Source organism: Ursus americanus, chromosome 1 (assembly GCF_024610735.1).
Source record: "Ursus americanus isolate L20-20 chromosome 1, mUrsAme1.1.p, whole genome shotgun sequence".
Classification (NCBI taxonomy): domain Eukaryota; kingdom Metazoa; phylum Chordata; class Mammalia; order Carnivora; family Ursidae; genus Ursus; species Ursus americanus.
The window spans coordinates 79,526,489-79,598,120 of NC_142127.1; the positions used below are offsets into that span (position 1 = coordinate 79,526,489).

General features: G+C 41.8%; 2 protein-coding genes across 4 annotated transcripts; one reads left to right on the forward strand and one right to left on the reverse strand.

Moving 5' to 3' along the window:
• Positions 1-785: 785 nt before the first annotated feature.
• On the reverse strand, positions 786-26,177 carry MDH1B (malate dehydrogenase 1B). Of its 2 annotated transcripts, XM_045806590.2 has the most exons (12): positions 25,995-26,177; positions 21,839-21,951; positions 18,196-18,330; positions 17,878-18,020; positions 15,446-15,942; positions 12,346-12,487; positions 10,611-10,774; positions 8,277-8,416; positions 7,920-7,971; positions 5,841-5,921; positions 2,575-2,643; positions 788-1,775 (listed from the first exon to the last, which is right to left on the reverse strand). In XM_045806590.2, exons 1-12 carry the CDS (start codon positions 26,014-26,016, stop codon positions 1,735-1,737), a joined length of 1,599 nt encoding a protein of 532 aa, XP_045662546.2. In that variant the 5' UTR covers positions 26,017-26,177; the 3' UTR covers positions 788-1,734. The 2 variants fall into 2 exon arrangements, with proteins under 2 accessions (XP_087719123.1, XP_045662546.2); XM_087862997.1 differs by lacking the exons at positions 21,839-21,951; positions 25,995-26,177 and having other exon boundaries at positions 786-1,775; positions 17,878-17,997; positions 18,196-18,294.
• A 62-nt stretch (positions 26,178-26,239) lies between these two features.
• On the forward strand, positions 26,240-48,088 carry FASTKD2 (FASTK mitochondrial RNA regulator 2). Of its 2 annotated transcripts, none has more exons than XM_045806588.2 (12): positions 26,240-26,486; positions 27,025-27,844; positions 30,810-30,913; positions 31,659-31,767; positions 32,287-32,410; positions 32,683-32,822; positions 33,976-34,148; positions 38,033-38,196; positions 39,187-39,393; positions 39,791-39,872; positions 41,275-41,389; positions 43,144-48,088. In XM_045806588.2, exons 2-12 carry the CDS (start codon positions 27,122-27,124, stop codon positions 43,261-43,263), a joined length of 2,061 nt encoding a protein of 686 aa, XP_045662544.1. In that variant the 5' UTR covers positions 26,240-26,486; positions 27,025-27,121; the 3' UTR covers positions 43,264-48,088. The 2 variants fall into 2 exon arrangements, with proteins under 2 accessions (XP_045662544.1, XP_045662543.1); XM_045806587.2 differs by having other exon boundaries at positions 26,240-26,379.
• The last annotated feature ends 23,544 nt before the right edge of the window (positions 48,089-71,632 follow it).

Below are 71,632 nucleotides of genomic sequence, written 5' to 3' on the forward strand. Positions count from 1 at the left end.
GACAAATGTGTGATACTATGTGTAATGATTAATATCAATTTGTTGTGCGCTCCTGTGGGAGTCTATGCTAGAGTATCCTGGTAATCCTATAGTGGTTCCAACATATGATAGCTCGTATTCATGCTGGAAAGAACAGCCTGCTGGGGATGGGGCTGAATGTTTCCTATAGTGTCTCTACAAAGGAGAAACTCTGCCCCTGTCTCTCTCTAGCCCCTTCTAGATGTCCACCTAGAGAAGCTGCTGATTATCTGAATGGTCAGGGCTTCACACACGGGAAAGTATATCACAAAGGAGCAGGGTACTGCCTTGAAAGGTGATGGATCTTCATAGCTATATTCTCTATTCCAGCTTTGCCATCTGGTTCCCACTGATATGTGGCCGGCATACCCGATTCAGGGGGAAAGGAACAGGAAGCTTTGCTTGGGTTTCTTGATCTGAGTCACATTCTCCAATCTAGTTCAGTCTTACCATGAAGAAGCCCTGTATGTAGATGAATGACCACCACATGCCCAGCTATGTGTAGAGCGCTGTGTGACATCCCATCCAGTTAGTGTTCTTTGTGGTCACACTCCCTTGATTGAGGATACCACAAGGAGAGGCAAGGGAAACGGTAGGATTAGGGCACAAAACCTTACCCAAAGTCCTTAACACTGACAGACATTAAGTTTTCTTTACAATAACATCAAATGAGGTGCCGACTTTGGAAACAACAAAAGTTAGTCACAGTTTTGAATCATAATGGTACAGAAGCAATGAAGGAGCATCTGAAATTTTCCTGAATTTTCAGAAAGTAATTTGTACTGTAAGAGCTATTTAAACTACAGAGAAAAGCATAGAGATCAGCAGTTTTTAAAGTGACTCCTGGGTTCTCAAAAGTTCCTAATTGGTATTTGTAAAGGGTTCTATTAGCTTGAAAATATATGAGCATATTGGTTTGACTACTACTACAGCCTTAACAAAGACTGTAATTTTTACTTAAACTATGTAATTATATAGTAAAAATATTAGGCTTTCCTTTTAAAATTCCATTTATTCAGGCCACATTTGGTGTCCAGAAACAGAAACCTATTCCATCTGAGCTAAAGTAGAAGTGTGATTCATTGTAAAGATAATTATCCCAAGCAAATCCAAGGAAAACAATACACAGCCAGACCTCATGAAGCTGGTGAACCTGACTAGCTCTGAAGACCTCAAGCAGAACTGTGTGGCCCTCTCTAAGTCACTACTTTTACCATGATCCAGACACCAACTTACTCAGCCATTTTTCTCAGTGCAAATTTTTTGACACCGTTAGAGAAAATCTATTTGGCTCCCCTTGAGTAAGGTGTGTTTATTCTAGTCCAATCAGTTGAAGCCAAGGTGGTGAGGACAGCCAAGCAAACATGGCCGCTCACGTCCATGCCTTAGGTATGGCCTGTGGGAGGAAGCAGGCTCTTTTAGAAGCATATATGGGCAAGGATGCAATGACTGGCCACTGTATTTTAATGTAGTTTAAAAAAAAACAGCAATTGACACCAAACTATATGAGAAAATGGGACAATAAGGAAACCTATGAGCAGATTCAGGTAACACAAAATGATTGAACTCACTTTTGTGTGTGTGTGCTGTCACTGTTATTATCTAGCATAACATCATCTAAGATGGAAGTCAATCTTTCAAACTATTCTTCCCTAAATACAGGCGTTCGTGGGTCTTTCCACATTTATTACACTACCAGGTAACTTTATAGTTGGTCTAATTTATCTGTTGGTGCTCCACACTTTTGTCTTCAGAATCTGTAAAAGGAGGAGAATGAGAAGGTGTAACTATTTAAAAATCCATTAGTAAACTACGTTTTCATTATCTTTTCATTTGCTATCCTCTTTCTTCTGTTTCCTGGATTCCTGTGTTCAATCTGATTCAATTGAGGGAGTGTGTGTGAGAGGGATTCTATCTGCGGGGGACATCAAACCGCAAGACCGTCATTAGACACTTTCATATAGCAAAACTAAATTCTGGCCTCCTTCCTGACCTTAATCTACTTCTATGTGCAGTGTTGCTTGGTTCCTTTGCTTCTCATTCTGAATCTTGTTTGCAGCTACATTGTCAGTTCCATTTCTTCTCTTGGCCCTGCCTCTCGTCTATGTACTGATTCTAATTTCCCATAGTTAGCCCCACTCCAAAGCCCATCATCCTATACGTTTTCAGAACAGAAGGTACCAAGGATTTGTTCATTTTATTGGACATTCAAATAAGAGTGTGGAGGCATGGGTGAATATCCTGACTGGTCAACCCCAGCCTCGTTTTCATAAAATACCATGCCAACTAAGTTATAGACTTTGAAAATCTGGACTTGCAGATTTATGTGTCCATTTACTTTCTTATTCATCCTAAGGGAAGAATTCAGTTGCCATTGACATAGCCCTGGTTATAAATGTAGGAAGGGAGGTTCCAAAAGCGTCAACAAGCAAAGCTGGGGATGTGAAGGGTGGGAGGAGGGTCTGAAAAGAACTACATATGGGGGACACTTGATCTCTACTCAGTTCTATTAGTATAATAAGAAAAGACTAGTTAATATTTTGTTTCCCCACCTACCATTTATGGTTTCTTGACTGTATGGCTTTTCAGAGATGGGCTGAGGAACTAGATCTAAGAAATCCACTTCTGTAAATAGAGAATGGGCAGAATGGAGATTTTAGTATCTAAAGCACATTGATTTTTGAATTAGTCTCATTTTCTCCTATCCTGTTCCTTCCACTCCAAGTTTCTCTGAATGCCTGTTCTTGGGGAGCTGCAAGATGCCCGATCACTTTTATATGGAGTCTTGAGAACTGGACTACATTCTTCTGACCATAACATCATTCTCTCAGACCAGACAACATGAGTCATGACCATTAGCACTACAGAGATGGTCTGTGACTTGATTGACCTAGTGTCCGACATAACCAGGTCTTTTTCCTCACCTTGGATTAGATCAGAACACATTCTATCCTTATATTCTGAAATCAAAATTAGATAAAACATATTGGATTTAGAATATAATAACAACTATGAAATGTTCTAGGTCAGTGTTTTTCAAACTTTGTTGCCCACAACTCACAGTGAAAAATGAATTTTACATTATAGTCCAGTACGAGCACTTGCATGCTTACAATAAAACAAAAAAAGTTATATGAAACAGGACTTACTCTTTTCTTTTCTTTTCTACTCATCTTTGTTTTTCTTTTCTATTCTAGTGCATTAGGGGAAAAAATCTGGTCTTCTCACTTACTCTTTTCTTATCAGTTTTATTCCAGTTCAAGGAAAAAAATGCCACTTGTTAAACTGATTTAATCACCCAAATATTTTTTCTTTTTTTAGTAGGCTCCACACGCAGCATAGAGCCCAAAGCAGGGCTTGAATTCACGTCCCTGAGATCAAGACCTGAGCGGAGATCAACAGTCAGATGCTTAACTGAGCCGCCAGTGTCCCACCCACAAAAATTTTTTACAACACACTGAGCCCACACTGTGGAAAGCACTATCAAGTGATGTCTGATTCTAATGCTCATTCAACACATAGCCCCTCAACCTGAAATCAGCCCCATTTTCTCTACTTTATCAACACTAATGTTCTTCAGTCTGTGTAAAATTATGACTTAGTAGAGGGTCTAAGAATCTAACATTTTATTTATTTATTTTTAGATTTTTATTTATTTATTTGAGAGATTGAGAGAGAGAGAGAGCAGAAGCAGGGGGAGAGGAAGAGGGAGAGGGAGAAGCAGGCTCTCCACTGAGCAGGGATCCGATGTGGGACTCAATCCCAGGACTCCGGGATCATGACCTGAGCCCAAGGCAGATAGTTAACTGACTGCACCACCCAGGCGCCCCAGAATCTAACATTTTAACTAACAACTTGGATCGTTCTGATGCCTAAACTCTGAAATACATACTCCACAATTTGGCTTTTTTTCAACCATTTTGGAAAGCTGCCAGTCACCTTGGTCATGACAGATCTGGCAGTTTTTCCTCAGTTCTTTCACAGGGGCCTTGGAACCCTCAGTTGTGACCTTGAGCATTGCTCAATACCAGCTGCGCCGACTGGAACAACAGTGCTGCCACCCAGATACCGAGAGATACTGTCTGACTGGGCCTCTTAAAATACCTGTTCTCTCTGGGACTGAGCTCACCACAGTCCTCCAGACAGTGATTTGGGCAGCTCCATCACCCTCTGGGGGCCAATGAGAAAGCCAGTTTAGTTCTGTAAGACTGACGGCATCTACTTCATGCTTGTCTTGCCACCCACCAGCCATTTTGCTGAGCTCTCAACCAACTAAACTAGAGATGACCTTCATGTGCCTCTTCTGGTTCTACTCATCCTTTCCAGATCCTCTGCTCTAGCCCAGCTACTCTGTTTATTGTCTTCTGAATACAACTTTAGACTGCCTCGGGTTCACACTTCTGGTCACGCCTTGGCCACCTGAAATGCCTCCTCTGCCCACATGTCTCCTTCTGGTGGGGCACCTTTCACAGCTTCTCTGACTCCTCCACCTGCAGGCTTCTTTTTCACTACAACATGAGTAATTCCTACGCATCCTTCAACACTCAGCTCCCATGTCACTTCTACTTGAAAGCCTTTCCTAACACTCCTGTCCCTGTCAGGAGGCCCCCAATGTGGTTCCATTATACTCAGGCCTCTCTCTACATACCACTTCCTTCTCAATAGGGTAGGTTTTTTTGTTTTGTTTTTTTAAGATTTTATTTATTTATTTGTCAGAAAGAATGAGAGAGAGAGACAGGCAGAAGGAGAAGCAGGCTCCCCGCTGAGCAAGAAGGCTGATGCAGGGCTCAATCCCAGGTCTCTGGGATCATGACCTGAGCTGAAAGCAGATGCTTAACTGACTGAACCACCCAGGAGTCCCTTTTTTTTTTTTTTTTAAAGATTTTATTTATTTATTTGAGAGCGTTAGCAAGAGAGAGAGGGAGAGTGAGCACAAGCGGGGGGAGAGGGAGGGGCAGAGGGAGAAGCAGACTCCCTGATGAGGGCTTGATCCCAGGACCTTGGGATCATGATCTGAGCCAAAGGCAGATGCTTAACTGACTGAGCCACCCAGGCACCCCTCAACAGGGTAGTTTTTGATTGGTTTTGCTGTTTTCAGCACTAGATGGTAAACACTTTGAGAGTAAGAACAACATTTGCTTTATGTTCATATCCCTAGGATCTAGTGCGATCTCTTTCTTTCTTCCTTTTATTGTGCTAAAAACATAAAACATGAAATCTACCTTTTAAACATGTTTTGCAGTATACCGTATTAACTATGTACACACTGTTGTACAGATCTCTAGAATATTTTCACATTGTGTGACAGAATTAGCAGAGTTTCTGAATAAATAAATGATCGTTTGATTATCTTTAGACATCTTAAGTTCCCAACTAGATTTGAAGATATAAGTCTTCTCCTTTATATATTACAAGGAACTCTCTTCCTTGTGCGTTTCTAGATTATTATATACTCTCTTTCCTTTTGCCCTGTCTTGTTTTGTTTTATTGAGCTTTTTAATTCATTGTGCATCTTGGCATTTACTTCTTTGTATTCTCGGGGCTCCTTTCCCCAGACATATCTGTGTGGCTATAACTCTGTCATTGTGTCCCCCAGTGTCTCTCACAGTGACCAGTATACAGAAGGTGCTCAATGAATATCTCTTAATTTCCTTCAAGATTTTAATAGATTTTAAATGCGATCTGATTTTGAATATAGGATGAGGGTGATAAAAGACTTAATTCCACTTGGTGGCTAATAGATGACCAAATTCCTTTCTTTGAAATTGAGTGTTAAACGTTGGATAAAAAGGACATTTTTTTTCCCCAATTGATATACCTACCATCTGAGACTCTTTGATTTTCCTGGTTGTTGTATGTGGTAGGTAAAGTGGTATTTTCATCTCTTTTGGCTAAGTCAGTCTCTAAAAGTCAAGAGATTAAGCATTAAATTAACCAAGAAGATTAAGCAAATCTCATGCATGAATCACCTCATTGATATGCTATAAGCAGAGATCTCTAAACTGTGCAAAATTCTGATTATTTTCAAAGCTCTGATCTTGGAATCTCTGGAACGGTGTTTTGGGCAAGGTCTGAAGTTGACAGAAGCAAGATCTCTATATCTACTATCTATCTATCTATCTATCTATCTATCTATCTATCTATCTATCTATGCCTTGACCTTTGTTAATGAAAGCAGCATAAAATCAGGTTATCTTTTTCACCAAACCCTCTATAAGGCAAGTATTATGGAAAATTTAGGATTAACTACCAAAGGAGTCAAATTTAGAATGACTGCTTTATAGCCCATTCCTTTAAAAGGAATTTGCAGCTCTACTCTGCAAAAGCAGGAAGCCACACAAAGGGCTTCTGAACACTGGGAATAAAAGTGTTTCAGTGAAAACCAACTGCTCTTCGGACTTCTGCGTCTGTGCCCTTGGAGTCCATGCTGCCTTTGGCTTTTATTTGCTCTTGCCCATTTCTGGTGACTTGACCACTAGGCAGAACCAGGTCTGAATTCCCAAAGCCCATCCTCTGCCTAGAACCTCTTTTCCTGGAGGTCTGGTCTCTCTGCCCTTCCCACACTGCCATATTTTGACCTCACTAAACGGTCGCTGGTCTGGACCAAGGACAGTCTTCTGTCCCCTGCCAGGTTCTTTTTACCAGTTAATTCACTCTGAGAGGCAGCAACTATTTTGATTGGGTGGAATCTGTACCATACTGGTTGTTAAATATTTTCAATATTTAGAGATTAAAGAAAGATGATAGCACTTCCTTGTGAGTTTAGGATTAGAGAAACTGCCAGTCAGAAAAATAGGCTTATTGAAATGTACTGATTTTTTTTAAGCAATCTAAAAGTAAATGGAATGTTGTGGGTTGGATTGTGTTCCCAAAAAGATGTGTTGGAGTCCCAATCCCTGATACCTGTGAATGTGACCTTATTTGGAAATAGGGTTTTAGCAGATTTAATCAAGTTAAGGTGGGGTCGTACTGGATTGCAATGACTGGTGTCTTTTAAGGAGAAGAAACAAGACACACATGGAGAGAAGACCGGCATGTGAAGACAGAGGCAAAGATTGGAGTGACACAGCCGTAGCCCAGAACTCCGAACACTGCCAGCAGAAGAGGCAGGGAAGGGTGCTTCCCTAGAGCCTTCTGAGGGACCATGGCCCTGCCACACTTTAATTTAGGTCTGCTAGTCTCATTTGTTCACTAGGGAGTAAGCGTCCGTTGTTGAAGCTACCCAGTTCGTGGTCACTTGTTACAGCAGGCCTGGGACATGAAGGCATATGTTACACACAACATTTATAAGGTCGTTGTGTTTTTAAGATGTGATTTCTTTTTTTTTTTTTTTTTAAAGATTTTATTTATTTATTTGACAGAGATAGAGACAGCCAGCGAGAGAGGGAACACAAGCAGGGGGAGTGGGAGAGGAAGAAGCAGGCTCCCAGCAGAAGAGCCTGATGTGGGGCTCGATCCCCTAACGCCGGGATCACGCCCTGAGCCGAAGGCAGACGCTTAAGCGCTGTGCCACCCAGGCGCCCCCTAAGATGTGATTTCTTTAGCATTCTTATGAGATGTTTTATTTAGAAGGACACACTGAACTTGGCAGTTTCTCTTGTCAATAATTTCATTTAGAAATGATAAAATGTGGATTATAGTCATCAATATTCAATAGCAATTCAGTTTTAACAAATATTTTTAAAATTTTAAAAAATATTTTATTTACTTATTCGGGGGAGAGAGACAGTACGAGAGAGCACACGAGCAGGGGGTAAGGGCAGAGGGAGAGGGAGATGTGGGGCTTGATCCCAGAGCCCCAGGATCAGACACTTAATCTCCTGAGCCACCCAGGTGCCCCAACAAATATTTTAATTGTCTTTTAGTAGCAGCTCAATAAAACATCACATCGAAAAGATTACCTGATTGATAGGGCTGAAAACGGATCAAATCTCCAAGTGCAACAAGTTTCTCCTGTTGAAAAATTTTATAATCAGAGAAGTAAATGACCACAATTGCTAATTTAATCAATCTTCAATAGAAAAACAATTTGGGTCTTGATTTTTAAGTAACCAACAAATATTTTTAACATGCCAGACATTACATAACCTAATGAGTAGCGTTTTTCTGTTGATGTCTTCAAACTCTTACTGCCTCCTGACTGTTTTTAGGAAGAGGATGCAGATTGAACCCACAGAAAATCAGTGTATGCCTTGGCCCAGAGGAATCAGTTTACGGTCATTATCAAATCAGCGCTCTCGTATCGATTCGGACATTACCTGAATGAGATCACTTGTCATTCTGGTCATTATTTGTTCACTGATTTCAATATCTTCGAGATCTGTAAGAACTACCCAAGTTCCATTCTCAAATTTCACAGGCATAGAAAAGACGATCCCTTCAGGAATACCAAACTGGCCTGTAGTGAGCAAATAGAAAGCAAAGCAAAATGAAAGCACTCAGAACAACAAACTCTTCATGTTCAGCATTGTAGAAAAGGACAGAGATCGTACATGATTTTTAATTGTGATGGTGAACTAAATTTCTGAGAATTCCTCTCCCGGGAGGATTGAAACACTTACTCTGGAAGTATTGACTGAGCATCTCTCCAGGTTCTGACAACTCTCTTGTCTGTGTTTCTCTCTGAAAGAAGAACCACTGCTCCCTCTTGTTACCCTCTCTGTCCCCTCTGGCTTGGTTCAGACCCCCTGCCTGTGCCTCAGGGGCTCATGTCTTTCTCTGCCATTTTGTCTAGACTCCTTTTTTTCCTGCTCCCTTTGGCCTTTCCTTGCCCTCTTGGTAGTCCAAGACCCCAAGATATTTGTCCACCTGGCCTTGCACTCTTCTAGCCTGCTGCGGTGGTCCCATAGCTACGGTGTGAGGCCTGGGTTAGGAGGGAGAGGGGCTGGGGAAGTTGATGATTTCCCAGGAGCTCCCAGGGCCCAGTTTGGATGTGTTGCAAATAAAAAGATGGACAATACTTACTACTAACTGTGCAACATTCAGATAAAATTGCCCCCCCTTTTGTGCCTCAATCAAATGAGAAAATTATTCTTGCCATTCTAGTCATCAAAAATGTTGTCAGTAGAACAAAAATGTGAGGATAGTCAAGAAACCAGGACCTAAAAGGCCTTTCCTTAGAGGACATCTGAGGTTCTCTGTTCACTCTCTTTTTTTATCTGTAAAGAGCCAGCCTTATGAGTGGACAACCTAAGAGAGTCTACCTACATGGCTTCAGGAAGACAGTGATTACATGCCCTTCATGTCCAATATTGCATTGTTTATTGGTAAACTCCTACAGGGATTAATTAAACTGTTACCAAATCAAGATAAGGTTTTAAATGTCTATTACCCTAAAAAAGTAACATACTGATTTGATTCACCTTATTCGTTAAAAGCGTGCTCATGCACCTTCCTGCAATTGAAACAAGATTCGTAGAGTGTCTAACCATGAAGTAGCAACGGGAAGATCCAGCCAAAGCCCTGCCCTCAGGGTGCACGCCCTCTAACGGAGGGGACTTATGCACTTAACCATACCACCAATGAGAGCAGGCTGGAATGTGCTCTCTGATGGAGGAAAAAAATGCTATTCCCGTACGGAGGAGAGACAGATGAATTCTGACTTGGGGGACTTGGGGGACTTGGGGGAGATCTCCTTGAGCTGCACTGTCGTCACTGGAATACCAGGGAGGATGGTGGTTCCCCTAACAGCATAAGGAACATAAGAGATCAAATCGGACAGGAAGACAATGAGTTCAGTTTGGTGTATGTCGGTCTGGGTCTGAGGTGACAGTGTCATGTCCAGGTGGCAGTGTTTCATAGGCTACAGCTCAGCAGAGAGGCCCAGGCGGGAAGCTTTAGCTGTGAATGAGTTTGCACAAGGAGAAAGTAAAACACAAAGGGAAGAGAGGATTTAGATCGAACCCACAGAACACAGAGCATCAACTCTTCTCTCTTCCCTACTCTTCAAGAATGGTAGAAGTCCTCTGAGATAGTTTTTAGCAGATGAAAGCGGTAAGGTTGTAAAACTGCATATACAGTATCTGCGGCTGGAGAGCAAGCTTTCAACATTCCCACTGGCGCCCTAAGATCGGCGTCTTGACGTGCCCTTCGTATCCCGACCCTGCGTCTTTGCCGCCGTGGCTCCTGAGAGATGATCTTTCCACACTAGACTGCCAGGTAAACACTAACTCAGACTTGAAGGCTTCCTGGAGAGTCACCTCCTTATTGAAGTCCGTCCTGATTGCTCCTGCCATCTGCCTCAAATCGACCTTGCTTTCCCTTCCTCAGCTGGGATACAGTGAGAACGGCTTAGCGGAACTCTGGAGTTTCTATAGCCAGCTCTTCTTCCCTCTGCTCTAGGTCTCCTGTAGGCAGTGGCCAGGTCTAATCCCTGTGTGTTCCCTGCATATTCACACAAAACATCGCAGAATTTCTGAATGGCTGAGTGAGTGCATGAATGAATAAGCGAGTATGGAAATCTGGGAGTCCAGACAGCTTACAGACCAGGTAAGGCAGAGGCGGGGACGCAGAAGCAGGAGCACGAGGTATACGGGGAGGTTTGAAAGTAATCCAAGATAAAAAAAAAAAAAAAAAACTACTAGCAAATTTACCTTCACTTAATACTCCTAAAGACACGATCTCCCCAGGCGGTGAGCCATGGTACCAGTATTTCAACGTAGTGGCAATACCGTGTGCAGCTAAAATGGCTCCGAATTGTTTTCCCGTGGCCGTCTGCTTTTGAAGAGTTTCCACATATTGTCTGTTTACCCACTCACTATAAGGAGAGAAAGAAACGATTTTATAACAGAGGGAGAAATGGGAATAAAATAATGTTCCTTGGGTCAATGGATCTCAGTATAAGAAATCATCTCCATGAAAGAGAAATATGACTGCCTGTGTACCTTCCTTCTTCAAGCTTCTTCAATCCTGTAAAAAGTCAGTCGAAAAGCCACGAAATATCACAGAAAGGAATCCCGAAGTGTCAAACGAAAAACATGATAATAGAAATACAGAACACAGAAAAGTGGTCAGACTGCAAGAACAGTTACTCTCATTATGAAGAATTTATTCCATATAGACGTTATCTTGGAACCAGTGGTATCCTTCATTCTAAAGAAAAGGATGTTCCAAGACATTGAATTATGTACATTGAGAACTGGGGCAATACTAAGTTGTTATCATCTAAAGTTTAAATTCAGGGAGTAGTCCAGCTGGACTAGAGCGGGTGATAGAGGGCTGCCCCTGCTAAGCCAGTGCCTACAGCCCCAGGAGACACTGCCCTTAGCAGAGGAAGCACGTGCCAGGGGGGTGGGCTCAGGGCGTGTCATTCCTGGGCATGGATGAAGCGCCTCTGGCCTGAGGAAGGGGCACAGAAAGGAAATGCTACAGCTGGAAAAGGGCTGCAAAGGTTAGAAAGATGCTTCAGAGCCGCTCTTCTCCCCTCCCCCGCCCTGTCATAAAGGTAGTGCTGACTGCAGTGGGGAGGTTCTTGGGGCTTGGCCTGTACTAAGCCATTTCATCTTCCCAACCACCCTGTAAGGCCCACACTATGGGACCATTTCCACTTTGCAGATGAAAAGCCTGAGGCACAGAGTGGTGAAGTAACATCTCTAAAGTCACACAGCTACAACGTGGCTGTTTGAGAATCCCAACCCAGGCAGCTTGATTCCAGAGACCTTACTCTTCCCCAGTCCTCGGTGCTGTCTCTCCTGAGACAGAACACCCAGCATGGCCTGGGCCTGCTCACCATCTTAATTCCTTATTCTTTTTTTTTTTTTTTTAAAGATTTTATTTGTTTATTTGACTGGATAGAGACAGCCAGTGAGAGAGGGAACACAAGCAGGGGGAGTGGGAGAGGAAGAAGCAGGCTCCCAGCGGAGGAGCCTGATGTGGGGCTCGATCCCATAACGCTGGGATCACGCCCTGAGCCGAAGGCAGACACTTAACCGCTGTGCCACCCAGGCGCCCCTTAATTCCTTATTCTTGAAAATGTTTCCACCGATTTCAATTGGGATATCTCTCTCTCTGTGTGTTAAATAAGACTCACTTTGCAGATGCTTGCTTTAGAGATAAATTTAAAGTAATATGTGAGCTACTTTAAGGATAGTCTGAAATACAAAAATTCATAATTGCAAAATCAAATATACTGGGCGTGGGGATTGACCAGTTGCGATTCTATAGAATTTTCTGTATCTTCAATAGAGCACATAAACAAAGGTGAGTGTGAACAATGTCGATGCCACGTCATTTTTGTACAAAGATTTCTAAGATGATTTAAAAGCTCATAACAACTATTATGTACGTATCCAACATTGTGAGTATACTTCACTTAAAAATATACCATACCTATCAAACACCAAGCTCAAAACAGGACGTGAATAGTTAGGAGGTCCCCAAATAGCACTCTCATATCTGTAAATCTTGGCTTTTCTCAGATCAATGTAGTTGTTTCCACTAATATTACCCCAAACTATCACATTTTTGATGCCTGTGAAGAAAAAGAAATTTAAAATTAACATAATAATGAGCATTAATTTAAAAAATTGCCCGTAGTCTATTTTTTGTCTGTGTGTTTGTTTCAGGATTGATCTTTTTGCTATAAAATGATCTAAGTTTATGTTTCCCCCGAATGTACAAACGACATGGATGATTTCCTGAATCGACAGGGTTTGGCAATTCCTACTCATGCTCATATGTAGGCCACATGAGTGCATTTAAGAAATACTGCAGTGCTCCCTCAAAGACATTGCTACTGAAAATTATACCACTGGTGTGGTCCTAACTTAACCACTCTGCTTGCCACTAGGAGAACTTTTTCTCTGCTTTGGTTCTGACAAAGAGTTCTTGATTCTAGACTGGAATAGATATTTGGGCAAAGCACTTAACTCCTGGGTGGGTTTCATTTCCTGCAGAAGGCGGGTGTTATAATAAGAGGCCCCCGGGTACATGCAAACCAACAAGTAATTGAATTAGCTTCTCTGTGTGAGGCACTTTTAGGTGGAAGGTTAAGAAGGAAATAGCCCAAATCCTCGCAACGCTCTAGGGGTGGAGGGGAGTGGGTAAGAAAGCAACTACTATACAAAGTGACATGTACCGTGAAGGAAAATAAGAGGATAGGGGTTAGAGAGAAATAGGGATTAAAATTTAATGTGATTCTGAAACTGTGGATCTTCTAGGAATGTTGTATCTGAAGTGAAAATAAATAATTTTATTGATTTTTAACTTATTTGCTTAAAGACTTAATTATCTTCCAAGATCATACCACTTCCTACACTTTAAATTCTACTGTTGTGCATGAGGTAAGATTGCTGTTTGGTTTCAAGTAACAGAATATCCTTCTGACTTGGCTCAACTAGGAGGAGTTCGCTTTTCTCAGACAATAACAAGCTGAGGTAGGCAGTAACACTGGTGCATGCTCAGCGGCTCAAAGATGCTATTCTCCTGGCCTGTCCCTCATGGTCCTAAAACAGCTGCAGCAGCTCCAAGTATCACACTCTCACACGATTGGGCTCAAAGGCAGGTAGTAGGGAAAAGAATTTTTCTTATCAGACTTGAGGCTCTAGATAGCTCTGCTAGAGAAAATCACAGTGGACATCTGCTGTTTTTCCTCCTAACATTTCTTCCTACTGTTTTTCTTTAACAGCATTCCAGTTTTCCTTTAAAAAACTACCCTTTCTTAATTTCAGTCCATATGGTTTGGGTGGGGCTGTCCTCGCCCCTCAGGTCTATCAATAGGCATGAGTCCCAGATTCCAGACTCCTCGCCAGGACGATTGATTTGGAGATGGGCAAATGGCCCAAGCCTGGCCAATGAGATATTATCCTGCTACTTTTATACATTTGAGAGAGCAAGCCCTCTTTCTACGGGGCAAGCGAAGCTATGAATGTATGAGTCTGGAGACATCAGTGGCCACATTGCCGCTTTGTACAGAGAGCCTGCCTGAGAATTAAACCAATGCTAAAGAAAGCAGGGCCGAGTGATGGGTCAAGAGAGAGCGCAAGCCAGTCCTGACATCATCGTTAGAGCCCCAGCATCCATCTATGCCTGAAAGAAGCTCTCTCTCTGACTACCGTCGCTTCGAGTGGACCTCCTGTCTCTTGCAACAGAAAGAGTTCAGACCAAGCCAATGCACATGGTCTGAGAAACAGGCCTATGTGTGAACTGAACTCAAGGGATATCCTGGAAACACCTGCTACTCTCTTGGCATCTGGACTCTTCTCTGAATGACTCTCCTTGATGCTTTTCTGATTTCAGGTCCCTTTGCTCAACTGGCTTTGTTGGGGCGGAGTTTCTCATTGCTGCTCTGCAGACCATTCCAATCGACTGCTGTCCCTCCAAAGTCTCTCTTTCCTCTGCCCAACGTCTCTCCGTTTCTCTTTCTTCTGCTTCTCATATGCTTTATTGGCTCTGGGTACAGGAGAGCTTACAGTTTACAGCACCACCACACTCACACGAGAGCAGCTTTCTGGCTGAAGGCCCCCACCTTGTTTTAAATTTTGTAACACTGCCTCTTCTTGGCACTTTGATCAGCGAATCAGAAATCTTTTGTGATAAAACAGTGTCTACATATCTGTCTATAAGGTTGGGACAGAGATAAAAATGATTAGAAAATGTTTTCCTTTCCTACTGAATAATTTTATAGCAATTTGGCTAAGGTAATCACTGAGCCTGGGGGTGAGGCACTGAAGATTTTTGTGCAAGAATACCAGAAGTGATGGTTCTAGGGCCTCGCTGTAAAGCAGTGGGTGATACAGCTCTTGCTATAATGTGTTAGGGGCTGCCTGAAGTCCATGATGGCCCCGATTTAGAGCCTGCTAGGCTCACATCAGCGTTTCCCCATCGTCTTGAGAGAACGCCTTGCACCCCTCTGCGTTCTCACTGGGTTCTGCTGCATCTGCTTCATCTAAAGGCACGAACTCTAAAATTTGTCAAAGATGATAAACATTTTCAAATACAGCACTCCCCTTTTAAACTCAACAATCCCTTTTCTGCTCCAGTCTCATGCTCATGTGGTACCAGTTCCAAGACTAGTGGCGCGCAGAAACTGATCAGCTAGCAGAACCCTGTGGACAAGTTCAACACCCTTGCAAGTGTTCACCATCACGTGGGTGGAAATGGGGTGGAGGCAACTTACGCACGCCCCTGATGATTTCTTTTTAAAAAACACCGATTACCTTAGTTGATGATTATTATGGAAAATCGAAACATTAGGTTTCAAATTATACATTTTTAAAATGATGGACAAAGTCAGCCTGCCACGAAAAACAGTAAAAAAACAATGTTTGCACCGTAGTCAAATCACACAGTAAGGAGTTCTTTGTATCTGCTTCATACTTTCTAGTCCAGATATCCAGAATAATCCTAAAGGGAACGGTGTTCTTCCTAGCGGCTCTGAAATGATGTTGTTGAGAACCAGAACCAGAACCAGAACCAGAAGCTCACTCACATGAGGGGGTTGTTCTCAGTTTTCTGGCCAGCACAGCTCTGGCTCGGCCTTCCACGCCCAGTGCCACGGCGATGATGTTGTGGGCCACGTTTGGGGCGTATCTCATAAGCAGAACCGTTTTCAGATTCACAAATGTTTTCCCTCCCACAATAACTCGGACGGAGTCGTGAGCATTTTTCTCGATCAGGTACCCATAGAGCCGGCACAGAGGAAGCCTGCTTCGGATGCAGTCTTCTAGAGTGTGTACCTCCTGGTCTGTGACCTCGTCCAGGACGATGATCACGTGGGCCTGGCGGAAGGCGTCCTCCACTCGGGTGCAGATGGAGACACTCCGGAGCAAGGGGGCCACCAAGTCCCGAGTCTCTGTCACGATCATGTGGAGATTTTCTTCTGTCTGCTTATTGTCAAGTAGATTCAGGCTAATTTCCGTGTGCATTCCAAATACTTCGCCGCTTGTCAAGATGGGAATTAGGTTGTAGCAGGCAGGAGCAGATGCGCTAATAAAAATGCAAAGCCGGATTATGAATGGTTAAATCTTTTGCTCCTGCTAAGCCTTTATTGTTAACAGATATTTCTGCAGGTGCATTAATAGGGTGGTTTAATATCTTCTATAGGCATACAGAACCGCATAGACTTTTTAAGGCAAGAAAGCAAAAGTTGAGCAAAAAAATTCTTACTGCTAATCCCTTGCTCTGGCCATCTGAAAACAATATCCAAATAACAAACTCCCTGTTTAAAAGACTTTTCAAATAAAACAGAATATGCAGAAAGCAACATTAAAAGAATGGTGTCACAGTACTCTAATTAGTTTACATTTTCTTTTAAAAAGGTAAAGAGATAAGTTTTCTTTAACCACAGCTCTTTTCTACTTTACACCCTCATCTACAAAGTAATGACACTTTTTGGGAAAGGACTATCTTTTCTAATTCCTTGCAAAGAAGCCTAGGATCAGCATAGGCTAGGTATCCCGTATCTGTACCCGTAATTCGGCAAGTATCTGGGTACTCTATAGCTTGGCTACCAATCGAGAGGTGTCATGACCCTGACAGGAGTTTGGAAACGCATCTGGGCATTTTTGATGTTCACAATGGGTTTGGGGAGGGGTTCAATGAGGGTTTCAACAGTATCTGTACCATTTGAATCCTTTAAAAACATCTAACGGAGAGGTAATATTTATTAAATCTGGGTGTGGGGTTCATGTTTATGCTTATTATATCATGCTTAATTCTTTTCTGTATTGAACTATTTCATAACAAATAATTTTTCTAGAAAAGCATGAATATTAGGATGCATGCAGGTGTAGTAAGAAAGAAGGGCAGTGTGAGAGACACAGTGGGGGGGGTAGAGAGAGAGCAAGAAGAACAGCAAGAGACACTGAGAGAAAGATGGAGTGCAGAGACAAAAGTTGCTAACGAAGACTGAACGCGGTGAGGAGCAAGAGGGGAGAAAGAGGAAGAGGGAGCAAGACTGAGGTGTAGTCTAAACCCTGACAGGTTTGTTTTCTGCTTTTTCTAAGTTTTGACTGCCGAGGAGGTATCCACTTCAAAGGTGGCCATCTGGAACAAACACACAGCCAGTCACACCGCTAAGCAGCCAGGGGCACTCCCACACTGAGGCTCAGTTGTCCTAGAGACCTCTCAGGTCAATAACTGGCCAGCTGGGCTGCTTGTTGCTTCTCTCTCCAAGCTTTAAATTTCCACTCCTAGTGAGTGAGCCGATGAAACCTAAGTCCCCCACTCTCAACCCCAGTGAAAGCAGAGCGCTGGGCCCATGTGTGCTCACATGTTCTCTCTCTCCCCTCACCGGTGACTTCACAGTGTGGCTCCAGGGGTGTCAAGTAATTTCCAGGATGTGGAAGTAACAAACCCCTTTTCCCCACATCTCCTGATGGGACATTGGATGGTTATTGCTGAGGGTGTCTTGCAAATGTAATGAGAACCACAGGCTGGTCCAGCCACAACGTTGGTTACTGAGGTGGGGACACAACACGAGGTTAGTTCCAGCGAGTGGGAAAGAGGGGGAGGGCAGCAGGCCGTGAGACCAGAGTGGGGCGAGGAGAAAGAAAGCGAGGGAACGGGAAGGAAAGGCGGCAGGGCAAAGAGCAAGAAGGCAAGCAGCCGACAGCATAAGAGACACAGAGAGAGGGGACAAGAGCTGGAGACAGCGTTGTCGAAGTAATGACCTTTGCTATACAGCTGCTCTTAGATTTCGTGTGTGTGTGTATACATACACCTATAATCTAAAACTTAAATATGAAGCTACATTGGGGGATATGTATGTATATATTCACATATCGATACATGTACATGTCTATACGTACGAATCTCAAACTTGACATTCAGATGTTCTTCCATCATGGACTTAATCCCACATTATTGTCCTTTCTAAATATAACACCCACTCTCATGAATCTTGGAGTTTGACTGTCCCACCTGGTGATCCAGACCTGCAAGGGGTGGATGAGATCTTTCCTGGTTTCTTCCTCCAGTTCTTTTTCTGTGTGTGTCTCCAGGTTCTCTTGAGCAATTACCTTCATCAGCTCAGTGGTCATGCTAGAGGTAACACCATAGTAAAGCTAAATATTAGGAAAGAAAAAGTCAACACTGACAATGATTATAATGGAAAGTTCTTGTTTAAAGCCAGAATAGAATAAAGAGAGCAGAGAGAATACTTTGGAAAGCAAGACATTTGAACAACAATGTGAGAGAATGGTAATGTTTTGAGCAGACGAACCAACTAAATCCATATACCTGGGCGTATTCCAGGAACTCGTTATATCCTCCCAAAAGCAACGCCGCTCCTCCACGATCCAACAGCTCTCTCCAGATGATGGGGGACTTTTTGTGACTCCACTTATTCTTTTCACACAGATCTTTTAACCACTCCTATTGAATGATATTCCAAGAGAAGTCATCCATTGAATCTGTCTCAGAATTCAGTTCCATACTTCAGAATTTAAACACGAACTAGCTTGTTTTTTTTTTTTACTACCACTGAGAATACATAATAAAATTAAGATATTTTTACACTGTATAATGTAAATAGAGAAAAGAGTGGTGAATGAAGTAACAAGTTAATCAAATACGAAAGACTATTCTTCAAATTCGGTGACCAAATAAAGGTACTGAGGGTTGCTTTCTTTGCTGAGGAGACTGGGAATGCAAGTGGTTAGCTTAAAAGAGAAGCCAAGTCTTCCAACTTACCTGATTTCAAAAAAAATTCAACTGGTTCTTCCCTTGATCTTCTATGTGAGATATTTCCAGGCTTAGGGCCACATAAATTTGATATTGCTGTCCAAATATGTGGGTATTGTTTGTCATTCTGACTGAATTAATGAGCTAAAAGTTATCTGTGGATTTCTAATAGTATTCATTAGAGAAAGCTTAAATCATCATTATCTGGTTTGTGTAGACCAGGCCTTTCAACAACAAGAGCTGAGTAGAGACAGAGAGCAACAATCTTGTGAGTAAAGTACATGACAGCATTCTTGTCATTGGAGGCATGTGTAATGAGGCTACCTTACACGTAAAATCTTAGACGTTAATTTCTCTTGATGATGTTGAAGATCTCTCTGCCTTTATCTTCCCTTAAAGCAAATAATGCTGCTGTGAGGATTCCACCACGGTTCCCCTAGTCATTACACAGCCTGACCAGTGAAGTGCCAGGCCTCTGGAGTGAAGGGACTCTGCCCTCAAAGACCTTCAGCACCAAGTGGGGCATGTTGATGTCTTGGTAAGACTGGGGAAATACGTACAGGACTGGACTCTGAGGGTACAGAACCAAGAGTGGAATGTAAAGTTGGACGAGGGAGAATTTATCAATATAAATCACCCTTCTGCAACTCAAGGGTGCATATCCTGGCAAGCACCTCAGAAGACAGTGGTAACACATTGCTAGGACAGCTCTCCAAAGCTTGGAGAAAGTGATGGTTCACGTGAGATGAAACAGAAATGCCAGGACGTCCACAGAAGACAATGGAAGAAGCAATCAAAAAGCTTAGAAAAATGGGCACGCTGGAGTGGGTATGCTACCATGGAAGGCTGGAAACCTACCAGTCCAATATGTTCTCCAGAAGGGCCTGGAGGACACTACATTCATTAAAATGATAAGAACTGCACTGGTGATAGGTTCTCAGCATCACGGAGAAGCCTGGTGTGGCTGCCCATCCGAGGCCAGGGCTATTAAAGGACATGCTGTTATAGAGCTGGACTCCCTGATAGAATCAGGGATGATAGAATCCTGAAATAAAAGAGGCCAGCGGCAGTGCCCACCAGAGAACATCGATTGTGATAAAAGCACGGAACAACCCAGCAGATAAGGTGACTTAGCTGAAGGCACAATGGACTCACAAAAGAGACAGAGGTTATGCTACGGACCTAGATACAAGCCACCACTCACCAAAGCTGATCGAGCCATTGTTGCTGCTAAATGTCCAATGTTCTGGCAACAGAGACCAACACTGACCCCCTGACAATGGCACTATCCCTCAAAGACACTAACCAGCCTCTTGGGGGCAAGTTGATTACATTTCACCCCTTCTACCCTAGAAAGGGCAGTAATTCATCTTGACTGAAATCAACATATATTCTGGGCAAAGAACTGCCTTTTCTGCTTATAGGTCTTTGGCCAGCCCAGGAGCATACAGAATGTTCAACCTAGCAACATGGGATTCTGCATAACATCACTTTGAACCACTCTGGAGTAAAGCGTGTGTGGGACTGGGCACGTAACCATGGGATGCACTGGCCCTATCATATATCACATCACCTAGCAGCCTGATAGAGGGATAGGACAGTCCACTGAAGGTGCTTAGACGTTGCTACCTTGTAAGGATACAGCTCTGTCTTTCAGGATGCAATATACACCATGAGTCAATATAGGGCTTTCCCCACTAGGTGATACATGAATCCAGGAACCAAGGGATGGAATTGAGTGATCCCGCTTACCATCACTCCCAGTGACCCACTTGGAGAATTTGTGCTTCCCCAAGCCCACTTAACTCTAGATTCTATGGGTCTGGAGGTGCTAAATTCCGGAGGTGCAAGGGTGTTTCTATCAGGAAGAGTTCCATTAAACGTGAAGCTTTGGCTGCTGCTTGGTCCCTTTGAGCTCCTGTGCCAAAAGACAGCAGTCAAGTAAAGGAGTTACCATCCTAGAAGAAGTACCTGGCCCTGCTGATCAGGGGCATGTGGCCAGGAAAGAATATTTGGCATCCAGGTGATCCACTGGGGCCTTCTTGGTACTGCCTTGCTCAATTTTGACAGCAAATGTACACATGCCGCAGTCACATCCAGTCACATCCTGGGAGACTAGGACTCTGACCCCTGAGGATACAGGTCTGGGTCATCACACCTCATAAGTCACCTAGACCAGCAGAGGGTGAGGACGATTGACATTGGATCATAGACAAGAATGGTGATGAGTGTCAGTGAAGCCCTAAAATGATATGCGGTGGAGACTATGGTTCCTTTCACTGATGATCGTCTTGTCAAGTTGCCCCAGGGAAGATGCCACCCAGAACCCCAGAAGAGCTGCTCCCAGACAGTATGAACTTCTTATATGGAGCGTGTAGATCCCAAAGGCACAACAACTTGTGAGCTGTAGCAGGTCTTGTCATATGTTGTTCAGATTCCCCCTTTCTGAGGGGAGACCGAGATACTTATTCCCTGGGTCACCAGGCGTACTTACTGCTGAAGGCTCAGTGTTGAGTCTCTCTCTAGGAACTGACCTCAGAGAGGTTTCCTTGCCCAGAGTTAAGTCCCCTGCCCAAGGGCAGCCTGCATCCAAGGACTGTTAGTTGTGTCAGTACAAAAGCCCTGCCCCCTTGCATGTATTTGGGGTATCTCTGAAGGGCCAGCCCAGCTTCCGAGGTCAGGGCTGGCTGAGCCCTCTGTTGCAGTGGCACGGTGGTTCAACCTCTCCCGTTGCACAACACTGCTGTCCTCACTCCTTCCCAGGGCATTGTTCCCAAGAGCACGCCCCAGTAAAGGAAACTCCTTTCCCCAAACCTCTGTCTGTTTGTGGGGAAACACAGTCCCAAAGAAGGGTATTTCAAATAAGTGTGTCACATCGTTAGAAATCAAATGAAGGAGAATGAAAAGGATAATAAAGGTTAAAAGGATAATATAGGTTACCTGGATTCTTGGGAGAAAAAAAACAGCTAAATTTACTCTACTGATTGGTTAGGGCCTCATTTGTTTTACTAGGTACAAGGAAAAAAAAAATATAATGTTCTGAGACTACTAAAAGGAATTAATTTTATTAGTGTTAAAATATCAGCAGTACATGAACATTCATTATTGGAAGCCCATCTGATACACTGGCTAACATTTCATTAAATCAGAACACATTTTTGTGAGTGTGTGTGTTTAACAAACAACAAAGGCTTCTTACCTCCCAAACACGAGGATGTTGTGTAATTTTATGTACCCGAAAATCAGGAAGATTCTTTTGTAAGTAGTCTGCTAGGAGTTCTGCTTTAGCATAATATGGGCAATCTGCTCTACCTAAAAGAGTTCAAATTTGCAACATTTTTTAATACCACACAGAAACTATCATGCAGTTATAAGTGTCATATAATTACAGAATTATTCATATAGGTATGATATATTTTATAACATAGAATTATAGTATCAACTGCCACCATATAAACTTCTGATTTTTATCAACAGTAGTAAAAATAAAGTTATCTCACAGGAGGTCAGAATCTTAAGGAATAAAACGTGGAAAGAAGAAAAGGTTACTGGATATTTACTCTCCACCAGTAGTTTGCTAGACCTCACGTTCTCTAAGGGGCTGCGATACTACTAACTAAGCATGAACTACTAATAATGGACTACCCATTAGTAGCCACTAAAAGGCAAAGCATGAAGTGAGGAGTGATGGTAAAATCACAGGTGGATTTGATATGTGTTGAGGGGGGTGGTACCACGGGGGAGGAGAAGCTGAGGGAGAGAGAAAAGTCTGGGATAACTCCTAGTTTCTGGCTTGGGTAGATGATCCTGCACTTAACTGGACAGAAACCACAGGTAAGATGTTTGATTACAGACACGTGCAGCTCGAGGTAGGTGTAGCCCATCTCAGGGGATACGCCCAGCAGGTGGCTGTACCTAGGAGTCTGAAGCGCAGGCCCCATGTAAGGGCCTGAGAGACAGATTTTGCAGCCGTCAGCACACAGGAAGTTAAAGCCATCAGAGTAGATGGATTGGGTGTCTGATGGGAGCAGAAGGGGCAGGGGCCAAGCGTAGATCCCGCTCTGCAACAGTCTTCCCCAGTTACTCCCAATCATGAGTCCTTCCACTTCATGGCGACGTCTACATCATCAACCCTCTCAACCACTCCCTGTTAGCCTCCCTGTTTCGTTCAAATCCATGGTTCATGAATTCAAACCACAGTCTGGCTCAGGTTTTAAATTATCTTGCCCCACTACGTTTCTGGCAAATCAGCCTGGTGAAAGCCTCTCACCCTGGATGAATGCAGTTACCTGCCTTTTCTGTTGTTGGGTTCCATCTGCTAGGCACCCCTGGAGAAACATGGTAGAAGCAAGCAGAGAAGCGCCATTATAAATTCATGGTCACTAGCCTCAACTGGCCTTCAACTCTGCCAGGACATCCTTCTGTTTTCCTTATCAGCACTCTCTTCTCTTCTCCACAATTTCCATTCCAAACGTGGCCCACTGCTTGCAAACCTCTTCTTTCTCTCCATTTTCCCACACTGTCAGAAGAGATAACCTTACTTTCTACAAAACCAAAACCAAATCAAGCATGCCTGGGAGGCTCAGTCGGTTAAGCGTCTACCTTCAGCTCAGGTCATGATCCCAGGGTTCTGGAGTTGAGTCCTGCATCTGGCTCCTTGCTCAGTGGGGAGCCTGCTTCTCCCCTGCCTGCTGATCCCCCTGCTTGTGCTCTCTCCCTCACTCTCTGACATAAAAAATAAATAAAAATCTTTAAAAAAAAAGAGTGATCCAAAAGCAAAACCAAATCATACAAAATGGTATCATTTGGGAAATCCCCTAACCTCCTGCCATCATACCTACAAGCCTGTCTGCATCTGGACTCATCCTTTCCTTCTTTCTCCCATTCATGGGAGATGGCTCCTACCTCCTGTCCCGCTCTAACCTCACCACTTAGGCTCTGAACACCACCCTCTTGCTCCTTCAGAACTGCCACCAACTCTGCTTAATTGGTTAACCTCTCTTTAAGCATCTTATTCCTATTTTTAATGGTCCTTTTCCATCCTATTTAAACATAGTCAAGTTACATTTAAGTTTCTCCTGTCTTAAGAAACAAAAAGCCTATGTCCCTCTCTAGCTATTGCGTTCTACCTGTCTTCTTCTATTAAGACTTTTTGAGAGAGTTCTCTACACTTGCCATCTCCAGTTCTTCACTTCCATTTACTTCCCATTCGCCTGCAATCTGGCTTTAACCACAGTTCTCTAGCGGGGTATCAAGGACCTCCATGTCACTACATCCAATGGATACATTTTGATCCTTTTCTTGTAGACACTTTCTTGTTGGCATCTGCCTTCTATTCTTCTGAAACACTCACTATGGTGGAGTCATTCTTAAGGTTTTCATCCTACTTCTCTGGTCATTCTTACTATACTTTGTACATTCTTACTTCTTTATTGATCCACTAAAACGTTAGCACCCTTCAAGGCATCTTCATACTCTATGCATTCTTGCTGGCTGATCTCCACCACTCCCTGGGTTCAAGTAGCAATCTGAACATCCACTTCAGAACTATCGCTTTATATAGATATTTATATCTTCCTGTATTTTTCCATCTCCCTCTGAATGTCTCATAGACACTCAGCATGTCTAGGACAGATTTTGCCACAACTCTCCCACCGAATTTGCTCCTTCTCTTATGTTCTTTATGTTCAGTTATTTAAGAGAATTAAGAGTATCCAGAGTATTAAGCCTACTTTTCCACTTTTTTTTTTCAATGACTCATCTACCCACTTTTCCAAACCACTGGTGGGAAAAAATTTTAACTCTTTCTTCTCCTTTGCCTTCCTCCACCCAGACATTTAGTTCTATGACTTCTGCCTCCCTAATGTCTCTCCAGTCCACTCGGTTCCTTCCATTTCCATTGCTTACCATCCTAGGCCAGGCTACCACTATCTCCTTCCTGGACTACTGCAACTAACTGGGGTCTTGGCATCTAATCTTTCTCTTCCCATAGAGAATACCATTCAGATAAAATGCAAATTTGATTATGTCCTCTCCTTCCACAAGCCTTCTATGTACGTTGGATAAAGTCTGAAATACTGAATATGGCTCACAAGAATCTATATTTAATCCAGGCCTCAGCCTATGATACTCTCTTTCTTGTACCCTTTGCTACAATCCTACTAAATCTATCTCCATTTTCTAGCTTTCCTCATTTCAACCCCAGTCCCTGCCACCTATGTGTTAATCACTCTCTTCTTCCCTACCTGCTTTCTGCTAGGTAACTCTGCTTAAAAACCCACTCCCTTCAGGAAGCCTTTGCCTGACCAAAGGCTCCTGCCACTGCTCCTATAGAACCTGCCCTGCCACTGGCCCACAGACAACATTCCTTGTAAGTGTCTGTATCACTGCCTTCCCAGCATATACTCAGTCAGTGCTCAAAAATGTTCTTCTGAATGAATAAAGAAGCAAAGGAAATAGATTTCCAAGCAAATGGGAGATGTCAATTGTGTTAATGCATCTGAAAGTTCCAATAAGGACTGGACAGCTTCTGTATAAGTCATTGGTGACTCTGGTGAAGGCCATTTCTGAAAGGAGGCAGAAGTAGAAGCCGGATTGAGCAGAAGAAGGACCTGAAGATACAAAGGCAGTCTACTTTTTCAGGAAACTTGCTGAGAATGGACGGAGGCAGGCTGCTTTTACTAAGACCCTTTAGTGGTTTTCAGGATGCCAGCGACATTTTCCATCCTTTTCCTCCATTTGCTGACAAAGGTGGGCTTCTTAAAATGCAAACCCATTAAGGATACTCTCCTGCTTAAAAAAATTTTGAGACTCCTCATTGCTTTCAAGATAACAGTTCAACCACCTCTGTTTGGTACACTTTAGGTGCAAGGATCTGGCTGCTGCTCCCATTCTAGCCCCAGGTCCAGTCACTTTCTCCATATCTAGTTCCTCCATTAGGCCATGAGACTTCTAGCCTCTGTGCATTTATCTGATGTGGCGTCCCTATCCCAGACCTTCACAAATCAGCTCCTGCAACACCTCTCAGAGCCCTGTGCACATCTCCCTCATTTCATTAATTACAGTGGATCAAAATTACTTGTTTACAGGCTTCTGTACTTCGTGAGACTGAAAGTTCTTCAAAGGCCCGGGTGTACCTTTTCCCCCACTGTCCCCAGTGTCCGGGAGTGCTTTGCACAGTACCCTATCCAATCAACATCGATGAATGAATGCGTAAGAAGCCTGGGGTGGTCTATACAGAGGTTGGAATTGTTAGAACAAAAATACAGTTAAGAAAATCACTGCCCAGCGACCAAAGGGGGTGAGCAGTTGTCGGTGTTTTGAGCGATCTACAGGCGGACATGGGGATCACTCACCCGCAAGCACGAATTTGGCCATGTTAAAGCCTCGACCCAGGGGCAGGAACCGCGGCTCGGCGGTTTCCCGGCAACCACGGCGTGGCGCAGGCGCACTCTGAAGTTGAGCGCGGGGTCTGGGGCCCTGCTAAAGAGGTTAGGTGTTGGGGCACACTGTCATACATTGTCTTTTAAAGCTTTACGCTCTCCCCTGTCCTCATCCCTGAACCCAAGGAAAGTAGTCGTTCTCTTCGGTAAGCTTTCTTTCCACTGAGCAAACCTCTCCGACTACCGCGAAAGTAAGCTTTTTGACCAATGAAGGATCCGTAAAATCTCGCGATACTCCCAGCTCGCGGGAAAACTGTCATGGCTGCGCCTGTATAGAAGCGCGGGGTTCTGACCTCAGGTGAGTGGACAACGGGAATGGGCGGACCACTTGGCAGCGCTACACCGTAGACTTCTTGCCTTTTGGAGAAAGGTCTCAGGAGGTGCTTGGGCCTTAACTTTAGGCAGGTGGGCTAATACTGGGTGGACCAGCTTGGGAAAGATTAGCTCCTAACACTATGAGATCTGGTGATACTGGCTGATTGTATCACCCTCCCAACTCAGGCCGCATGCAAGCGTCACTTTGGTTTGTTGCTTCCTCTCCTCAGCGGTTCTACTTGTCCCAGTCCCTGTTCTTAAAGCCTGGGTTCGGCCGTTGCTAAATCTTCATGTTAAAAAGTATCCGTCAACGTTAAAACTTTTTCATTGAAGACATTGCCAAAGCAGTGTTAACATAAAATCCCTTTCATAAGAGGCAACTGTGTGGGAACACTTTTCACCTGAAATTTCACTTCATTTATTTTTTATAATAATCGTCATTTATACGCCGATTACTTCCAAAGTAACCTGGCTTCTTTAGGAAGCCCGTATAGGTAAAGTAGTTTTTCCGTTTTATTCGTTGATGTCTCCATAGGTTCCCACTTTGTTGTTTATTAAATTCATTTCCTTTCTTTAAGTAAAAGTTTTGCTTTAATTTTTATTCCTTTTATAATTCCTTCCCCTACAGGAAAACAAGGTCATGCCTTCTCTTCCAGTCCTTGAAGTGGCATTGTGTTATACAGACTATTTTAAAGTGATTTGAAAGTGTTTGAGTGGATAGCACAATGAATAACAGAGCAGGTTCCTTTTTATGGAACCTCAGACAATTCAGTACTTTAGTTCCAACAAACAGAACTATGAGGCTATATCCTTTCGGATTTTCCAGACCAAAAATTGCTTATTCAAACTGGAACCCAAGAAACCTTCTCGTAAGTGACTTTGGTAATGGAGTGCAGTCATCTATTAGATGTCTATTTCAGGATGCCTTAATTTTTAAATCAGGAGACAATTTTCAAACAAAGGGCATAGGCACTGAAACAGTCCTTACAGTTGACAGACTGCTTTGTCCTAGAAGACTGTCCTTTGATTCAAAACACTCTCTTGACCCTGATGATGGATTGAAGAAGATAACAGTTCATCATAAGGCCTCCGGTGAAGATGTGCTCAGCAAGGAAACAAAACCAACTCCTGTCAACTATAAAAACCTGTCTCAGAAGTGTAGTTCTCTGAGTGATGTGTTAGATACCTTTTCAGAAGGACCTACATTTCCCAGCAGTAACTATTTTTCAGCAATGTGGATAATTGCCAAAAGGATGTCTGATGACCAGAAGCGTGTTGAAAAACAACTGATGTTTAACCACCCTGCATTTAACCAGCTGTGTAAACAAATGATGAGAGAATCCAAGATCATGCACTATGACCACCTGCTATTCAGTCTTCATGCTATCGTGAAGCTTGGAATTCCTCAGAACACTCTGCTGGTACAGACTTTGCTGAGGGTGGTACAGGTAAAATCAAAAGGAGACTTAAAGATTATTTTACACAGTTTAGCATATCTTGAAAGAATGAGGGGAAATGGAGATGTATCCTCCTTGGAAGAGATGATCAGTGGAGTAGGTAGTTTATATTTATTTCTGCATATATATGATTTAGAGACCTTAAGGTAACTAGGTCTTTCCTTCCTTTTGCTATGGGAATTTATGAAAGTTTGCACCATTTTTCTTTGTCAGAGATGACTAATAGTAATAAATGAGAGATGCAAAATATACAAGGAAAGGTTGGTTAGTTGAAGGTAAGAGAGAAGAGAAGAGGGGAGAACTAATATTTATTGAGTACCTACACTTTTTACTTATCTTACTTAATCCTCTCAGTAGCCCTGCAAGGTCGATGTTTACCTCAGTTTTGCAGATGAGGAAACAGATTTAGTCATATTAAACAATTTGGCTAAAGTCAAACAGCTAGTGGATTCATTTATTTATATGGTAAACATTTATTTTGTGTCAGTTATGTATCATTTACTACACTTGTTGCTAGATAGATTTGGGAGATGTGATTCTTGTCCTTATAATGTAAAGGAGAAGACAGATATTTTGTGGGCAATTGCAAAAATAACCAACATTCATTTAATAAGTCATACTTTTACTACATTATAGGCACTGAGCTGAGCCCAAGGGAATATAGTTATGAACAAAATAATGGCCACAAGAGAGCCTTCAGTGCAGTGTAAGAAAAATATAGTCTTGTAAGAGTGTATAATAGACTTCTAACTTAGGAGAAGGCGTTCATGATGGGAAGAGGAGATGGGGAGGAGGATACAGGATTGGTGTTTGAGGCAGAGATATAAGTATATAGTTTGAAAACAGAATTGCCTCATGTAATCCTCAGTGTAGCCTTTTAAAACAGATACTGCTTTCATCTTACTAATGATTAGGAAATTTAGGCTTAGCTTAAATAACCTGCCTAAGGTTACCTTTCTGTTAACGTCACTATTTGTAGGTCTTGATTTGCTGGGTGAATTAACAAACACCTAGTTCATGGTAGAACAAGGATTCAGGCTCAGTAGGAGATGATATCTAAGTTGAGTCCAAGGAATAACCAGCAGTTTGTGAGTGAGAGATTGATAGTGAAGGGGATAGTATTTGAAGAAGAGGATTGCCTGTCCATCCAGAAGAGAAGTTTGGCAAGTTTGGGGAGCTGAAAGTAATTCAGTGGTGCTGAAGTATAGACTGCTGGGGTTGTGTGTTTGAGGGAGAGGGAGGGAATTGTGTAATTGTGGCCGGGGAGGAGGGGTTATGGGTCTAGGGGCAAGATCTGAGGCTGGAAATGGGAGGGGGTGGAATTAAATCATAAAGAATCTTTTATGCCTTCATGAAGAATTTGGAGTTAGTGTGTAGGCATTGGGGATTCATTGAAGTATTTTAAGTAAAGTGTCGCTATGTTCAGCTTTATAATTTAGATCACTGTATGAGTGGAAAATGGACTGGAGGAAGGGTGAAGTTGGGTAGGAGAGCCACTTTTAGTTTCAAACAAGGGAGTCAGTGCCCTGTTTGGTCTCCCTGAAGCACCAGATGTGATGAAGAAATGATAACCCTTTGAAGTAATTATTTACCTTTGAAGGGTGGACATCTCAGACTTCTAAACTCAGTGATCAGAATTAAATAATTTTTATATTTCTTGAAGATGATCTCATATATAGTCCTATCCTATTATAGAATTAAGTTATTAAGTGTATGAGTTTTTAATTTTTTATGTTACTGTGATTTCCATATGTCCTTTATTACGAATGAATTTTTACTTGTGTGTGTGTGTGTGTGTATCCATGTTTATTTGGTAGACTCTATTCCCTGTATCGTTATTTAAAAGTGATTAGAATAAGTCACTACCTGGTTAGTAATGCTTTTACCAGATTTTGGACAGGTATCCACATCAGCAGAACATCTGCATTGGGGAGGTATGGGCAGTGGGTATTTGGAGTCAGAATATATATGTATGATTGTGTCTCACTGACCTGTTGGAATGTTGTAAGAACATTTTAGCTAGAGATGAAAGGTCAGTATGTCATTGGTGAATTTGCCCTTCAGCCAAAGGGTGTTTCCTTTCACAGCAGATATTGATGGAATATTGTAAATCGCTATGGAAACCCTCCCATGGGAATGAGACCCTTCTTTTTCTTTCAGCCTTATCCATTTCTTTTTAGTACCTGGTTTTGACCTGAGACTTCGTCTCTTGTTAGTCATGCCATTTTATCGAAAAAGCATATCTCTTTCAGCCTAAGTTTTCCCACCTGTCATGACAACTACTCTCGTGAGGTGTATGAATTGATTGTGATTAAACCGTAGAGCACTAAGTAAGCTGTGTTGTTACTATTAACTTTCTGAATTACGCCCACTGCCATTTCTAGAATCTAGATTAGTGCCTTAACCCAAGAGATCTGAAAGAAGGATCTGGGGCCTGGGTCTCCCCTTGAGACCCAGACAGTGGTGGTAAAATGTGATAGCAGATGTGGATCAGAAGATTCACAACTGAAGTTACAGTTTGATACCAAGAAAGGATATAGAGAAATTATAAGAGGGCAGCTGTCTAAGGTTCTTTAGGGATGGACAAATTGCCCCATATGCCTCAGTAGCTCTTATATTACCACACTTGTCTTCATGCTGAACTTGAATCCTAAGAAGAAGTAAAAATAATGTTTGTTAAAAGTTTTTTCAGAAGCAGAGGAATACAATCAATATCAGATGGGTTTTCAGTGGTAAATGTAAAAAAATGTTGATACGTAAAAGTGTCTATTGGTTATTTGGAAAATTCACTACATATGACATTTTGTTTCTCAAAGATGTATATTGTGGACTGACTATGAATTATTGGTTTGATGCTTAATCATTTAATTGAAAGCTTCAGTTCAGTGCTTTTGCTTAAGTGAGGTAGTCTACTATGGGCTTATCATCTGCAGTGTTTTTGTAATTATTTCAATAGGAACGTATCAATGAGTGTGATGAGAAATGTCTTTCAGTTTTGTCAGCTCTTTTAGAGGCAATGGAGCCATGTAAGAATGTGGACGTTCTTCGAGCAGGATTACGGTAAGTACTCTCTTGTGCTTTCTTCATGTGGCATTCTCTATTCCGTTTATATCTAGAATCAAAAACCAAAACGAAAGCTGACTTGCCTTATTTGGGTGGGGAGAGACTTCGTTGGTAGTTATAGTCTTTAATACTTTATTAAACTTAAAATCCTGATTCTGGATCAAGTAAAGCTAGAAATAATGCTTCTTTTAGGTTCCTGGATTCTGGATCTGGATCAAGTAAAGCTAGAAATAATGCTTCTTTTAGGTTCCACCATAAAAAAAGTGTGGGTAACATTGAATTCCAAATTGATCTTATAACATAGTACTGATGTGGGCTGGGAGTGCATTGACATGTATTCAGCTCATAACGGTTATTTGGGCACTTTGTGGAGGTTACATGATGCTGACCTGGCCCAAAAAAGAGCTTGAGTTTTGTAATTTATAAAGTTGATGCAACTGATTTAATGTCATAGGTTAGTGAGAATAATATTTAATTTCCTTTTTCGTTGACTATGCATTGGGATATCTCACTATAATCTCCTGATGTGATTTGTTTGGTCATGATAGCAGAATAATGTGAGAGGAAATATTGCTGGATCGGTCCTTGCTCTTTAACTACTTACACTCCCTTGGGCAGGTAGGTTATTTATGTAGGCTTCATCTTCCTTGCCTAGAAGTAGGAGCTGGACCAAATGACTTCTAAAATAATTCTTCTGGTTTTCAGAATTTAGGATTGTGGTATTTATTGTGTCTAATTACAGGATACTAGCTGATCAGCAAGTCTGGAAAATAGAACGTGTTTTTACATTACAAGCTGTGATAAGATGTGTTGGAAAAGACGCACCGATTGCTCTTAAAAGGAAACTGGAGGTAAACACATTTTGAATTTTCTCTAGTGGGTAAGATTTGAAAAAAAATTTCTTATGACCTGCTATCAGTTACTAAAGTCAGTTTTTTAGGAGGACTTTGTTATGCTTTTAGGTTCAATTTTACTAAAGTGAAGTAACAGAAGTAGATTTATATTTGTTTTGTGTATATAAATATGTATATATTTTTAAAGACTTATTTATTTATTTGAGAGAGAGAGAGAGAAAACATGTGTAAGTGAGAGGAGGGGCAGAGGGAGAGAATCTTCAAGCAGACTTCCCAGTGAGTAGGGAGCCCTGACACTAGGCTCAGGCTCATGGCCCATGAAATCATGACTGAGCTGAAACCAGGAGTCGGACGTGTAACCCACTGAGCCATCCAGGTGCCCCTATATATAAAATATATATATTTGACCTGGATATCTATTTGAGTCATTTTGTTCAAACTTTATCCTTTTTACTTAAAAATCGAAGTTTAATTTACTTTGCCAGAAATTATTAATTAAAGTTTGTTTTTCTTTAGATGAAAGCCTTGAGAGAATTAGACAGATTTTCTGATTTGAATAGCCAGTACATGTTTGAGGCATTAGCTGCCATGAATTACCGCTCTATTACAATTCTGGATGAATGCAGTAAGATGGTCATAGGTAAGGAGAATTTTTCTTTCATGATTTTTAGCATCTGACCTACTGTTCTGGACTGTATGTGTTTGTTTTAAAAACTTTACTGTTATGCAGACAATAACTGATGATATGATTAGATCTAAATTTAATTTTTGCCTATAGTTTTTTTGTTTTTGTCTTTTACAAAATACAATGCTATTTCTAAAGAAACAAACATATGGAGTGTAGAGTATCTTGGATTTTACATTCAAAGGCATCTGGTAATTTATGTTTGTTTATTTCACTCATTCTTAAAGGTAATATCCACGGGTGTCCTTTTAAAGTACTGATCAGCATATTGCAGTCTTGCAGAGACCTCCGGTACCGTAATTTAGATCTTTTTAAGGGAATAGCAGATTATGTGACTACAACTATTGACATCTGGAAGTTAAAGCAAGTAAGTTTGTTAACGTTTTAGAATAAGCCTCAGAAACTTTAAAGAAGCACATCAATTCATTTGACGTTCTGGGTATTTCTCTATCAGCTTTATAGCAGTTAAGAGATTAAAATATTCCAATGTTGAAATGACTTTTGAAAAAATAGCCCCTTATCATTTCTGTCTAGGAGTTACTTGTTAATATACCGTTTAATCTTTTGACCATCTTTCCGGAAGAAAAATTATGTTGTCCAAAGTTTGTTCTTCTGTTTGTTTTGTAAAAGATAGTATGGTACTTTGGATAATTAGGATTATTTCTGTCTTTCTGTTTTTCTTTTTTAGACTTAGAATAATAAAAACAGGTGATGTGACAGGCTTATGCATTTTGAAGAATAAAATGTCATTACTAAATGATCATGTCTATCTTCTATTTATGGAAAGTTGTTTTGTTTCTTCCAGAGTAAGAACCTTTAAATTTGGGGGCTGTGTTAGTAATAGAAACATCTAATGAAGCAGCTGGTAAAAACTTCTTTTTGTAACGAAACGCCAGTAATTGTGTTTGATCACGAGGTTCACTTTACTTTGGAGGGCAAGGTGCATATTGAGTTTGCCATGGAAATTGATTTTGGAAAGAGAAATACTAATAGTGAGAAGTTCCAAGAGGGAAATGAGAAGTGAACTGGAAATTTTAATTTAATCACAGTATATTTCATCTCTGTTCTCATTTGTACAACTCAATATTGAATATAGAAATTTTCGAGTAACCTTTTACATGTTTTGAATGTCGAAAGTGTCTAGGTTTGGAAGAGGGAATTGTTCAAAACTGAGTTGTTCATTTTGAAAAACCTCAGAAAAGGTATATTTAAGGTAGTTTTTAGAGCTGATGTATGAAAAGCATGTAAGAAAGGATTTATTTTTTAAATGAAATGAAGTATGGAAACTATCGTATTCTCTGGTTCTCAGTTTCTAAAAAGAGTTTGCTTATTAACTTAATATCTGATTCAGGAATGACTGGAACAGATTTTGTGAGGAAAAGAGAATTGTTTCTTTTTAGGGAATATTCTCTTCATCCGGACAGTTCTATTGCTGTTTTAATTTTTTGAGATCTAAAAAAATTACTGGTAGCATTCTATAATTATTAAAAAGTTTTCCCTCAATTCACTCTTTTTTAAAGGTTCTCTTTCTCCTCATTTTATTTGAAAACCTTGGCTTTCGACATACTGATTTGATGGACTTGTTCATGAAGAAAGTGATAGCCGACCCCGCCTCCCTGAACATGAAGAGCATTATTTGTATTCTTCATGTGTATTCTTCTCTCAATCACGTCTACAAATGCCAGACCTCAGAGTATGTACTTGCTCTTTTTTTCTTTTTTTATTGCCACATGACATGCTTCAAGAAAAGGTTACATATCATCATAACCTTAATGCATCATTACAAGGGAACACATCCATGGTGTCATCTATATCAAGAAATAAGGTGTAATATTCCTTATTTGTCAAGTTATTTTTGCTGGGTCTTTTTTTGTCTTGCTTGTTTCTTTGCTTTTTATGATGTTATTTGTTAATTCAGCATAGGAGTCTTCATTTCAAACTCCCCTAGTTTATTCCCTCAGCTCCTGAGTTCGTAGTTCAGTTTTGACCCTGACTATTCATTTGGTCCCAAGTTACTGCTTCCTGTAATTTTCATTTTTAACAACAATCATGCATTTCCTTTAGTAAATACAGCAGTTCCTCAGACATGCTGGGCTCTTTCTTCGCTCTGCTTTCCACCCAGAACATCTTTTCTCCTCTCTAGATCAGTTTGAGTTCACTGAAAAAGAAAATGTATATAAAATGTCATTTTTTTAGAAGCACAGACTCTGGAGACGTATTGCTTAGGTTTGAATCCCAGCTTTGCCATTCACTAGCTACTTAACTTTTGGCGAGTTACGAATCTGTGCTTCGGTTTCTTCATCTGTTAAAATGGGGAGAAGAAATAAAAGTTATCCCTAATCACATTGAGTCTTTAAGAGGATTAAGTGGGTTAACCTGTGTAAAAGAATTACAGGGTAGTCACGGGGTGGCAGGGACAAGCGAGGCCAGTTCTGAGGGTCTCAGTGGCACGAGTCACAGACCATCTCTTTGCCATCAGGTCAGTGACTTGACCTTAGCTGCTTTCTGTCCTTGCGGTTTCCCTCAGGATTCAGATATCCAAAAGAGGAGATCCGATTGTCTGAGTTTGGGTCGCACACCCTCCCTTCGGAGCATATAACCAGAGAAGTGGTGCCAGGTCAGCTGAGAAGCAGCCGCCGGCTGTAGCCTCCACTGTACTGAAAAACCCCATTCATGCTGCGCCTTCCGTGCCTTCCCTGCTTGTCGCCGTCAAGAGCCCCTGTGCTTGACACATCTTATATGAATCTCTGGTCGAGCCTTGACACAGGGCTGTAATTAATTGTCTATAAGCCTGTCTCTGCTTCTCAGTTGGGAAGCTCTCCAGAGTCAGACCCAGGTTCCTGTTATTCTGAACTTAGCACAAGACCTGGCACAGAATAGGCTTCTAATGAAGGTTTACAAGGATCCCCCAAATTCTATCTTCCTCTGTTCCCCTGGATTGGTTTTCTTCTGAGGTTGGTTCCCATGTACCTCCAGCACTTTCTTGACAAACACTGTCAAGCTGAGTGGTAATCAAAACTCCAGAAACAGCCACACAGCTTCCGTAGTATTAGAACAAACACTGGGTGGTTAGGGAGTTTTCCAGCTCATTGTGGGCATCCCAAGAGACAACTTGGTCCACATGGTTATATCGTGTTCCCTGTTCTTCCAGTCTGCATAAGGAGGCAAGTCTTGGACTTCCAGAGGAAGATAGTAAATGGAGGTACCAAATGAACGCTTTAGGGAAGAGAGAGAAAGGATGATGGTGTCTTCGGCTGCAGTGACAGAGTTTCAGAGGCAGGCTAACTCAGAGCATTCTGGAAGTTGATTAGCAGAGAGTGGTAGAAAATTTGGCTTAGTACATTAAATATTCACATGTGGTACATTAATCATTTTATTTATGTGGTGGCCTCTGGGGGAGAGGGTGTATTAAATCCAGAGTATGTTCCTGGGTTTGAAACCCAAGAAAGAAAACATTTAGCATTTCAACTGTCATTTCAGTCCCTTGGTTTCTTCTTGATCTGTACGTCACCACCCGTAGATAATCCCAGATTTGCATCTCTGGTCCTCAGTGTGCTCCTGAACTCCAGAAAGACTGTGGCTTGCTTGTGGTCACCATAGCTCTTCTTCCTCCTCTTTTCCTGCTTCTTCTCTTCCCTTTCCTCCTCCTCCGTCAGTTATTTACTAAAAACTATGTGAAATGGTTTTTTAAACCACTTTAATGAGATATGATTAACATGTAAAAAGCTGTGCATGTTTAATGTACACAGCTTGGTGTTCGTCATTATTCTTGATTCATCTTTTTCTACTGACATTCTCTTCTTTGTGTCTTTGTCATCTAAATTTGTTTGTTTTTTTTAGCCAGAAAACCTATACCAAGCACTTGGGTACTCAGGACAAAGATGAATAAGACACGATCCTTTTTTTTTTTTTTTTAAGATTTTATTTTTAAGTAATGTCTACACCAAACATGAGCTTGAACTCACAAGCCCGAGATTAAGAGTCACATGCCCCACTAACCGAGCCAGCCAGGCACCCCATGACACCATCCGTTTTGCCAGGATTCTGTGTAATGGGTAAGGTAGACACATAGATTTTGGCAGTTAAAGACAGCATGAAAATTGGAGTGATAGATTTTATGCAGAATATATGACAATAGAGGAGGGGTGCGCCAGGACGCTAGCCTGGGGACATGGAGCTTCGGGATGAACGCCAAGCGGTCTGCCTGGAGGAGGTGGTACCTAAGCAGATCTTCAAAGGTGGGGAGATAGGAGGTGACCATAGGAAGATAAGCAGGAAAGAAGATTCTGAGCAGAAGGGACACCATATTCAAGTCAGGGAGGAAAGAAACAGCAGAGCGTGTGCAGGGAAGGACACGAAGTTGGGTGTTACTAAAGCGTGAGGGACAGGAGTGGGATGAGACAATCCGAGAGGTGATTACCACCCAGGCGCCACATGCGGTTGTCTGCAGCCCACCGTTTCTTGCCTCCCTGCTGTCGCTAGGACCTGTTCCCTTCTTCCCACCCCACGGTAACTCCCACAGTCCTGCTTAGCCTGCCGCAGCCTCCCACTCCCTCAGCTGTCTGCTGCTGCCCGTGGGATGTCGCAGCTGCTCTGGGGCCTTCTCCTGTGCAGCCTCGTTGTGCGGGAGGGCTCGCTCCAGGGCGGGCTTGCTGTCGCCTGAAGAAGCGCCACGCTGTGCCTTTGCCTTGCCCGCTGCTTGCGGCAGCGCGGAGTGTGCACTTGCAGGCCTCCATTTCTTTGCTGGGCTTCACATGATCTTCCCTTTTTCCATCTTTTCCAGTTGCTGAAATTCTCCTTATCCCCAAAGCTGCTCTGTCTCCTTCCTTTGCTGTGTGCTGTCATGGTACTTTGCATGTTGGTCATTTTTTTCTTACAATACGATTGATAGCTTATGTCCTAAAATTGACCTGGGGTCAGAACCTGCCTGTGCCATTTATTACCATGTCGCCCTGGGCAAGGGGCCCACCTGATTGGATCTTTGCTTTCTCCATCCACGCTTCACTGCTTTGTCATGCTGTAAAACCTGAGTTCTGCACGGTAGGGTTAGGCTTGCAGTTCTTTCAACTCAGAGTATTGATAGCTAGAGAATTTTGATGGGTTGTAAAACTGTGGTGGTGCTCCAGACCTTACAGACATACTCATGGTAAAAATGCGGGAGAATGGTTAAAAGGCTCTGGAGCCTGACACCTTGAATTCCAGCACTTTCTCTGCTACTTCCTGGCTGTTTGTTCTTGGACAAGTTCCTCAACCTCTCTGACCCTGTTTACTCATCTTTACTATGAGAAGAGTACCTGCCACATAAAGTTTTCATAGTAATTCAGTGAGTCACAGCCTATGAAATACTCTGTGTAAGACATGTAGCGGTGGCTAACTAACATTTATTGAGACTATATATTTATTTTGAGATCAGCCACCTGACCTGAAAGACATGTGAATACTTACTGCCAGTGTGATTTTCTTACTTCCTTTCTTTGGACTCCTTAAAGCCATTGGTTCTCTGGCACCCTACTCTCCCTACCACGACCTTGTCTTCTATTTATATTTGAAAGCTGTCTTTCCTTTGTTCCCCTGAAGGTTCCAAGAAGTTATGGCTAGTTCTCTGACTGGTTATCTTCACCACATCTCTTCTGAAAATCTCCTGAATGCTGTGTGTTCGTTTTGCTTGATGAACCATTTTCCCATGGCCCTTATTAATCCACTTCTCCAAAAGGACGTCATCAATGAGCTGCTGATATCAGGTATGGTGTCAGCATACAGTGGTGACTGAAATGAGCCAGTCCCACTAGCTAGCTACCTTGTGATTCTGAATGGGGTCATCGTTGGAGCAGAGTGAGTTAAAACGTGCAGAGCAGATGCTACTGAGGAAAGGACCCAAAATGGTGAAGTCAGAGGTCGGTGCTTCAAACCAGCAAACCTATGCAGCCTCCTTTAATGACAGCCTCTTAGATATGGAAGGCAAGGATCAGAAACACATCCCCGGTGTTCCTTTCGTTTATACTGTCTGTACCTTTGCGAAGGCTGTGTGTTCACGGTGTTCTTTATAAAGCCTTGATCAGAGGTGTTTGTACTTCCGAATCCTTACATGTCACCTTTGGAGCCGAGTTCAGTCAGCTTTGGCAGCCCTAATCACTTTGTCACTCCTGGCCCATAATGAGGACACAAGCTCTCAGATCAAGCAAATAGTTCCCAAAGTAGTGAACTTATTTACTCTTGGAACGAAATTAATTGTTGACTTTTGGTCTTTACTATTAAACAAAGAAAAGCAATATCCGGCTAGATGTACAAAATTTAATAATGTCTCTGAGAATAGAGAAGTTCACATTCTTTTAAAAACAGTGTTAGGAAATTCCGAAGTCAAATTGTGAAGAAGGAACAGCACATGCTAATTTTTTCAAGCAGTGACAGTGAGGGAAACAGCCTTAAACCCAGGAAACGTGGATTTGAGTCCCAGCTTGGGCTTTGGTTTATCATGAGACATTTGAACCTTCCTGGGTGTTGCTCATCATTCAGTGATGAGTTTAGACTAAATTACCTAGAAAGATCTTTTACACTTTGAAGCATTACCAAATACCGGGCACCAGTGTAGGCGCTGTGGGAATTAGGGAGACACAGAGAGATTCCTCCTGGTAAGACACAGATCGTTAGAAATACAGGTGCCTTAATACAATGTCTTAAGCGTGGCATTAATATTTGTTCTTAACTATATATTTTCTTTCTCTTTTTTTTAGGTGATGAGAGGAATGCTCAAAAGCTTCGTATTTTGGCTGCTTGCCTAAAACTGGATATTTCTTGTCATATGGCTGAAGACTTGGAGCCGCCACCGCTGCTGTCCTCGGCATTATATCCAAATGTGAAGGTGGCAGACGCGCTAAGTAGCCTTCTGGGAGAAGGATACTTCTCAAAAAACATACAGTTGCCACACAATTATCATATTGGTATGGGGCTTTCTATGCTTTTCCTCTATTGTATTTTATTTATTTTGCTTTATTTCGGGCAAAGATGAGTTTTCCATGGCAGGCTAGTGGAGCGTTGGCTCCAGAGCTGGACTGCCAGGTTTGGAGTCTTGCTCTGTATGTGCTGGTGGTGTGTTCGCGAGGAGCTTGCTTCCGTCCCCTTGCCCGTAAGGTGGCAGTAAACGTAGTGCCCGCCTCGTAGGGTTCCTGTAAGGAATAAATGAGATGATGCGTGAAAACTCCAGACTAGAGTCTGGCACATGGTAAGCTCATCGTTTCTTGTGTCTGATGATGTTATCATTATTGGTAGTGTTAGTGTGCATTTTGAAACAGATTATCACTTTGAGCAATGTTTGAAAAATTAATTCTTTTCTTTCAGATTTTGAAGTCAGAATGGATATTAACAGGAGTCAAGTGCTTCCATTTTCTGACGTGGTAACTTCTGCTGCAGATATTCAAAGGTTGCTGACATATATTCACTTACTGAGCTTTCTGAATTTAATTCTCAAAGACTTCTTACTAAATAGCAGTAGCAATACTAAGACCTACTTGTGCAGAGCTGGTGATATACCAAGAGCCTTCTCATCTGTGAATCTACTGCTTAGGTGTAAACGCAGACATTCCTTAAACCCAGTGGACTGGAGTTGAGCTGTGTAATGGAATAGGTGGTTTTTACAGATTAGGTTTTAAAGCAGAGGACTACAGGAAAACAGCGTTACCGTAATTGAAACTATCAGTGCAGATGCTTCCGGTCCTGTTGCACACACCCCATGTTCAGTCAGTCTCTGTGGAGAGGCCCTGCTCGGCCCTGTGGGGCTCACACACATGAGTCAGACATGGGTTGTGACCCCAAGGAACTCTGTCCTCATTGCTTCATAGGACATGCTCATAACTGCAGTAGAAGGAGGTAGAGAACAGAAATCTGTAGGACTTCAAACTCCGTCTGTGCATGCCTTGCCATACCTCAACTCTGTAACCTTTACCCCTTTCTGAATCCATCTAGCTTGTTCCTTGGCCATCTTTTTCACTGTGACCTCCTATACATGTTACCCATCTCCCCTGAAAGAAAGACTTTCTCTGTGACCTCTGTGAAAGATAATTTTTCGTTTTCAGGTATTCCACTGTTTGGACCTAACAGTATAGTAGCTGTCAGCCTGAAGTACTGAGGAGAAGTAAGGAATATGAGGATTCCTTTAAAAAAAAAAATTTATCTCATGTTATCTCAGATAACAGCCAAAGTATAACAGAAAACAGTAAGGATCCAAAGGTCTTGTTTTTCCCCCAGCCAACTTAATCTTTCCAAAAGGCCAAGAACAATGAAAAAACAAATTACACCTTCCACGTTTTGTTACACATACAGATTTTATCTCTTTAACAGCCTGGCCTTTCTCTTAGTGTTTTCTTCTTTGTATTTGGTCCCTCCGTTCTGCTTTTTAAACGCTTCTCTCTCTGGGAGACAATATGTACAATGAGAGCATTTGCCATTTGGTTTATCTACATCAATACTTCTAGTAGCATAAATAATTATATTTCGATCAGAGATGAACGCTGCACGGGAAGGCCTTAATATGCTTTCCTATCTGGATATTTTTCTCATCAAGAATATATCCATCCTTACAGACGGTTGAGGGATAATCATGTGAAGCATTCTTAAAAGCTTTTGGTTTCTGTAGCCTTCCTATACTGGAGTATTTGCAGAGGCCAAGTCACAGGAAGTGGAGGACAGTCGGGGCAGGAGGGAGTGGTGCCAACTGCGGCCAGCAGAGAGCGAGACTTTGAAATCTCCCAAGAACAGGAATACAGCACGATTGTAGATGTAATCTCATTAGTAACGGGTCTCCTTTTGTGCGTTTTCATTTTCAGAGTAGCTGTACTGTGTGTTCCTAGATCTACTTACTGTTTGGATTTAGCCCATCCCAGAGGATTCCTTGCTATGAAATTGCGACATTTGAAAGTAATGGGTTTTCACGTAATCTTGGTAAGAAAAAAATGCAAGCACAACACTTTTCAGTTACTAATGTCCATTCTGCCGGGGATGTTGTGGTTGAACTTGGTTACGAGGACTCTAGAGGAATTGTCAGCGGAGTTGGAATAAGTACCTTAGTTATTTTTTCTTTGAAAAAGAACATTTCTGTGCACGATGCAGTTTCTACTCAGCTGATAACTATTATTTACTAGGAGTTTTATAAGTGCTATGTTTGGTAACTTTATTCCTTTTTGTTAAGAGGAAAAATGCGAATAATTCATTTTCTTATTTAATTTAAGACCCATGACATGATATTCAGCTTCCAGAGTTTCTTAAACAAGGGAAGAAAGATGTGAATTAAAGCTTTGTTTTCATGAGCTGGTGTGAAGCTGTTGCTGGACGTTTGTTGCCGGGAAAAGCTGGATGGACGTGAGAGGAGAGTTCTTCCTCTTCCCTCTCGTACCTCATTTTGATTCTGAGCTCCACAGCTGTGCTTGGCCAGCCTCTCCAGATGTGTCTGTATGGAGCAAGAACCTTATGAATGGACTTACATATTAATGTTGCGATCTGTCTAAATGCCACTCATTTGGTCCTGCACATAATGTGAAGTGTGAACATTCTCATCTTCATTGTGGTACTTTCGTATCCAAACACGGATTACGTGCAGATTACTGAGGTTAAGATGGCATGTTTCTCTTAATAGGCTATGATTTAAGACTTTTTTTTCCCCGTAATGGATATTATATGAATTCTCAGGAAGATTATCCCAAGAAAGGAGTTTTGTACCCTATAGAGGGCCTTTAATGTTCTTAGAATTTTCACTGGTAGAGCTTTCTTCTAGTCCGTAGTTTTACTAAACATTTAAAATATGAGTAATTATAAGATAACAATTTTTTTTTATATTTTTATTATGTTAGTCACCATACAGTACATCCTTAGTTTTTGATGTAAAGTTCCATGATTCACTGTTTGCGTATAACACTCAGTGCTCCATGCAATATGAGCCCTCCTTAATACCCATCACCGGCCTATCCCAATCCCCCACCCCCCTCCCCTCTGAAGCCCTCAGTTTGTTTCCCAGAGTCCATAGTCTGTCGTGGTTCATTCCCCCTTCTGTTTACCCCCCCCTTCATTCTTCCCTTCCTTCTCCTACCGATCTTCCTGCTATTTCTTGTGTTCCATAAATGAGTGAAACGATATGATAATTGTCTTTCTCTGCTTGACTTATTTCACTTAGCATAATGTCCTCCAGTCCCGTCCATGTTGCTACAATTGTTGGGTAATCGTTCTTTCTGATGGCTGAGTAATATTCCATTGTATATATGGACCACATCTTCTTAATCCATTCGTCTGTTGAAGGGCATCTCAGCTCCTTCCACAATTTAGCTATTGTGGACAATGCTGCTATGAACATTGGGGTGCATATGGCCCTTCTCCTCACTACATCTGTACCTTTGGGGTAAATACCCAGTTGTGCAATTACTGGATCATAGGGTAGCTCTATTTTAACTTTTTGAGGGACCTCCACACTGTTTTCCAAAGTGGCTGTACCAGCTTGCATTCCCACCAACAGTGTAAGAGGGATCCTCTCTCCACATCCTCTCCAACATATGTTGTTTCTTGCCTTGTCAATTTTAGATAACAGTTGTTTTTAAAAAAACAGTTGGCTTGATATTACTTTGATATGCTTGGATCACGAAACTAGTTTTTATTTTACATGTCAGTGTCTTCTTGCAAACTGATGATCTTCCCTTCTCTTTGGTAAGGTCCATAATTGGGAGGTGGAAAGGCTGGAGATGAAGGATGTACTCACATATTTGAAGACCAAACTCTACTCAACTGAAGGCTTTCTTCCTGCTGATGTCAATCTGCAAAGCACGTGTTAAAGTCAAAGCAGACGTAAGTTCGTAAGAGAACTTCAACGCAGACTCACTTCAGTTGTCGGTGGCATTCACCTGACCGCTCACCATAACAGAAAGTGTCACCATCGTTAAGACTAACTTTAAGAGTGGAAGAAATGTTGTTCTTGGCATTTTAGAAGGTGTCTCCAGAAGGGTCACTTTTCCACCCATACCTATTCCCTCTAGGGCCCAGGTATTTGACAGATTCATGGGCCGTAGGTTTTACTTTTGCTCCTTAGCTTCGGTGCATTGAACACTGGTTTCTTGGTTGCGCTGGGCTGCAGCTCCGGTGGCTTGGGCAGTCCTCGTGCTCAAATCTCCACATCTGCACCTTGCTGTAAGCTGTTCTAGGACTCCGGCATTGACCACATTTTTCAGCGTCGACCACATGGCAGGTAGCCGGGTGCTCGAATTGCAGTGTGTGTGAGAAGTAATGAAGTCGCACGTGCAGAACGGCTACAGATCGAGATCTGCATTCGTAACAGGCATTCAAGGTGGAAGTAGTTTGTGGGCCACACTGAGAGGTGTACAGAAGAGACCGTGCAGAGATGGCAAGGAGTCCAAATTTATTAGGCTGTGGGTTGCTAGCATCACTCTTGCCATTGCTGAGGTCATTCCTTTCCCTTCCTTCCCCTCTCCCCATCCCACCATTTCATGAAGTCTTTAAGATTAAAGATATAGCTGGAGTATGTTGTGAGTTCAGACCTGAAGACTGTTTTTCAATCATGTTTATTCATTATTTTATTGAAGTAGTTGTTCAGATCTGCGGTATAGCTGTCTACCTAGTGTTTGACTCACTGCGGATGCAGTTGAATTTCACTCATGAATCCTGAGCACCGTGTTAAGTTGGTATGATTGTACCTCCATGCAAGAGACTGGATATTTATGTCCCCCATCCCCACCTTCGAATTCCTATGTTGAAACCTAATGCCCAGTGTGGTGGTATTTGAGGTAGAGCATTGGGCGGTGATCAGTCCATGAAGGTGGAGCCCTTATGAACTCTATTAGTACTATTATAAAAATGAGACCCCAGAGAATTTCCATGGCTTCCCCCATGTGAGGGCACAGTGAGAAGATGACCATCTATGAGCCAGACGCTGAGTCTGCCAGAGCCTTGATCTTGGACTTCCAGCCTCCAGAACTGTGAGGAATAAATTGTTGTTGTTGGTAAGCTACCGAGTTGATGGCATTCTGTTAACATCAGCCCGGATGAGCTAAGACACCCCAAGTATATAGACCTGCATTTCCTGGACATCTTGCTCTCTGCCAGACCCAGCTAAGTACTCACACCTATGCTCTCTTTTCATTAACTTAACTCTTTGAGGTGTAGCTGCTATTAGGATCCTGTTGGGCCCTCATTTCCTTATCTCTAATATGAGGATAAATTATTTGCAGGTAATAGGGCAGGGCTGGAGTGTGAGCCTGAGCTAACATGGGAGAGTTGAATCCTGGGGTGGCCATAAAAAAGCTCCAGTGTAGGACTGCTCAGCTGTCAGAGATTTTATCCCCTTATCCAGCCTGCATTTAGAAAAGGTTAGGGCCGAAAGGAAATTTGGCAATCATTTAACCCACCTGCCTCATTTTATGGTTGAGAAAGTTAAAACTCAAAGAACTTGCTTTTCCTGGAGTCTCAGCCCCGTCATTGATTCCCACATTATTCCATCCTCTATTGCCCTTTGGCTTGGGTCTTAGGAAATCTGGATTCTGGTTCCAGATTGGACAGCACTTAGCTTTGTGTCCTTGGCCAAATGATTTAACTGTTAGAAGCTTCAGAATGAGAGTTGAAAATATTTTTTTAAAGAAATTAAGATTCACTTTTTAAATGTTATGTATCTGTTGCTTCTAGTGGCTAATTATGGCTCATGTTCAAAGGATTGGACAATTTTATGAATACTTGTAACTGCTTTTTGGGGAAGTAGTTTCTTTGCATTTGTACCAATTGGCATGGCAGATAAAAAAGGCATTCCTCTTTTATACTAGTGTAGTATCGGCATTCTTTATTGGTTTGTAGTCTAAAAAAATCTTGTGAGACTCCAGGTACAGCAAAGGGACAGTTTAATAATATAGAAATCTTCTCAGGATAGACAGACTTATTCCTCTAGGAGAATATTTACATATTCTCCTTTTCTGGTAGTCATTCAACTGACTCAAAAAAAACCAAAAAAACAAAAAACCAAAAAACCAACCCAAACCGCACAACCCCAATTTGATTTCATGGGCCCATTTCTTACACAGTGAGAGAGGATCAATAAAATGGGAATTTATAAATCCATATTCTGACTACTCTCGATCAGGTCACAAAATGTTTTGTATCTTAGTACCACTATCTCCACACTGTAGAAATGATGGAACTAACCTATTTTACTGTATCAACCAAAAGAGTGAATGTGAAAGGTAGGAGTTGATGTGTTGATAGACGGCTTGCTTCTGATGTAGTCTGTGGTAATAAATCAGCCACCTTGTGAAAGAAATTAGGTATTTGGAAAAGACTTCAGTTTATGTCTAATTTTGTGTTCTCACTGAGTCTTTTGTGTGTTTGGAGCAGTGTTAGGATTATTATTATTATTTTTTTAGTCTTGCACTTCTTTAAAATGTCTACGTAGATTACAGTCTCGTCAAGTATACACAAAGGTAAACATCAAGCTGAGGGGGAAAATGATATATTTTTGACAAGTTTCTAAAGAGCTCCTATAAGTTGATAAGAAACACTAATGTAACACAAACAATGAGCAAAGAACTGATCAACACAAAAAAATTTCAGTCTATTACTAATCAAAACCAGGCACATTCAAAAAAACGAGATATGTTTGCCTTTTAAATTAGCAGTGTTTTGTTTTGTTTTTTCTTTTAAGAATCCAGTACTGCCAAAGGTGTGATGAGGTAGGCACTTGCATATGCAGCTGGTAGAATGTAAACACCTTTCTGGAATACATTTTGTGGCTCCTCCCCTTCCCCATATTAAAAAAAAAAAAGAAAAAGCTTTATTGTATAACTGATAACTGCATATATTTAAAGTGTGCAATTTGATACATTCTAACAGATTTTACGTATAAATTATCCATGAAACTCACTGCAATCAAGATGGTGAACATACCCACCACCCCTAAAGTTTCCTCCCTTTTTGCCTTTCTCTTTGTTCACTGGAAACCACTGATCTGCTTTTTGTCACTGTGGAATGGCCTTTGGCTGTATGAGTCCAGAGTCTTGGAAATATTGATACTTATTGACATTGACCAGTAATTAGATTTTTTTTAAAGATTTTATTTATTTATTTGACAGAGATAGAGACAGCCAGCGAGAGAGGGAACACAAGCAGGGGGAGTGGGAGAGGAAGAAGGAGGCTTCCCGCTGAGTGGGGAGCCTGATGCAGGGCTTGATCCCAGGGACCTGGGATCACGTCCTGAGCTGAAGGCAGACGCCCCAGTAGCTAGATTTTTAATGATCTTTGTGCCTATATGCACACATAGTACACACTTGCTAAATATTCATATTACTCCTGCATTGTGGGTAAGGATTCTTATCACTCCATTCATGTGGTATTTCACTACATATGAACGAGACATTGAAAATTATGTGTGTTCATCATTACTGGGATATATATATTTTCTAAGCCCTTACTACTCAGATTGTGGTCCACAGACCAGCAGTGTCAGCATCATCTGGGAGGTTGTTAGAAATGCAGAATCTTGGGACCCATCTCAAGACCTCTGGAACCAGAATCTGTATTGTAACAATCCCAGGTGATGTGTACGCTCATTAAAATTTGAGAAGCACTGTTCTAATACATCATTTTAATATTTGTAAGATATCTGCATGTGCCATAATTTACTTGATGTGGGGAAAACCCTACAATTAAATGGAAAAGCAAACACCAACTCCATATACTAAGATCCTAATTTTATTTTTAAAAAATGCAGCTTATATAATGCATACATATGCACAAAAAGACAGGAAGAAAAGGGATAAAGATGGGGAGAGTGATATTTCTGAATAGAATTGTGATTTTTGTCCATATTTTTCATATTTTCAAAAATGAGTATATATTACGCAGAAAACAAATCATTAGTTGACCTCAATTCATTCCTACTGTTTGATTCTCCAAACAGCATTGTAGTAATTAGTGATTACCACGAAGAGCTTACTTAGTGTATTCCCAGAATCATGGGGGATACGAAGAAGTTAAGACAGGGATCCTCTCCAAGTTGCTAACAAGGTAAGACACCATTATTGTTTGTCAAAAGATAGCCTGATGTATGAAAAGGCTCAAAGCAGAAGGGAAGAGGAAGTCCGAGGGGAAAGGGTCACGGGGTTGGGTTTTCAGAGCTGGCTGTACAGAGGAGAGTAAGATTTGGTAACATACAAAGGGAGATGATATATAATCTGAACATTTCTTGCAGGTTTTTTATGAGATGGAACAATAGTGGTGGTGGTGGTATATATGATAAATTCTGATAACTAAATTTTAAAAGGGAAAGAAGCCAAGAGCATTATCCTCTGTTTAGAATGTTAATGTAGTAAGTAAATAATTACATTTACTGTGAAATCTTGTTCTCTCTGTGGTAATGTGGTTCCTCTACTCCATTCCAGGCCTGACCTTTTTTATGTCATGGTGCACATAGAAAATGAAGTGTTTTCATAGCTCTGAGCTAAAGAGTATTTTGGGTGTTTATTGGCGCTTAGTAGAACAAAATATTATATTTTCTTCATATGCTATAGTAAGGACGAAAATCAGTAAAACCCAAAGTATCAGAGAAGATTTTAAATATTGGTTTTGCGTAAAATTGCCAAATACATTCTTAAAACACCTTAATGAGAAACTTGACTTTTCTTTCTAGACATTACTGTTAAATATCAAGTTGCATGCTTGATATGGCTATATCCAGTTCTCGATCGAGATATTTTTACGATGAGGTCTTCAAATTCTTGGTAGTCACCATTGACAAGAAACTTGGTTTACCTACGTAGCTGATGAAACAATTTTAAACCATTTTTAAAACCATTCAAAAATGGAAAATTCTATTTATGGCCTAACAGCTCTTCTTGTTCTGTCATTGACAGATGCGATGTTGATTTTCTGTGTGATAATCTGAATGGGTTTGAAATGCAATTGAATTTTTTCATATTAAGTATTTCCAAATAACGATGAAGTTCTAATTGTGTGTGTGTGCAACTAGTTTGGACATCTCTAAGCAAATAGATACAAGTTAACAGAAGAGATTTGGGGCATCTACCTGGACCTGTGCCTATGAGGAGCTGGCCTTCCCCAAACCCAGCTGTCTGCACCTCACCATCCAGCAACTAGAGTGTCCCTTGTCCATGATGGTCAGCAGCTCAGCCAGCAGCAGGCTTCTTCACTAACTGTCCGGGTAACTGGACACATTCTTGGCTTCAGCCAGCACCTCACAGCACATCAGGGAAAGCCAATGCTTCTCATCTCTATCCATAGGAACGGAGGGGTGAGCCTTCAGGCCCCACTCTGTCCAGGCTGCCCCTTCTAGGAAGCGCTAGGTGAGGAAGTTACTGGCCAAAAGGCTTAGGAGGTGGAGATCTCTTGATATACTTTTAACCCATTTGTGGCACATGGGTGTGCTGTGGCTCACTGATGGGCCCAGGAAACCGAAGTCTGTCCATTTCCTGACCCCACTTACAGCTTGAATTCCAGATGTGACCTGGCTTCCTTCAAGCAGATGTGCCTGCTTGAGGTTAAGAAGACCAGACGAGATGGAAACCATTATTTCTGCCAACGACTGTGGAGCATTTGATTTTTTGGAATAGCAACAGCAGAGGTGCCAGGGTGTGGGGCAGCAGGATGGGGGGCAGCTGTTTTGCTGGTGGGGATTGTGACGAAGATGCTGTGTCTCCAGCACCAACAACCAGGCAGCATCTTCAGGATTTCCCAGCTTCCCAGCTTTCCCTCTGCTTCTGTGCGGTCAGCAGAGATTGGGGCTCCTCTGGACAGCCGGTTTTGTGCTGGTGGTCTGAGTGTTACGCCTGGACGTCAGACTAAAGGCTGCTCTTTAAGTCCTTCCAGTGACCTTGAGGGAGGAAGCAGCCGTCTGTGAATGGCCAGAAGTTAACATGTGTTTAAGCTAGACAGAGTGGTTTCTGTTGAAGATACTATAACATATCTCTCTATCTCTATCTACTTATCTATAGTGGAGCCAAAAATAGGATACCTTTTAAAAGAAACTTTCTGAATTTTGCGCTAAAGAATCGCACTCAGGGTTAGAGACCTACATCATGTTACTGAGACCCAGTAGGGCCATCCGTGTACATTGCCAGCTGGTTTTACACGTACTTTGCCCTCAGGAGGTTCTTTCAGGCAGCAATAAATGTTCCCTGGCAGATGAAAGGCGAGACCAGCCCTCCTCTCTCTATTTTCTACTTGTACACCCAATTGTCACCACACTTCTCTGGTTTTCAACTCTGGAGCTCTGCCAGTTCCATCTCAGGCAAACTCTGTACACTAGGACCTACATCATCCCAAAGAGGGAAAGAACAACGTCTAACTTTTGCCCAATTATTTCAGGAAATCCATTCCCATTCTTGCCAAAAAAAAAAAAAAAAAAAAAAAAAAAAAGCAATGAATGGGGAAAGACGTGAAATCTGTTAAATACATAAAGACTTTCATCTTGTCATAACTTTTAAGTTAAATTAGACAAAAAGCCAATGCTATCATATTTTCGGGAACTTTGAAGTGCTTTGATGTCAGTTAGACTCATCAGAAAATCTCCCATTTACCTTATTAAATGCTAGCCTCAAAGAAAATCAAAGATAACGGAAACCAGGCACTGCCCCCTTCACCAGCTTGGGGTTCACATCGAGTTGCATCCAGTGCTAGCGACCCTGCTCCCTGTAGCCGAGAGGGGGGCCCACGCAGTCTGATCCCCGCGGCTGTGCCTTTGAAGGGCCCGCTCTCTTCCCAGCTGCCCCCCCCCCCCAGGACCCACCGCAGCCACTGGGCTGTAAGAGGGCTCCCTCGCTCCCTCCGGGTCCTCCCCAGGGAGCACCGGGCTCCACAGCCATTTTTCTCAAAGCCCTGCCTCAGGCCAGGGCAGGGACATCAGAACAGGTTTTCCAGGCTCAGCCTCCTGCCTTGCCCAGCAATATTTCTTGGGTGACGTGAGGAAACACGTATCTGCAAAGAAACACAGAGCCCAGCCGGTCACGGTTTTGAGATTGTGGCTGGAATACTTGGGAACTGACTTGCTCACTTGTGTAAAAGGATGGACTCTCTCTGCATTTCTAAGCCTGGGTATCGCACCTGGTGCTCTTGGTTTAAGACACACAAACCCACCAAGACGTTTCTAACGTGAATTTCACTTTGATTTTGAAGGCCATGTGGGTTTTTTTTTTTTAATTTAAAAATGTTCTTAATTGTGGTAGAATACACATCTTTTGGAACTGTTTGTAAATGTACATAAATCACGTTCATGCTGATGCACGGTCATCAACACCCTCCGTCTGCTGGATTCTGTTCATCTCATAGAACAGAAACTATACGCCCTGAACAGTGACTCCGCGTTGCCCTCCCTGCCAGCCCGTGGCAACCCCCATTTTCTCTCCGTCTGTGTGAATTTGATCACTCTAGCTACCGCATGTGAGCGGAATCATGCAGTACTTGTCCTTTTGTGTGATGGCTTATTCTGCTCAGTGTGGGGTCCTCCAGGTCCGTCCTGTGATAGCAGGTGTCGGTCGACATTTCCTTCCTTTCTAAGGCCGAGCAATATCCTATTGTATGTATATGCCACATTTTATTTATTTGTCCATCTATCCATGGACACTTAGGTTGCTTCCATCTCTTGTATCAGTGTGTTGTGGGTTGTTTTTTTCCCCCCAGAAACATGTTATTCTCTTGAGTGTCAAACTGTTTTAAATGTTGTTTTTTCATTTCTAGAGCATTTTCTTGCCCTAAATATGATATATTTCTGTCTTTGTCTATTAACGATCATCTCCTCTCCTAAGAGTCTTTTGTTGTTTATTTTTTAAATAAGCACATGTTACTGTAGTATGTTTTATATGTCCTGATATCCTTGTACTGTGGATTTAATATTTGGAAATAGCAAAAAGTCACATAGGGCAAATTTGATGAGCTGAGAGGCTGATTATGTTATAATAGCAATGACCGTTTACGAAGGGACTCCTATAAGCCAGGTACTCACTGTGTGAGCACTTCACATCCATAATCTCATTCAGTCCATACCACAACCCTGTCTGGTGGCTATTAGCAAATATTAATACCATTTTATAGACGAGGAACTTAATACTCAAGGGCTTTCCCTGACTTTCCTAGGGGTACACAATTAGAAAAAAGACAGAGCGGGATGCCTGTGGCTCCGTCGATTAAGCATCTGCCTTCAGCTCAGGTCATGATCCTGGGGTCCTAGGATTGAGTTCAGGCTCTTTGCTCTTCGGGGAGCCTCCTTCTCCCTCTGCCTGCCACTCCCCCTGCTTGTGCTCTCTTTCTCTCTGATGATAAATTAACAAACAAGCAAACAGAGCTAGATCCACAACCCAAGTCCTTCTGACCCCAAAGCACATGCATGTATCATTATGCTGGCATTTCTAGAACTTTCCTGATGATTACATTTACTTGCAGTCTTGATGAAAATGCAAATTCCTGGGCCCTTTCCCAGATACACTGAATCAAAATCTACAGAGAATGGGCCTGAAAAAGTTACACTCCTTGACATCATGGTATCTCCACCATATTTTGGTTAAACATGTAACATCATGTAACAGGAGATTGTGTTGTGCAGCTCAGGGCTCTGCAGACAGTTCCCGCAACAGACACTCAGAAATGCTAGGAGCATTAGTCATTGGAATGACAGTATAAGCTTCAAAGTCACTTCTTTGAAAGACAATACTTACTGGAATGTTCTGCTGTATAGTCAATAAAATGAGCAGCCTCACTGCCGTGTAGACACAACTCATGTTAGGATAAAGAGATTGTGTTTTATAGTGGAAGGAGTAAGACAGCCCTGGTCTGGGATCCTGGGGTCTTCGCTCCTCCAAGCTCTGATTTCTTCCTATCTAAAATGGGGTTGCTAATGCTCAATTCGAAGGACTATTGTATATACTAGAAATTAACATACATGCCTTGTCATGTGGTAGGTGCTTAATAATTGGTAGTTCTGATAATAATAAAGCAAATTTTCCATGGCAATTTTAAATGTGAGCCACAATTCTTGACAGTGATCATTGTGTAATAAATTAGTCCACCAGGGTTTCCAGTTGACATAAGTCTGGAGCTGAATCTAGAAAAATGTGTGCGGAGAAACTACTGTGGCTTTCTCATGTAGATAAGGGGGGGAGCTGCAATATTTTAAGAGAAGTTTTATTGTGCAAATAGCAAGAAACGAGTGACACTGTCCCCTAGGTGGTGCTACGTCATCGTGAAAAGGCAAGTGGGAAACTTGGTATTTTTAGAGGTGACTTCCTTGTGGTTTGAATTTCAAATAAGAGCAGGACAGCTCCCTGGGACGTCTGGGAAAAAATGACCAGGAAGAAAGAGCCTTTTTAGTAGGATTGAGTGTACAATACCCTGGTCCGTGAGGCCCCATCAGGTCTTGGGTTCGCTGTAGTTGGAAACAGGAAGCGTGGTCAGGCCAACTTTTATTCATTCCCTGTCAGAGCCGTGACTGATTTTGACAGATCGAAAACCATTTATAACACTGCTGTGGGGGATAGGTTAGCCCGGGATATTAGTGCTGGCCCCTGCAGGGACCGAGTATGGGATCCGAGGGATGTGAAGATCCCCGGAATATTCAAATATATATGCTAATGCATTTTCACAAGAATAGCCCTTTATTGTTCTGTGCATATCACTGTGCATTTCTCAGCTACCCTTGTCCTTTCCAACCTCAATTTCTGGGCAGCCTATTTTTTATTCGGCATCAGAAGCGATAGCATCTGGGAAGTGAATCTGATGAATTCTGTCTGGCAACCAACACCTTTCAGACTGCCAGATCCTGGGGGAGAAAACCGAGATGCTCAGGAGTTGGTTCAGGGCCAGATATACCTGTCCTTGAGGTCCTGGTGATGGGGGAAGGAGGCTGGCCAAATGCGGAACTTCTGAAACTCCACTTCCTGAGTTCATTTCCATTTTGGCAAAATGTGACTTTGGTTTCCAAGAGAAAGACTTCACATGTATTAAAATGTCTCAGTTGCTGAAGCTGCTTTGTGCCCTCACTAAAGCCTTCTGCCATCAATCCCTATCTCCCAACACATTTTCAAATGTGGTGTCTTTGGAAGGTAACCATAGCAACAGAGCTTATTCAGAAATGACTGAATCTAGGCAATAAAAGGAGAGGCAACCCCATGGTATTTTTCCCTGGAAATTCACAGGACACTGTTGATTCTAATACAGTTGCCCAGGCTGAGTACTGTTAGCTCTGTTCTAGGCACTGTGCTACTTTAAGACATTTGATTCTTATGACCGCTCTCTCGGGTAGTCATTATCCTTTTAAACAGTTGAGAGAACGGTAGCACAGCGGTTTTGGTGGCCGGTCCATGGTTGTACAGCTAGTGAGATCTACTGGGGCCTGAAATCAAAGGGCCTCCTATATGCCCTGTATGCACTGCCTTGCAGGGAAAGCTGGAGAGAAGTCTTTCAATGTCTATTTTGCAGGTAGTAAAAGTGAGTCACAGAAACTTGGAAATTGAGGCCACAGCTGCAGAACCTCTGCCCCCATCTCACTAAACACTCTTCTGTTACATGTAGCTCTGGAGCTCCCGGGTTACCTTATCTGATGCTCAGAACAGGGCTTCGTGATGATCGTATTTGTATCTATTTACAGATGAGGACATTGAGACATGAAGAGGTTAAATGACATTTCCCAAGGTCACAGCTATCATACTGAAGAATAGGAAACCAAACCCGTCTCTAGCTTCATGTTGACTTCCTAGATTCGGTGCTTTAAAAATATTTCATCTCTCCATCCTTCCACCTATTCATCACTTTCATAAGAATTTATGAAAGAATTAAGTGCCTTATATTATGTATGTTTGACGAGGTTTTCAGGATTAACTTTAATTGAGCAGAAATGAATTTTACTATAAATATGAGACCATCCTTGACCTGAGTATTGTGGAAATACTGTTTATGTGAATAAACTTTTATATGTCAGCATTACATATCCTAATTAATCTAAAAATCCATACTTCATGTGTTATAGATATGAAAGTATATTTATCTCTATAAATTGCCTAAAATGATAATAGAGATGGATATCATGCTTCAAATATTTGGTTAAGTCAAAGAGCTGATATATTCTCAAGAGAAACATCTGTAATCCTAGCTAGAGCCACCTGCCATACAGGGGCCGAGTATAGGGAGAGGAAGGGAGAGGGGATGGCTGTCATCCTGGAGGGCATGACTGGTGGCTTGGACTGATTGTTCACTCAGTGAGGTACAGCCATGACTCATGGAGTGACACTCCAGAGACCCTGACTCAGAATTCTCCTGAGATCTTGATGTGAGGCCTTTGAACATTGCGGGGCCTGGGGATAGAGTCCTGACTCTAGCCTGCAAAAGCCCTAAGGCAGGAGACCGCTTGGGGCTGCTTTCCTTGGCAGAGCCAATGCAGAGGGCAGCGTGACAGGGCTTTGGGCTTCCAGGTCCGGCCGGGGAGGGGAATGGCGCGGATGTGTAATATCTGCTTGAGTTATCCTGAAAGCCATCACCTTGGAGGACTTCCTGCCAGGGCGTAGCAAACCCAGCCAAGAGAGTCCGGGGAGTGTTCTCAAGTCAGCCTGAGAGAGCATTGTGGGGGGCAGGGCGGGGCCACAGTAGTGTCAGAGGGCGGCAGCCAGTGGGAAGGGGGTGGCAGTGTCTCTAAGAACCCCGCACCGCTCCCTCATGTGAGGGGGAGCCAGCATCTGTGCAGCCGACATGCAAAAGGCATCGACACAGAATACAAGGTCGTCGGTTAATAGGCCTTTATCCCTTGTCCCTCGTCTCCATCCTGACCCTGCGGGAGCTGCGAGTGGCGCAGCGAGTGGGGCAGGGGGACTGGGAGAAGGGACAGGATGGACAGACAGCAGAAGCAGAGACTCGCTCACTACTGAGCTGGCAGAGGGAACCGTCAAGTGGGCGAGCGATTAGACTGCTTTGAGGGTAGGTCCGTAGATGAACTTCCGATACCGGAACAGGAGTCTGTTCTACCCAAGGCCGGCCCAAGCCGCTCTGGGGTGAGTCGGAGCTGTCCTTGCTGGGGGCGGAGGCGGCGCGGGCAGAGCCGCAGTGGTGGGCAGGGGACCGTAGAAAACCGAGCCGCCTCCTGCCCCATGCCCTATCTGGCCCTACAAAAGGCTGGTTTCACCTCCCAATAGCCTTTCAGGGGCATGATGTATTTTCAAAGGAAATGCTGGATTTCCTTCCCTTGCTCCTTCACCCCCAGCAGCTAAGCTCACTCTAGAATCCATATCCTATGTGTTTTTTTCTTTTAACTTCTGGCTAAAGACTAATCTTCTGCCCTCCTCTGCTTGGTTTCACGTTTTCCTGTGCGGATTACTCCCAGAGAGAAAGGGTCCTTCTTCCATCACTTGCAGGTCGGAGCTGCAAACTCCCTCCCAGGAACCTTGTAGGGCCTTCAGGACAAGGCTGAAATCTGAAAGGAGTAAACATGACAATTAGAAACACTGATCCCTTGCGATAAGACATCTTCTGGTACTGCTCATAGTAGCGTAGAAAGTTAACGTGGTGCGGAGCCCAAACACCAGGCATTCATCTGCAATTATTTATGCTCACCAGGGAAAGGATTTTTTTCCTCTGTTTATTGTTTTATTCATGATTAACCAGCAGTGTAATGATAGGGTTATAATGATTACAACGCGAAGAATGAAAATGTTTGAGGTGCAATTTGCAAGCAAGATGCTAACCCTAGAATCCCTGAAAGTTTCAGAGGCAGGGAGTCTATTTGTAATCACGTGTGTGCGCGTGCGTGCATTTATCTGTCTGTCTTCGTGGGGAGGAGAGGGGGTAAGTTTACCCTGAATAAGGATGGGGTAGGAGCAGCCCGGGTGTCCTTCTATGTCTTCTGCAGGCTGCTTTGCATTCAGGGTCGGAAGTGGCCCTCACAGGCCTTCTCTTTCCTTCTATCCCTCACACAGAATGAGAATTAATCATTCCCAGAGCTAGAATGATCTTTCCTGCTTGTGAAAATCTACATGGAATTGTTTCTTAGAGGCAAGATTTCTATCTCAAAAGTTCCAGAAAGTTCTAGCTTCCCAAGGGCTGACCTTGAGTCCTCAACACCCCCTTTCCCACCTTCTCAACTCTGGAACAGGGTTTGGTTCCGTGGCTTGTGACTTTCCTGAGGCTCCTGGGCCTGATCCAGTAAATAGAAAATGTATCCCCCCTACCTGAGGAAGCAAATTCCAAACTTTCTCTCACTCCTCAGTCATGGCAGAACTTTGTCTTTTGCATTTGACTGTGGTTTTCACCAATGCTTAAAACTCCCTCACAGCTAACATTGGTGAATGAAGTTGGTAAAGCTGAGTAAAACTCTTCTTGGCCAAAATGTAGGCTTAAAGGGATAATTTTCTCCTAAGATGTAAAAGCTCGCTCTGGCAGCAGTTCCGAAGGAAAAATGTACCAAATACTTTGAACAATGACAGATCATGGGAATGACTCTATGGTGAGTTCCCAGGGAAACTATTTTAAGCTCAAACCCACATATATAATATTTGAAACACAATACTAGCCACTGTCTTTTAAGCTATTTTCTGAAAGATTAATTAAATAAAACAATCCAACTTTGATGTATGTGTTATTATGCCCATTTTACAGATGAAAAAAACCTAGACTTAGACTCACCAGCCATGTGACTTTGAGCAGGTTATTTCATGTTTCAGATTTGATCCAAGAGCCATACATCATATATTCCATAACTTTGTACCAATCAAACAGACGGCAAGTCATTTTCAAACAAATCTCATCAATTTTCTCCTATTTTTATACTACGATATGAATGTGCTGGTTACACCACGCATACGTAATTTTTTTTTTCATTTTTGAATTTCATCATAGATAAGACCCCCTTCCCCTTTCTTTTTCTTTTTTCTTTTCTTTTTTTTTTTCTTTTCTTTCCTCTCCTCCTCATCCTTCTCCTTCTCCTCCACTTCCTCCTCCTCTTTCCTCTTTTGTATTTTGAACTGTAGAGAGGCGGGGAAGTGGAAGAAAGGCAACTGGACTGAGAATCAAGAGACCCGAGTCTCAGCCTTTACCTCTGTCATTTAACTTCTTCGGGTCTTGGTTTCCTTGTTTGTGTAACAAGGAGGTCACATAGACTTTCCCTAAGACCTGAAGCTCTCCATTCTTTACAAATGATTAGCATAAGCCTAGATTTCCAATTCCAGCTTTTTTTTTTTTTTGGAGGCTCCATGCCCGACTCGGGGCTTGATCCAATTCCAGCTTTTGGCCAAAGGTCCTCCCCTTTGCCCCAAACCACTATTTAAGCTCCTAGGTGAGCAGGCTGTCCTCCCAGAATGAAGAATACACAATGCTGTGTAAATCAAATTCAACATTCAATAGCACTGCAAATAAAAAGTTTTACACCGTTAAAATATTGGTGTGTGGGATTTAATGAGCTCCAGATGCCTGATCTCTGGAAAGAAAGGATTTTGGGAACTGTAGCTGTGGAAGAGTCGAAGGGCATCAGCATCTGGTGTGAGTTACTTGGAGTGAAGGGAATCGACCACATTTTTGTATTACTGCCAAGGTGGGAAAGGCAGAGATACTATGGAATCTGTGTGCTCACCTTCTGAGATAATGCTGACACTCTTCCAAACTTTCTCTCACTCTTCAGGAAGTTTTGGGGTCCGGTGGATCCTGACTTTCTTCCCGCAGTTTTCCCAGGCTTTTAATGCCCTCGAGACCATTGGGCTTTAGGTCTCCTCTGATGAAAGCAGGCTCTCTTGTTGCACATGGCAGTGACTTTGACCACTTGTCCTTGTTTTGGTTGACCCTGCCTCTCCTAAAAGGTCCTGCCTAAAACCCAGATCTGACAGTGTCATTCCCCTTCCTTATTTAAAGTATTCCGACTCCCCATTGCTTCTGCACATGTTGCATGCTGACGAGTTGAGCCTGAACCTGCTCCTTGAGATTCCTCTGTCGTTATTGCCCATCCTCAGCATCCTGTGCTCTAGCCACGGGGGTCTTCAACATTCCAATCTCATCTTCCCAAGCATTTCCACATGCCTTCTACTCTGCAGAATCCCCAACCCCAATTCTCCACCGGGAAAATCCCTAAATCCATGCAGCTGAAAATACGTGTTTCCTGGGATGTCTCTCCTCACTTGTTCCTGCCCCATTCATGGCAGTCTTTGCCATTTCTGTGACCTGATGGCCTTTCGATGCAGTTAGGGCTAGAAAAAAAGATCGTATAATCTCCTCCAATAAATCAGAGAGCTCTTCCTGAGTGCCAATGTATTTGAATCTTCCCTTTATTTTCTGGAATAGAGTGGAATTGGCTCTCAGTGAATGTTTGTTAAGTGAACAAATGAAGGAATGAGCAAGAAGTCCCAGAAACCAGAGTCTCGGCCTTTTAAAGCTTCTCCACCATGTTTCTCTGATTGACTGTGGTCACATAATAATTTATGTCTAACAGGGGTTCTGCCATACTCAACATCCTTTTTGAAGGCTACTGTTCAAGGATAGGAAAACAACTAGGATTCTGCCGACCTCGAGAAGTTGCTACGAAACAGCACAGAGAGGAACAAACAGTAGACTCACTTGGCTTCACAAAATGCTGTTGCTTCTTGAGCTCAGTGAGCACATGGCTGTACAGTTGTCTTAGAGATCTGCTTTCGAATGCAGTCATTCTCTGCGCGTAGTCTTGCAAACAAATAGGTCTCGCAACTTGGAAACTGATCAGAGGCAAAAATGTAGGTCTTCCTTTATAAAATAGGATTTCATTCTGATCTTTTTGTTTTTACCTTTATTTCGATTTATTTTCTAAACCCCAAGACACCCAAGATATGAATCAGCATTTATCTTCTTGACATCAGATTCTGAAAATAAAGAATATTCATATTTTGGAGATGCTTAGTACTGGTTATCTGAAATAAAAATTGAGAGTAATATTTTAATAGGACATGGTGGCTTTCAAATAAGTGATCTCATGTGATCCTTGCAACAGTCTTGTGATATGGACAGGGCAAAAATTTAAATCCTTGTTTTAGAGGTGAGGAAGCTAAAGCTTGCAGAGCATAAGTGACTTTTCCAAGGCCATATAGCTAGGAAATGGCACTGCTAACACCAGAACCAATTATGATTATGTGGCTACCCCCCACCTCTCATTACAAGTATTTGTAAGTGAGAAAGCACTCACATTGTCACACAGTGGTTTTGGCTCTCTTTCCCAGTGTCTAACCTCCCAACACGAACAATCCATGTTGGGAAACTTGCCACTCAAGGAACTTCTCTGGGTCATTTGCATGGTCTAATGAGAACATGGGAGAAGATGGCATTGAGAAAGGACAACAGTGAACATTGACCATTCACTTGATTAAAGGTTTAATGCAGAAAGTGACTGAAGTTACTTGGAGGGAAAAGCAGATTGTGGGACTGTACGTTTTTATTTTGATTTATTTATTTTTTAAACTGGGACTATCCCTTTCTCCATTCTCAGGGAGATACAGACAGTGATGGAGAATATAGTGATTCCTTTTATTTGACTAACTGGATCCTTTTCAGAGAGGGTGAAGGTAGTAAATGTGTTAAGAACTCAGTTAAAAACAATGGACAATTTAATATTCAGCAAATTGGGTGTTCCCTGTTTAGCTTTCTCTTGTTAGAATAATGGAATTTGAGCATTTAGAACATAGCTTGTTTTGAAATGATGCATGAGTTCCCAAAAACCTTGTTTAACATATTGCTGGAATAATGCATATGAGATGGTTAAAAATGGAAGTAGGAAAAAAAATCCCCAACACCCTTAGAGGAATTTGCAATTCATAAAGTTACTGACAATTTTGCATTATAGTTGCCATGGTAACCATGCTAGGCTTCTGCTCAAATGTTTCTCAGAAGGGGAAGGAATAGTATATAATAAGCTCTTCAAGTGTAATTTTTTTTTTATTGTAGTTGAATTAGTGTGTAATTCTTATGTGAGTATTTTAGTAATCCGTGAACATGCACTCTAGTTACGGTTCTGATTTCTTATCTCCGTATGCTTAAGCAATGTATGAAAAGTTGCTGGCGACTAGCAATGCTTGGTAATTAATTATAAAAATAATAACAAAAAGCATTACCCGCAGTAATTAATTATAAAAGTGAAAAGCATTTTAAACTTGACTATAGTAAATTTCCTAGACCAAAGCATTGGCTTGCTTATTGATTCAAAGTGCTTTCAGCCAAGCATTCAGGCTACATTCACAAGTCACCCCTAGCCCCTTCTATCCTTTTTTTTCAGAAGAGTCCTATATAGTGAATAAATGAGGACCAATTAGACCAAAATAATACTTTCATTTGGCCATTTGGATAGGGAGCTATTTTTAAATGATAATTGACTCTGTGTGTGTGTTCGTGTGTGTGTGTGTGCATGCACACACGCTTGTGCTTTGTTCAGCTTCTGTGGAGCCAGATTAACAGCTGGGGCGGAGCAGTGCATATCTGGACATGGAGCTAAGGTCGTTTCGGGTTTGATTCCATATGGGTTAGTCTTGAATACAGAAGAGATACGGGCTTTGGAGTCAAACGGGCCTGGATTGCATTCTAGCCCTGCATTTTACTAGCCGAGACCTTAGGCAAGTCCCTTAACATCGGGAGCCTCAGTTTCTTCATTGGTTGAATGGGCTGATCATGTCCTTATTGCAGTGTTTGGCAGAATGAGAGATAATTGGACACGAAACACTTGGCCCAGAGTTTGGCACAGTGTATTAGTTGCCTATTGTTGCTGTAACACATTTGTGCAAACTTTGTGTCTTAACCACACACATTTAGTATCTTAGGGTGCTGGAGCTCCGAAGTCCCAAATACGTGTTAGTAGGATAAACTCAAGGTGCTGGCAGGGCCGCCTTCCTTTCTTCTCTCCCCAGAAGAGAATCTGGTTTTTGCTATTGTCATTGCTCTTCCAGCTTTTGGGGCTGCCTGCATTCTTTGGCTCATGGCCCCTTCCTCTGTCTTTAAAACCTGCAGTGACTGGTCAGGTCTTTCTCCCATCTCTTCCACCTGACACGGACTGTCTGCCCTCCTCTTCTGCTGTTAAGGATCTTTGTGATGACACTGTGCCCACCCAGGTCATCCGGGATGATCTCCCAGTTTTAAGGTCAGTTGATTAACAATCTCAATTCTCCCTTGCTGTTAACATAACATATTCATGGTTTCTGAGGATTAGGACATTTTTGGGGTGGGCGCAGGGATCATTACTGCTTACCATACATAGCAAGCACCAATAAATGCCAACTATATAATTTTGTGTCATTATTATTATTTGTAGTATTAGTATAGTAGAACGTTTACCACTTAAAAGAGGGCCCAAATAGGAGTTGGTAGAACAGAGAGAGCTGTCGAAGTCCAGAGCTGCCTGGATCAAATGTTGGCCTGCATGCCATTCTTTGGGGGCTTTCTGTTCAGCAAGTCACACTTTAATGGATTTGGGTGGGTCCTGGCCATTGGAACCCATATCTGGAGAGCCACCAGGGGGACAGAGTCTCATTTCTCAAGTGTCTTGCCTTGATGTGTTTCTAATTATGATAAGCTTTATTTCATTAACATTGATTTTTTTTAAATTGTCTTTTCAAACTGCACCAGTTCTTAAAACATAGAAATTGCCTCTCAGGAGGGATGGCTTCTCAACCTGGCTGAATGTGCCTGGAAGTGACAATGAGAGTTCTTGGTAATATTCTGCCAGGAGACGTTATCACCACACTAGAAAGTAATGCCAGTGCCTGTCGGCCCTACGAGAAAACAAGGTGGGAGGGGCTCGCCTGTTGTCTCTCTGCACTGCAAACAGAGTGAAAGAGTATTGATATTAGTACAAAGGAAATTATTCTGAACAATGTTCCACCCCAGGACTCTGTGACCGAGGGGGACCATGGAGCTACAGGTCTGGAGGTCTCATCTGCTTGGGATGGTTTAGGTGGGCCCTAGGTAAGGTCAGGCAGATGGCTGAGCCACCACCCAGCTCCTTTCTTCCCTTATGAATCACTGAATTTCTTTTCTCTCTCTTTTTCTCTCTCTCTGTCTCCTAGGTGGGGTTTGCATTATTGTTTGCACAGTTCTTTCCAGAGCAGTCAAGCAGCTAGGACATTTGTTGTCACTGTCTACAATGGACGTGTCCCCTACGAGTTTGGAGATGCTCTGGCTTCACTATGTAGACTGTAGTTTGGAAGAGTAATTCTGAGTCTGCACCACTCTCTCTAATTATGCTGTAAGAAGGCCTTATTTCTATCTCTCCTTTCCTCTCGCCTCTCTGTGTGTTTATTCTAATTGCTTTTTTAATTCCCTGACTCTTATTTGGCCTCTGTTCTTATAATTTGGGCCGACTTCTACTATTGTCATTTTTTCTGGACTAGTTATTTCCTCCTCCTTTGATTTAGTCTATATATTTTCTCAAGAGAACTTAATGGGGATTCTTTTATAAGCAAACAACCACTCCTCCAAGTTAATTTTTTTCCAGTTTGATTTGCATAAGGAACACGTACATGAATGCCTAGTCTTGTGCATTAGCCAAGAACAGTCAATATGATCTAAGGAACCTGGGTGATTGTCTCTTTTTGCAAGAAATCTACTCATGAATAAATACAAGAAATGTACTTATTTGCATTTCCCCTACAATTTTCCTCCTTAGTTCTTTTACATCTTCTGTACTGCTAACGTACGTAATCCTTACTACTGGGGGAACGGGAGGGACTGTGAAAGAATGCATTTTGATTTTGTTGACTTACATTTTACCCAAATTGACCTTCTTTGAAAATACAGACTATCCTTCCTGTTGCAAAAATGGAGATAAATGTTGCTATTTACTGGTAGCAAGATATACGGGAAAGAGGAAGGATATTCTAACTGTAAACTTGTCTTCTCTTTTCCTTAGGAGCTAGAACAGAATCTTGGTTTCTTCAATGTGCATATTCAATAAATGCAATAGCAATTCAATGAATCAGTTGATATTGAAGTATATAAAAGAATGTTTTAATTTCTATCCCAAGGATTAATTTCAGGGACTTTGCTTTGGAAAGCATCTATTTCCTGCTTGTGTTCCGGTTCTTGGGGCTGTTCAGTTTTTCCCAGTGTTTTGGGAATATAACTAGAATTTACTTGAGTTCCACTTCCTAGTCTTACTACACTTCAGGATCTCTACATTCTCAGTTTCTGGACTTAAGTTGAGAGATACCAGGAATGGACTGTGTCAGTCATCACTGTGGTTGAACTTGTAAGACAATGAGGTGAAATTGACGCCTCTGGTGTAAGACTGACCCACCTGGTAGTCCCAGCTCAGCCATTTACTAGCTGTGCGGACAAGTTTCTTTACCAGGGTGATCATAACAGTCATCCAAACCAGGGCACTTCTAAGAGTGAAGTGAGTGTTACCAATAATTATGTCAGGACAACAAGAGCAACTCAGGCCAAACCAGGATGCAAGGTCACCCTACTGTTGGCAGTATTAGCTCTTTCCTCTATAATATGTATAGGAGAATGTGAACATTTGGAAAATACCCATGTTATAGGATGTTGTAAAGAGTAAACGAGACAACGAATTAAGAGTGCTTAGCTCAGAGACTGGCATATACTAAGGGTCAGTAAATGTTAGTTATTGAACTAACTATATGTACCCAATTTTTCATGTTCCTCAGGGCAATCTTAAACATTAAATATTATCAACAATTAATATTTACCACTTGCTTATTATACAGAACTCACCAAAAGATCTTGAGTTTATTTCTTGGAACAAGTGTGCTGTTTTCCTGTTTCCTAGAAGTACGATGTAGAAGTCTCACCATCCTTACCCCTTGACTTGGTGAATTAATTTTCTATTATATCCATTTCACTAGAATGCTGTATACTGTTTCGGGCTTAGATAAAGGAAAAAGCTATAGCAGCTCCCAGCTTTGGTTGAGAATTTTACAGTACAATCTAATCACCAGTGGAGAATTTCTTCCTCTAGTAAAGGTTCCTGAGTAGAGATCTCCTTCAAAACTGGATTTTTGTGTGGCTTTGTCAGAGGTTAGCTGTGGTTCCGGAGGCTTCTAGCATTGCTGCTCTTGCAATAAAAAAGCTTGTAATCATGACCAAAGATACTTTTCTTTTTTCCCAGAGGTACTTTTTTGATGCTTTAATTTTGTGTAGTAAGGAAGCAAGAATTGGAGATATTAGAATGTCTTTAATGCAATTGTGATAAAAACTCAGTTTAGTTGCACGGAAGTATTTGTGATAACTAAAGAAGGGTGGATGCCTTGAAAAGTGCTTCATGTGCATCAGAGAAGGATCCTGAGGAATGCATTCCCAGAGCTGCTTGATGGACCCAGTAAGTGTGTGCTTGTTTCTACTTTTGTCAGGTATTATATTGGACCTTGTGGAAATCTCAGGACGAATGTTTTCTTGCTGGCATAATCTAGTCAATACTTGAATTATTGATGTCTAGTCTGTTAAGAGCCCCATAAACTAGTTTCATTAATTCATCCATTCATCTATCCATCCATTGATCCGCACATCTGTTCAAAAAATATTTATCAAGCCTACGGTTACATGCTAGGGGCAAAAATTTAAGCAAACAATATTCAGTCTTTATTCTGTGGTAGATTTGCAACACTGGCTCCATTTCTCCACCTCTCCCTGTTGGCTACATAACTTTACAGTGATCTTCCCTTTTAATTCTGGTCTCAGACATGAAACTTGCTTTGGCCGATAAGTTGTTGGCAAGCTTGGCACAAGCAGAGGCTTGAAAGCACTTGTGCAATCAGGCTTATTCCCATTCTTACCTTCTTCCTCACCGTAAGAACATCTGTGCTACCTGTTGGATGATTAGAGATACTTGGAACAGAGATGAGTTAGCCTAATCATTCCAGCCAAGAGTATTCTATCTCAGCTGCAAGCCAGCTGACCCCTGTACATCGATATATCTCCTTTTCCTGTGAGATTGTTTAACTGAGACCAGACGAAGCATCTGGCCAAACCCAGCAAAGATCAGCAGAGCTGTCTGATCAAACATCCCAGAGGCACAAGAAGGGATTACGTGTTGTTGTGTGGGCACTGAAGTATTGTGGTTGGTTTGTAGTTAGCATTACTGGGAATAGTTAATGATACAGCTTCAAAGACTCTTGTCCTTATGTCTTTTCTCCTTGACAACCACACTTCCATTTTTTCTAAGACATGTTGCATATTTGCCCACTGAATGTTCTCACACATTCTACAATAATTTCTCTGGAAGAACAAAATAGCTGTTTGGAGGTATTTACTTCCGTGGGTATATGCTTCAGAAAGATTTGGATTGAAACTGCAAGAATCCTATGAATGTCTGTGAAATGGAGGAGATTCATTCACTTATCTCCCATTTATTGGATGCTTGGGTGCTGGCTCTGTATCAGACACAGTGCTGGGCGTTAGGGAAGGGGAGGGAACAAATGTAAGGAAGCCTATTTGTGCAGACTTGGCGTTCTGCTGGAGGACGCTCTAAATGAGTAAATAGACAACAAACAGCACAATATGGAAAGTACTAATATAGAGGGATGAGCACAGTTTTGTTTATTTTTAAATCTAGAGAGACACACCTTTAAACAGAAACACTTAAAGAAATACTCACTCTACTACTCTACTTTAATAAAACCAGGTTTCAAGTTACAGAATGAATAATTCACAGGGATGAAAGGTACAGCATAGGGCATATAGTATCAATGGCATTATAATAGCATTAGTAGTGACAGATGGTAGCTGCAGCTGGTGAGCGTAGCGTAACATATAGAGTTGTTCAATCACTATGTTGTACACCTGAAATTAAGGTAACATTGGTGTCAACTATAATTTGATTAAAAAAATTAAAATTAAAATATCCTAGAAAATGTTAAAATATGATTATATTATTCAGTCATTCATTTAATAAATACACGTTGAACCCCTGGTCTGGACAAAAGAGCAAACCAGTTGCTTGGAGGCTATAAGAAACAAGTCCTTAAAGGGTTTATAATCTAGAATGGGACACTAGCAAAAATAATGAATATAAATCAGAAGGAATTCAGTGCTAAAATGGAGGTTCAAAGTATAATTTAAGTGGAGAGCAAAGAACAATTAATTCTCATTAGGAAAATCATGGAGTGCCTTAAGGATGCCAGGGAATTTAAGCTGGACTTTGAAAATCTCTGATTTATATCTACTCAATACAAATAGTTCTATAAAATAAAGGGCAATCAGGATGTGGCAGAGGGCTTAGATCCCTGGCTGTAAGATTTGGGAAAGTGCAGTTCCATGATTCCATCATGGAACTTTACATCAAAAACTAGGGATGTACTGTATGGTGACTAACATAGTATAATAAAAAAATATTATTAAAAAAAGATTTGGGAAAGTGAAAGCTTAGGGATGCTGTAGAAGAGAACCTAGGAATACTGAAGCCTGGGGGCCTGGGTTCTCTCCTTGGCAGCACAACTCATTGGTTGTGTGGCTCTCACCAAATCGTTAGCTGGTTGGGTTTTCTCATCTCAAAACTGAGTGAAAGGATTCTGGATGATCTATACAGACTCTTCTAGCTTTAAGACCCTGGGTAATCGAATTAAATCCCTCATCATGTACTTAAACATGATAAAGTGTCCAATATTTTCCACTAAGGATAAGCCAACATGGGCTCGGTTATTGGGTGTCATGTTTAAACTCATACAATGTGAATATTTCATACATTTCAGTTATTCATTTGTGAATACACTTCAATCTTAATGTAGCAAACTCGACATGATGGAAATTCTGTGTCAGAATCATTAGTCCAAGTGAAGTGGGGGAGGCTGGTGGAGAACGTGCATTACAGAGTAGAGCATCAGACAGCCCTGGGTTCAAGTGCTCGTGCTATCACCAGCAATGTGATTCTTGCATAAGTCATAAACTACTCTCTGCCTCAGTGTTCTCATCTATAGATGGGAATACTAATCCTGCTTCGTAAAGTGAGAAGCACAGAAGGTAATGTGTTCAGTGTTACTCACGGATAGTTCATTGTGGATAACACAGGAGTGAATAAGGGAGATCTCTGTATGAGGGTATTCCTCTTTGTATATAAGAGACGTGTTCCTGAAAAATTATATATGATTTGGATATTTTTTTATTTTCTGTGTTGTTTTACTCTTTTCAATTTTATTGATTTCAGTTATCTTTATTATTTTATTTTATTGTTTGATTTAGGCATATTTTTAATAATTTTTTATTATATTATGTTAGTCACCATACAGTACATCCCTGGTTTCTGATGTAAAGTTCGATGATTCATCGGTTGCGTATAACACCCAGTGCACCATGCAGTATGTGCCCTCCTTACTACCCATCACCGGCCTATCCCATTCCCCCACCCCCCTCCCCTCTGAAGTCCTCAGTTTATTTCTCATAGTCCATAGTCTCTCATGCTTCATTCCCCCTTCTGATTACCCCCCCTTTCTTTATCCCTTTCTTCCCCTACCGATCCTCCTAGTTCTTATGTTCCATAGATGAGAGAAATCATATGATAATTGTCGTTCTCTGCTTGACTTATTTCACTTAGCATTATCTCCTCCAGTGCCGTCCATGTTGCAGCAAATGTTGAGAATTCGTTCTTTCTGATAGCTGAGTAATATTCCATTGTATATATGGACCACAACTTCTTAATGATTTGGGTTTTTTAAAACCTCTTTCATATTTGAAGTGTACTGTTTTAAAAGTCCCTGCTGTGACTCCTCTTTCCAAACAATTTGTTGTTTCTCAGATTATGTGAAATTTGAATCTATAAAGCAGAGCAATTATTTTCTTAAAGAGTGGATTATACAACTCCTCTCGGTGTGGAGTAAACTGGTAGTTGTCTACGCAGTATTCACTTCCCCCTTCTTTGTAAATACGATATTATCTGAGGCACCTGTGTGCTCAACTGAAAGACTTCATTTCACAGTGCTTCTTACATACAAGGGTGACCACTGTGGAATAAGCTGAAGACAATCGGTAAGGCATCAGGAGGAGCTCCCCTTACTTTGACCCTTTTCTTGTTTGGAATGAAGGTTGGATGTCTAGAGACCCAGAGACATTTTGTGACTTTGAGAATGGAAGTCCTAAATATGGTGGGGCAGCTCGACAAGGTGCTTTGTGTGATGTGGCAGATCAGCCGTGGTCTGTCCATCCTTGGACTTTTCTTTCTGTGATAGAGCAATAACCTATGTTGTTGAAGCCTCTGTGATTTGTATGCTCCTATACGACCAGTTTACTGCAGTTCCTAACTGATGCACCTATTGGTGACATTGTTAAGGTCAGTGCACTGGGGGGGGGGGTGTGCATGTCAGAACCAGAAATCAGAGTAATAATCATGCCTGAGCACAGACCCTGCCCCCCGCCCAAGCTAATCATCTGTACAAGGTCCTACAGGACTAACTAGTTCATGCTGACAGTACTGTTGTTTGTAAAGTTTATCAAACACTCACTTAGATGCTGGGGAAGCATACAGCAAGGATATGTAGTCTAGTCTTGAAGGACCAGGGAAGTCTTCATTGGGAATATGATGTGTATGCTGGGGACTAAAGGAAAGCCGCAGTTAGCAACTAAGGTCAAGGTGAAAGGAAGTGGGGAGGGCAATGAGAAAGACATTTTTGGCAAAAGGAGCAATGTTTGCAAAGACTCAGAGGTAGAAGTGAACTATGTCTACTTAGGGAACTGCAAGTAATTAGTCCATAAATGGGACATAGAGTCAGAGGAAAGGGATAGGGAGGGTAGCAAGTAAGGCAGGAAACTAGGCAGGGAGCAGAGCAAACAGACATGTAAAACCACATTTAGGGAGTTTGCTCTCTTCTAAAAAGGATGCACATCTGCTTTAACAGCCCATTGTGATGGCATGGAGGAGGAGGGAGGGGGCAGGCAGGAGTTGGTTGTGTCAGTGAACCAGGTATGAAATGACAGGACTACACTAAGGCTGTGGCATTGGAAACACAAAGAGTAGACAGATTCAGGAGATAAGATGGGATGGAACCAGTAGGACTTGATGAATGAATGGCTTAGTGCCAAAGAAGAGGCCCGGGTTTCTGACTTGGGATCTGTGTTAGTGCAAATTCTAAACTCTCGTGGATGTCATATTTGCCACCTCATATAAGAATCCTAACTGTCGGCTTCCTATTTAAAAATGAGCTTGGTCACAATTGGCTTAGTGAAAATTAAATTTTATTGATAAGAAGGGTAAGCCATCTGGCTGTTCTCTGACTGGTTGATATCTATTTCTCTGGATATAATAAAGATGTAACCTCTGCCACAGAAAACTATTACCTGGTATTATTTATTTCCTGATAAAAAGGAGCAAATCATGCCTGGACATCTGTGGAAAATGAGTTTCTAATAAAGCTAAGGTAGTTAATGTCTAAATGAGAGTTTCTCTTGTGATGATAAATGTCTACTCTGTTGAAATAGTTTCCATAAAACTCAGTAGGTAAGAGGGTAAAGATATTGTGTAATTGTCAATGAGGCAATAAAGGAATGTTTGTTTATTGGGTTTATAATCAACAATGAACTCTAACTCTTATGAAAAATGAAAATGTTTCGGTGTACCAGTTTAGCAATTGAAGCTTCTATTTCAGAAAAAAATTACATTTTAATATGTATTTAGTATACCATTCAGTGGATAATAGCAAAAAATATGGAGGGTACCACTGGGAAAAGTAGCAAACTGTGACCATGTGTGGGAGTACAGTGCTAATAGCTCTTCGAACAAAAAAAGCATATTGCTGACCATTCAGTGTACACATAGAGCTGTTTTTCTCTAATTGTTCTGCATAATTTTTGCTTATAAAATCCTTCACTGCTAGACTGCTGTCTGTGTTAGTAGACTGCCAGAGTGTGGCAGTAAGAGGTAAAGTACACCTTTACCTTGACTACCAGGTTGCTTTTCTCCCTTAAACACCTTGATGAAAATAATTAGCTGCTTCTTTGGCATTCAATGTCACAGAAACTCATAAGACCTGTATGCTAAATTTGAGTATGCCACATTCAATTTCTGCCCTTGTCGCAGGTGCTCTCTCTAGACTCAGGTTGGGTGTTGGTGGTCCTCTAGAGGTCTTAGTGATCACGGAGCTCCAGTGGGATACGTGGTTATCTTCACCGCCTACGAGGAAGTACCAACAGGGTCTCCTTCTCTTGGAGAAAGTTATCTAGAACCAGTCTGTATTAGGCAGGGTCAGACTAAGCTACTGGAACAAAGAGACCCAAACCTACTATGGCTCAAATACACTAGAAGTTTACTTCTTTTCTGCATAACAGTCCAAAGAATGAGGAGAAGTGTGGGATAGGTGGGTAGTCCAACCCCACCAGCAATCTAGGGTCTCAGATTTGCTGAGACTTGTTGCTTTGCCTTCCCTTCGATTATTGTCCAGAGGGGCATGGTTAAAGCCACGCCATAAACATCACATCCTCTTTCCAGCCCAAGGGAAGAGGAAAAGAGGGAATTGAGAGGAACCAGAGTCCATTTAGAAGATATAACACGGAAGTTGCTTATCCTATTGGTCAAAATATCATCACATGACCACGCCTACCTTCAAGGGAATTTGGAAAATATAGTCTCTAGTTAAGTGGCCAAGCATCCAGGAAAAACTCAGAGTTTTCTAGTGCTAAAAGGAAGATGGGGAAAATAGTGATATTGGGGGTCATATGGTTATCTCTGCCACACAGTCCTTCCGATCTTCTTTACTGAGTGCTGTCTTTCTCTGAGATGAATTTCATTTTATGAAGTGTTTGGGGAGGGGTCCTGTATCTTACTGATGATGCCCAGATGGTGACTGTTCCTTGCTGAGAGAGAAGCCATTGGAAACTACATATTTCAAGTGTCATGTTTAAACTGATACAATTTGAATATTTCATACATTTCAGTTATTCATACATGAATACACTTCAATCTTAATGTAGCAAACTCAATATGGTGGTAATTACATTGTCTATCATATTTACCATCCTCCCTCAAACTATATCCACTAAAATATATGTGGAGAATTTTCCTGTATTGTTCCACAACCTTGTCCCTGGAACATGACGATTATAAGGTTTGCTACTAAGAACTAAATGATGACACTTGAAATTGTATGGGATGCTTTGTTTAAATAACACTTAGAGAAAATATATTAAGAATACGTTTGTATTTCAAAATGGAAAATTTTGTTTCTATTGAGTCAAATGCACCTCAGAGAATTTGGGTTTTTGTTTTCTTCTGCAATGTTAAAA

Coding starts and splice junctions, on each gene's coding strand:
- FASTKD2 (XM_045806588.2), top strand. CDS start 27,122: ATGAATAACAGAGCAGGTTCCTTTTTATGGAACCTCAGACAATTCAGT. Junction 32,411..32,682: donor ATGCAGTAAGATGGTCATAG/GTAAGGAGAATT, acceptor TCATTCTTAAAG/GTAATATCCACGGGTGTCCT. Junction 41,390..43,143: donor TGGGTTTTCACGTAATCTTG/GTAAGAAAAAAA, acceptor CTCTTTGGTAAG/GTCCATAATTGGGAGGTGGA.
- MDH1B (XM_045806590.2), bottom strand. CDS start 26,016: ATGGCCAAATTCGTGCTTGCGG. Junction 15,943..17,877: donor TTGCAGGTCTGGATCACCAG/GTGGGACAGTCA, acceptor CATTTTTATTAG/CGCATCTGCTCCTGCCTGCT. Junction 10,775..12,345: donor TTGAGCTTGGTGTTTGATAG/GTATGGTATATT, acceptor CTCTCCTTATAG/TGAGTGGGTAAACAGACAAT.